The 72,089-nt window shown below is 41.5% G+C and overlaps 1 long non-coding RNA gene and 1 pseudogene across 2 annotated transcripts; one reads left to right on the top strand and one right to left on the bottom strand.

The window, feature by feature from the left end:
- The first annotated feature begins 13,691 nt into the window (after positions 1 to 13,691).
- LOC110206798 (uncharacterized) lies at positions 13,692 to 49,040 on the top strand. 2 transcript variants are annotated; one of them, XR_002324014.1, is made up of 2 exons: positions 13,692 to 13,789; positions 48,700 to 49,040. It is a non-coding gene; the product is annotated as an uncharacterized LOC110206798 (long non-coding RNA). The 2 variants fall into 2 exon arrangements; XR_002324015.1 differs by lacking the exon at positions 13,692 to 13,789 and adding an exon at positions 37,914 to 38,017.
- On the bottom strand, positions 30,144 to 30,423 carry LOC110206797 (large ribosomal subunit protein eL43 pseudogene; annotated as a pseudogene).
- Positions 49,041 to 72,089: the final 23,049 nt, after the last annotated feature.

Consider the following 72,089-nt stretch of genomic DNA (forward strand, 5'->3'; position numbering starts at 1 on the left):
ATTCTACAGATGAAGAAACTGAGACCCAAAGAATGAAGTAACTTGCCTAGGGTCACACAGATAGTAAGTGGGGGGGGGATTTAAACTCAGGTGTTCCAATTCTAGGACCAGTGCTGGTTTCCAACGTACACCCACTTATAGGAAGCATGAGAGTAGGTGAATTGTGTTAGAAAAAAATGAAAGGAGCCCTTTTAAGGAGCATAACATAATAGTAGGTAGTGTTTATAAAGTGCTTACTACGTGTCAGACACGATGCTAGGAGTTTTACAATTATTATCTCATTTGATCCACACAGCGACTCTGGGAGGTAGGTTGTTATTGTTATCCCCACTCTATGGATGAGGAAACTGAGGTTAAGTGATTTGCCCAGGGTCATATAGCTAGAAGTCTTCCTGACTCCAGGTCTACAGCTCTATCCACTGTACTGCATAGCTGCCCTAGATGATAAGGTGATAAGAGAAGGGGTCACTTCTGGAATGGGCAGCACAAAAAAGTCTGGGGAACCTTATTACCTATAATACTCTCATTTCCTTCTTCCTGCCAGCATATTCTCCCCAGTGTGAGATATGTCAATAACATTTGCTGAATACTTTTGCAGGCCCAATGCCACCCAAGTGATGGAGGCGGGAAGAAGAGGAGGAGAGAGAGAGAGAAATAAAGAAAAAGAAGATGAAATTTCCAGATTAACTGCCACTTGGAGGAAATAGAACATTCATCAGGAAAAATCACCTAAGAGTCCACTTGGGGATACACAGAAGCACATGCCAAAGCCTTAGTGCAGTTCTAAGCTGGGAGGGTTTAAAACAGTACTAAGGCTTTTGGGACACCCTGTATATTGTGGGTAGCTAACATTTATTTATATAGAATCACAGATTTAGAATTGGAAAGGCCTTTATCATCTATTCCTATCCTCTCATTTTACAAATGAGAAAACTGAGGCCCAGAGATGTTATGACTTACCTAGAGTCACATGGCCTATCCAAGATTAGAGCCTGGGTAGTGCTTTTCCTTCCCAAGCTCTGAGTTCATACCCTGCTACTCCCACTTAATATTTTGGGTGACTTTGGAGAAGTCGCTTAGTCCTCCATAGCTTTAGTTTCCTTATCTGTAAAATGAGGGCTTGGACTAGATCAATGACATCAAACTCAAATAGAAATGGATTGCTAGCTAAATGGCCACTAAATGGTGCCTAAGGATCCCTGAAGTCTACATGTTGACTTAAAAAAAACCCCACAAACCAACATTGTCTATGTTTCATTGTACTTTTACTTGTGTTTAAAAGTATTTCCCAGTTCTAGTTTAGTCTGGTTCAGGCAGCACTCTGCAGTGTGGCCCAAGTGGGTATACGGCACTGAGAAATTAAATGATCTACCCAGGGTGTCATAGTGTCTATCAGAGGTGGAAATTGAATCCAGGTTTTTCAGTATTGGCCCTGGAAGATGAGGATGAGTAAATTCAATTCAATAGAACACGTAAGTCCACCAAGTGAGAGTGCATAGAGAGTTTTTCCACTCAATGTTATTTCCCTATAGGCTATAACACGGAAGGAAAGGATTGTACAGTGCAGCAGGTCTCCATTACATACAGATTGTTCTTCATTTTACGTATAGAATGTTTTCAATACATAACTTTCAAAGCCATCTTGTTTGTCTTTGATTCTTTATCACCTTCCTTTCATTCTTCTCTCTTTCATAGGGTAGAAGGAGGGAGGAAATTCTATCCTTATTCACACTTTTTTTTCTCATTTCCCCCTTTAACTTAGAAAAAAAACCCCCAAAGCAAAACCCTCATAACAAATATGCATAGGAAAGTGAAACAAATTACTACCTTGGTTACTTTCAAAAATGTCCATCTCATTCTGCATCTTGAATACATTACCTCCTGTTAAGAGGTAGGTGACATACTTTTTTATTGGTCATCTGGGATTCTGGAGGGTCATATCATTAATCTGATTTCTTAAGTCTTTCAAAGTTTTTTTTTTACAATATTATTGTTATTGTATGAATTTTCTCCAGGTTTTGTTCATTTCACTGTGCATTAGTTCATACAAGTCTTCTCAGGTTTCTCTGAAACTGTCTTGTAAAAACAATTTTAAATGCATTTTTTGTAGATATCTTTTTTTTACATCATCAAAATTTCATCTATTATCCTTCCCCCCTCATCCCTTGAAGCAAATAATATTTTAGATAAAAAAAAGAAAAAGAGAAAAAGACAGCAAAACTGATCAATAAATACATTGACAAAGTCTGAAAATATGTATAATATACTATAGTCACAGACCTCCCAGTTCTGCAAGGGGTGGGAGTGCTTTAGAGAATTTTTTCACGTGTCTATTGATAGCTTTGATTTTTTTCTTCTGGAAATTTCCTGTTCATATCCTTTGACCATTTGTCAACTGGGGAATGTTTCTTATTTTTATGAATTTGGCTCGGTTCTCTATATGTTTGAGAAATGAGGCCTTTACAGACATTGAAGATGCCAAGGTCATCCACTGCATCCTGGGTCATTGCCAGTGGTCCTGACTTTTGCTTTGCCACTGGACATCCATGACTCTGGAATAGAGAGTAAGCACCTCTGCCTCCCTTAACGACAATTTATGTGTAATTCAAAACATCACCCTGTGACATCATTGATCCCCTTCAAAAAAAAAACAAAGGGCAAACAACAGGAGTGTCTTTGTAATTTTGCCATATCCGCTTTTTTGTGTGGTTTTCTTCCCGTTTACGTTGTTGTCATTGCATACATTTTTCTTTTCTATGCTTACTTCACTTTGCATCAGTTCATAGAGACCTTTCCATTCTTTTCTGTATTCACCATATTTATCGTTTCTTACAACACAGTAATATTTCATTAATTTATATACCATAATTTGTTTAACCATTCCCCAATTGATGGACATTCTCTTAGTTTCCAGTTCTTTGCCAATGTAAATAAGAGCTACAATAAATACATTGTATACATATGGGCCCTTTTCTTTTTTTTAAAAAAAATCTCTGGAATAGAGTTATTGATCATTGATGTAGAAAGGATCTATTAATTACCAAGTCCAATAGCCTTTACTCAGTCTTCATCCTTCTGGGCCTCTCTTTAGCATTTGACAATGTTAATCACTCTTTCCTCCAGGATACTTTCTCCTCTGTGGATTTTCATGACACATACTCCCTCTTGTTTCTTCTAGTTTTATGATGTCACATTTTCTTTTGCTGGATAATTATACACATTAGCCCAAACTGTTAGTATATGCCAAGTGTGGGAAAGCAGCAGAAGTGAGGCTTCTGCAGCAGAATGCGGGAATTCTGAGGGGGACTCTCAAGATCTTGTGGATGTCCCTCAACCAATCAGAAAGTGCTCCAAACATTCTGCAAAGCCACTGCTTCCTTAAGACAGAGCCCTAGAGGCTAAACTGGTTGCAACAGGTTAGGGTCAAGGCTTTTCTCCACTGCACTTGCTTAATAAGCTTATTGAATATTAACTGACACACCCTAAGGGTGGAGGTAGCCGCCATTTTTGGAAATGGGATGTATGAACCAGGAAGGATGAACATGATAAGGAGTAACATGGGATGCATGGTTCAGGAAGAGTGTAACCCAAATGAGCTGGTCCAATCCCAGCTCAGATGGGAGGAGTAGGGATTTTACTAACCATTTAAAAGTTGGCTTTGCTTTCATCTCAGCACACATGTGCTGTAGTAGGGTGCAATGTGCCCATTTCTCATGTAATAAAGGCTTTCCTTCACACACTCCTATACTAGATTTTTCTTTCAGATTTTCTGACACCAAGTCTTTTTCCTGGGCCCTTTTCTCTTACTTGGTGACCTCATTAGTTCCCATGGGTTTAATTATCGTATATCCAACTGTTGCATGTCTCAGAAGTCACAAATTTTCATCTACCTAGTGGACATTTCAAACTGGATTTCCTGCAGATATTTCTAACTCAACTTGTCTAAAACAGAAGTATTATTCCTATTTTACAGATGAGGAAAACAGGCTAAAAAAGAGGTTAGGTAACTTGACCAATTAACAAATTAGTAAGTTACAGAGGTAGGAGTCAAACTCTGGTCCTCTGACTACTTAATGAAACTTTAAATTCTATAAACTCAGTATCGTTGTTTGTTTAGTCATTTCAGTCATGCCTGTCTCTTTGCGACCCCATTTGGGGTTTTCTTAATAAAGGTACTGGAGTGGTTTGCCATTTCCTTCTCCAGATCATTTTACAGATGAGGAAACTGAGGCAAACAGGGTTAAGTGACTTGCCAAAACACTGTTTGAAAGTAATTTTTCAATTCCGGAAGAGATACTCGCCTTTTCAGAAATCACTTTGAAGCATCTCTTTTCCAAAAGTAGGTTGTAGAAGGTAGGTGTGCTCAGATTTTGCTAGGAATAATTACAGTTTCTAAGGGGATTCATTATGGTATAGAGATATAATTCAGATATCAAAGAAAAGAGTAGGAAATTGGGCTTTGCTGAAAGAAAACAAAACAAACTCAAAAAAAAGAATAAAGGACTGAAAAAATCTCTTTCTAAATTGGGAAAAAACAATGACAGGGAAGTCATGCTGCTGATATAGAGAAAACTATGTGACTGGGGATTCTCTTCTGGGGGAGTTGTGCTGTGTGTGAAGAATCAGGAGCTGTAGCAAGGAAGCCAGAAAGGAGAACAGGAAAAGAAAGCTTTTTCTCTGGTAGATTAAGGTGGGCATAGAAAATGATCTTTCCTGTTAAAGAAGTTGAAGCTGCTAATTTCAGAAACAGGGCTTCAGGGTCTTGGCTACAAGAAGGAGTAGCAGAAGCTAAGATCCAAGTAAGTGCATGGCCCAGGAAGGATTTCTTCTTCACTTTGAAACATAATAATAGAATTTGAAAGTTCTAAAGAAATCTAAGCTCATTTAATCCAGAGATGTCAAACACATGGCTTTGGGACCCCATTGCAGCCAACGCTGCCTGGGGCTGCCAGAATCAAAGGAAAATGTAATTGAGAAATATTTAACAAAGAGATAAAAATATAATAGAATATAGAAGATAGTAATATGGGGTTTTCTAAGTCAATATCTGCCAGCAGGAATCCTTATATATGGTTTAGTGACCCTGTTTCTATTTGAGTTTGCGTGGGAAAACTTTATTTCACTACTTGAATCTAGGTCTGCATGGCTGAGAGATGAGATTTGTTGCTTAGAGACCGGATTTGTTTAATGCTTAACTCAGGGCTGTGGGTTATGCTGACCCTAAACATCTTTCAGGGATCTGAAGATTGATGCAAAGAATGTAAGGAGCTTTCTCGGTTACACATCTCAAGAACCCACATGTCTTATCTGGAAACTGCCTCTGTTTTGGCCAATCACCTGCTGTTTTCTTGTTCCCGTGTTTGAACTCTAGATAATGTAGAATTTCCAGAGGCTCAGGGGAGGTGGGCCACCCCCTTTTTGCTCTTTCCTTTGCCAGATGACTTAATAAACTTCTTTCTAAATTTCTCTCAGTTCTGAGTTTGTTCTCTTGCCAACAATTAAGCAACATTAGACACCACTGATGTAATCCGATTGTCAGCTTTTATTTTCCAGATCAAAGAACAGAGAGCTTATATGCGACTTGTCCAAGATCATCCAGCTGCTGAATAGCAGGGTAGGCACTAGTGTGTCAAAGATAGAATAATAGATAGCTTTGGAGCCAGGAATCCTGCCTCTGACACTTAGCCAGCCATCACTGATTCTGAGTAAGTCAAGTCAACTCCCTGAATCTTAGCTTCCTCAGCTACAAAAATGGATTGTAAGGATTGACTGAGTACACAGGTGAAGTGCTTTGCAAATCTTCACATGTTATATAAATGTTAGCTGTAATTATTCATGGGGGACAGAATTTCCAGCTCAGCCTGGTACTTGGAACACAGCATTTCATAAATGCTTGTTGACTGACTGATTCTGACTTGGACAGAAATTTTTTTTTTCTCTAGGAGGGTTCTTTCCCTCTGGCCATAGTAATTAAAGGGGATTGAAGCAGTCTCTAAAGTCTTTTCTAGATTTAAACCCTTTAATCCTAATTCGCCTTCATATCCATAATGCTGATGTCAGGCAGAGCAGCTGCGGCTGGCTTTTCTGCTACCCTAACCTCAGTCCTTGCAGATCTAATTGGTTCATTGCCCAGAGAAGGGTGAGTGCCTTCTCTCATAAGGGGTCCCAGTTCTGGACTTACATGGATCTAGTTCAGTCCCAGAGAATCATGGTGACAGTAAGGAGGGATTTAGGATTTTATCTCCAACCCTAGCTCCTTCATTTTCCAAGAGACTGATGACATCACGGGGTGATGTCTTGACATGCGGGTAAATTGGATTTAAGTAAGGCAGAATTTGCACATCATCACTCTCTCTTCTAGAGTCCTCAAAGTCCAGTGACAACTGACCATGGCCCAGAATGCCGTGGATGACCAATGCCTGACCAAGCTCTAAGCATTTCACAGCACCTTTTCCAGCTGCCTTCACAGCCATTGACACAAACTGGTTTTATCTGCCCATTCCTTGGGGGAAGTCTTCACACGCTTGGGGTAAACACCTCTCTAACTCACCAATGGCTTTGAGACTGGTCAGTTACCCTCAACTTGGTTTAGCCCATCTGCCAAGACAATTTACCCGGGAAATTAAACTCTCAGTAAGGCACAGTTTCAGTGTCCCATTTTGTAGGTCCAGACATTTACAAATATTCTGTTGCCTGCTAGGAAGAGGTCATAAGAACTGATTTTACTCTTCCCTTCTATGGTATTAAGTGGACCACTTAGAGCTGAAAGAAGCATAGACCTTCAGGAAAAAGCTTCTTAGGTATGGTTCATGTGGAGAGTCACCCCAAAAGGAACTAAGAGATATCCCTTCTATAAAAGTGACTCAGTCTACAAAGTGGAAGATATTAGATATAAGGCAACTATTTTTTCCTCTAATCATCATCATTAGCACTTACATAATGCTTTCAGGTTTGCAAAATGCTTTATAGATATTATTTCATTTTATCCTCACAGCCCTTGGAGGTAAGTGCTACTATTATCCACATTTTAAAGATAAGTAAACTGAGTCAGATAGTGATTTTTTTCTTACTCAGGGTGACACAGCTAGTGAGTGTCTGAGACAGGATTTGAAGTGAGGTCCGCTGCACCACCTCACATCCTCTACAAGTTTCTATAAATGCTTCAGACGTGAGTCACAAGTGCACACTGACAAATACTTCAAACCAGAAACAGTAAGCCCTAGCTCCTCTTACACTTGTAGGAGTGCTAAATAGATTTCATTTTCACCTCGGTCTGTACTATCTGAGTAGCAAATCTCACATGGGGAGGGGCAGAGCTGGTGGCTGGAAGATGGGATGGTACAGACACACAAACCTGGGGGTATAGTGGGGTAGGGAGCTACCACAGGGGCAAAACATATTTCCCAGTTATGTAGACATTTGTCTCTTCTACCCTGACCTCTTCCCTTGGCACCAAACATATTTGGACAAACTCAGATTCCATAAATAATATCGATGAATAAGAAAGACCTGGGAGAGATCAACCATCATCTCAGAGATCCTGGCAGATGAAGAGGGGCCCTGGACTCTTAGATCTTATGGGAGATGAAAACTGACTGGTAAAGTGAGAATGAGTTGACTCTAGGCAGTTCAGTACCTTTTACAGATCCACTGAGTCAGCAGTTCTTCCTGCTTAGTGGGCAATAGAAGCATTACTTCATCAAAATCCAAGGTCCCTCAGCACTGAGTCATGTGTCCATAGGGCCCCGCAAAGTTTCCAGAGCAGCTTCTGTGCATGTTCCTTGTAGGCCTATTTCCATGCATGATCCAAGCAACCCCTATAATATATAAAATGGAGATACTAATACATATACTTCCCAGGATTGTTGTGAGGAAAGGCTTTTGTAAACTCAAATACATAAATGGGAATATATATGTACCTATATTTATCTTTGTATGTTTTACACTCAGTAGAATGCAAACAAATGAGATATTTGTAAAACATTTAGTTGTTGAAAGTTATGTTGACTCAGCACTCCATCATTCCCACCCTACTTATCCTCCAGTGTTGGGGGGAGGCTCTGGTGGGGAAGGAGACACCAAATCTGCAGCTTTCTGCGTCACCTGCTCTTTCTCAGGTACCCCTACTTTTTTATGAGGCATTTGGGATTAAGTGACTGGTCCAGGGTCACACAGCTAGTGGTTGTTATGTGTCTGAGGCTGGATTTGAACTCAAGTCCTCCTGACTCCAGGGCTGGTGCTCTATCCACTGTGCCACCTAGCTGTTCCAAATTGTCACATTTTTGCTACCTGGAGGAGGAACTGAGGTGCAAGGTGGGTGCTGAGGCGGACCTATCTGAGTTGTCTTGAAGTTACCTATAATATCTGGCCCCAACTTGAAGCATTGCTGATCTCCAGTGATCGGCCCATCAGCGTCAGTTGATATCACTACATTGATGGACTTATAATAAAATCCCTTTAATTCTCTTTGTCCTGAGTTTTGCCTCCCTAATCAGGGTGAAAGCCCAAATGAAGAATTTCCCTTTCAATGCTTTATGGTACCTGGCACATAGTAGGCACTTTATAAATGCTTATTCCCTCCTCTCTCTCCTTGAGGACAATGTCTATTGTGTTTTTTCCTTATATCCCAAGTTTCTAGCAATGTACCTTGTGCCTTGCTTAAGAAAGAAATGCTTTCTGAATCCAATTCAAATGAGTTGTATTAAGGCACCTTATGTACTTCTCTGACAAGAGACACAAACATTTGCCTATAGATTACAGGATCTCTTTACAAATCCATAAGTATTTACAAAACCATCTCTTGCTGTCTTCTGTATCTCTTGTTTTCCATTCTGAATATGCTAACAAAGATCAGCTAGTCCAAATTAATACCTGCAACTCAGGAGGTTAAAGCATTGTGAAATAAAGCAGACCTGTCTACAATGGCTTTAATCATCTAATAAATAAACAAACAGCGAAGTTAAGATAGAGTTCTGACTTTTGCTCATACATCTGCTTTAGACATTTCAATGGGAGCTCAATGGTAAGTGGTGAAACTCACATAATCCACCAGAGAATGAATTATTCAGTAATCTGTGATGTCCTTGTAACATGAGAACGGCCCCCTTTAAAAAATAAATAACCAGCCTGCTTACTGAGGCCTAGTGGTTATTTATAGGCAGAGTGGAAGCTGTCTCTCTAGCAGACTTCATTAGGTATCCTCACAAGTATTGATGTTTGCCGGGAGGTAGCTGTTTCTTAAACAAGACAAAGAATACTCTGCTCCTAATGGTAGGTCAGTAGTGCAAAGATGAGCCTGCCTGTGTATTATTTGACAACTCTATTTTACTACATTACATTTCCCCCTTAATGATTGCAAAACTCCAGCAAGGACAGTGCAGTGATAGCCTATATCCGCTGACCCAGTTTCATGTGTTGGATCATATCTTTCTGCATGAACATTGCTATTTTAGCCCCTACAGGCTTAAATTGTGCTTCTATTTTATTATCAGACTGCTTCTCCCTCATTAACCCCAATTGCTTAAATAAGTTTTCTATATTTGAATTTATTTGTAATAGTAAGGGGTTAATTAGGGGAATTCTGATCAATTTGATAAGCTCATCTAAGATGAATGAATGAAATGAATAAAAGAAAGTATTTATTAAATGGTAGCTATGGGATGGACACTGTGCATAGAAATAGGAATATATAAATACAAGAGAGAAAGAGAAAGAGAGAGACAGAGACAGAGAGAGACAGAGACAGAGGGAGACACAGAGAGAGAGACAGAGAGAGAGAGAGAGAGTACCTATCCTCATAGAGTTTGATAAACCATATTGAGAAAGGATTTTTGGTTCTTAGTCAAAAGAATGTTGAGAGGAATTTTCAGGAAGCTGGATTTAGTGTCTTCTCTAGAAGACATAGTAATATTGATCTGATTACTATCCCTGGAATAACAGGTAGGAAGGAAGGAGGAGGATGTATTTGTAGCATCAGAGCAGATGGGAAAATAAATGAATGGGATAGGATTAGATATGACCTATGCAGGTCAGCACTGACCTTCTCTGCAACATCTAGTCTTACAGTTGCATAGAACATTGAGAAGGTAAGCAATTTGTCCACAGTGTCACACAGCCCATAAGTACTAGAGGTGAGACTTGAACTTGGATTTTCCTGGTTCTGAGGTGTGGTTCTCCATGCACTAAGCCAAGCTGTGTCTCCATTGATAACTGATGATTAAAAGCATTTTTTAATTTAAAAAATTGTATTTTTTAACATTCATTTTTTAAAAAAATTGAATTCTAAATTCCCTTCCTCCCTTTAGCCCCTTACCCAGTCACTGAGAAGGCAACCAATATATCAATTATACATGTGAAGTCATACAAAACATATTTCCATATTAGCTTTGTTGTAAAAAAAAAAAACAATCCAACAATGAAAAGCAAGAAACATAAAGAAAGTGAAAAAAAAAAGTATGCTTTGATCTACACTCAGATTCCATCAGTTTTTCTCTGGTGGGTGGATAACATTTTTCATCATGAGTCCTGTGGAATTCTCTTAGATCATTGTATGAGCAGAGTGGCTAAGTCTTCCAAAGTTGATCATCCTTACAACATTACTGTTACTATGTACAATGTTCTCCTGGTTTTACTCACTTCACTTTGCATCAGTTCATATAAATATGTCCAGATTTTTCTGAAATTCCCCTGCTCATCATTTCTTATATCACAATAGTATTCTATTACATTCATATACCACAACTTGTTCAGCCATTCCCCAATTGATGGGCATTCCCTTGATTTCCAATTCTTTACTACCACAAAAATAGCTGTTATAAATATTTTTGTACATATAAGTTGTTTCTCCTTTTCTTTGATCTGTTTGGGATATAGATCTCATAGGGTCAAAGGGTATGCACAGTTTTATAGCCTTTTGGGCATAGTTCCAAATTGTTCTCCAGAATGGCTGGACTAGTTCACAACTCCACCATTAGGGTCCCAATTTTTCCATATCCCCTCCAGCATTTGTCATTTTCTTTTTTTTTTTTTTGGTCATATTAGCCAGTCTGATAGATGTGAGGTAAAACCTTAGAGTTGTTTTTATTTGCATTTCTCTAATCAATAGTGATTTAGAGCATTTTTTCATGTTATTGTTAATTGCTTTGATTTTTTTTCTTCTGAAAGCTGCCTGTTCACATCCTTTGATGATTTATCAACTGTGGAATGGCTCATATTTTTATAAATTTGGCTCATCTCTCTAGATATTTGAAAAATGAGGCCTTTGTCAGAGAAACTTGCTGTAAATCCCACCCCCTTTCCTGTTTTCCTTCTAACTTTGGTTGCATTGGTTTTTGTTTGTGCAAAACCTTTTTAATTTCATGTAATCAAAATTATCCATTTTATTTCCCATGATCCTCTCTATCTCTTGTTTGGTCATAAACTCTCCCCTTAGCCATGCATGTGACAGGTAAATTTCTCCATGCTCCCCTAGCTTACTTATGATATCACCCTTTATGTCTAAATCATTTATCCATTTTGACCTTGTTTTGGTATTTGGTGTGAGATGCTGGCTCTATGCCTAGTTTCTACCAGATTGCTATGAAAAGCCTTTATTAAGCACTTACAATGTGCCAAGCCCTGTGCTAAGTGCTAGGGATAAAAATACAAAAATGAGATAGTCCCTGTGTTCCAGAAGCTTACAGTCTAATGGAGGAGTTGATGATTGTAAGGAATGGAGTCCTGGGGAATGAGATATAACCTAAAGAGTCCCAAAGATGGTTAGTGGAAAAATAGAGCAGACCATTGACATCCCCCCTCCCCTTTCTTTTATTCTAAACTTAACAAACATCATATAAAGTGGGCATTTCCTTATATAAAGCTGAACTGGAAAAGAGGATCCTATGTGAACCTGAAGAGTTCTATTATCTACAGTTTGCTTTTCTTTTTAGGTATGTAATAAACTCAACTTGTAGCTTTCAAAGTTATCCTAAGTATCTGTGCTTCTTTCTCAATCAACAAGCATTTATTAAGTGCTCACTATATGCCTGGTACTGTGCTTTCTGGCCTTCTGTTTTCTTCTGTGCATTAAAAAAAAGATACCTAAATGAATCCTTCCTTCCTTCTTTCTTTTTTTCCTCCTTGCCTTCCTTCCTGCCTTCCTCCCTTTTTTCTTTCTTTCTCTTTCCCTATCTCCTCCTCATCCAACTCTGTGCTCCATTGGAAAGAAAAACAAAATTTTTGTAACAAATATGCATAGTCAAGAAAAACAAATGTCTACCTTGGCCACACAATGTGCACACGCACGTACACATGCATGCACACACACACACATACACACACACACACACGCACATCTCACAATGTGTCTTGAATCCAATACCTTTCTGTCAGGAGGTAAGCACCATGCTTTATCATGGGTCCTCTGGAATCCTAATTGGTCAACATGTTGATGTATTCTCATATCTTTCCAACTTGACATGTTCTTTCCAGGGGCAATGGTAGTGTTGATTTAGTTATGTTTTTCAGAGTAAAAAGGGAAACGCGGAGGGAGAGACAAGAAGGGAAATAGCCAGGATGAAGGTGAACATGCACTGTTGAAGGGAGTGCAGAGAGCATCCTTAGTGGGGATGGCAACATTTCCTGTCTCATGTAGTCCAGTTTGGAGACTGAAACAGTGGCAAAGATGGCTGCAGCAACAAGAAGATAGGAACTACTCCAAGATGGCTGGGGATAGATGTGAAGCTTGGTCAGGGGCCAACCAGATATGGTCAATTACACAAGCTTTCAGTCACTCACACAGTCAAGTGCAGTCTCAGGGCAGATTTCCAAATCTGAGTGAGATGGGGAGGCCTGGTCTCTGGTCTGGAATGTGGTGAAATATTTAACAAAATAAATAAAAATTAATGGAACATAGATAACATCAGCATGTGGTTTCCCAAATCAATTTGTATCCTCACAGGGATCCTTATGTATCATTTCAATCTGCATTTGATACTGCTGTTCTAGGCAACTCCCTAAGACTATAAGTTGCAGAAATGGTACTAACTTAAATCTTTTTTTTTTTTCCTGCAAGGCAATTGGAGTGAAGTGACTCTCCCAGGGTCATACAACTAGTCAAGTATCTGAGGCTGGATTTGAACTCAGGTCTTATGGACTTTAGGACCAGTGCTCTATCCACTGTACCACCTGGCTGCCCCGCTAATCTACCTTGATGTGGAGAGTTTTGTCATCTGGGAGTAGTCCATATCTCTGTTCCCTAGTTGAACTCATAGTATGTTTCAGACATGTGTATGTATGTATGTAAAAAGATACTCAAAGTATCTAGTCCCTAAAGCGAATGGGGCTGTGTGGAACAGTAGGAAGAACTCTGAACGGTAGTCTCTTACAAGTTGTCCTTAGCTCAGCCATCTCTGGCCACATAATAGTTGACAAGGATTCCTTCAAAGTGTTTGAATTGGGTGGGACAGAGAATAAACTAACCCTCCCTGCCCTGCCCCCCCCCCTTGGCTTCAATCAATAGAGCAGGGCTCTTCAATGGTTCATAGATTGAGGGGGCTGCTTTCTATTCACGAATAAGGCAGGACCCATTTACATGTTGTATCTCCCAGTGGAAAGTAAGCTCTTCCGAGGGCAGAGCTGTTTTGGTTTGTTATAATGAGTAAGACTTACTGGATTGGATTCTCTTTCAAAACTATCTGTCCCCAGTAAGCCGTGTGAACTGAGAGGAGGCAGCAGCTGTTTGTTTACTAATGGAGTGGAACCTCCCAGATTTCGAAAGATTCCTTCGCTGTCCAAGTTTTGAATGTGGAAGGTAAGATGTTGTTCCACCCTTGAGGAGGGCACTGAAGAGCAGGCTAGCTCTTAACAAGTAGGAGCTTAACTAACAAAGAAAGAGACAACTAGCAGTAATAGGGGAGTTTTCAAAGCACAGGTTTTCTAGGGGTCTCTCTCTTGTCTTTGCTTTCTTCTTTTCTAGTCCAATAGGAGAAAAGTAGCCTCTTACAGTCATCAGATTGTAAGCTCTTTGAGGGCAAGGGCTGTCTCTTGTCTCTTTTTGTATCCCCAGTGCTTAGCACAGTACAAGGCTCTTAATAAGTGTTTATTGATTGATTGATTAATCTTAGCTCTACTCCAAGGTTCTTCTCTCTCTCTCTCTCTCTCTCTCTCTCTCTCTCTCTCTCTCTCTCTCTCTCTCTCTCTCTCTCTCTCTCTCTCTCTCTCTCTCTCTCTCTCTCTCTCCCCTCCCCCTCCCCCTCTCCCCACCTTTGGCTGAGTGAAAGAGGAGAGACCTAGCTCTGCTTGCCTACTCTCTTCCTTTCCCCTCCTTTTTTTTCTTAGGTCATGCAGACAAATTCTCTCTTTGTCCTGGCTCCTTGTCAGGAGAACAGATGGTAGGAGCACAATGACTCCTTCACTTCTCTGTAGGCAGGGATGGGCTGAAGGCTACTTTTCTGGTGGGTGGCAGAGACAGCAATAATCAGGGATGTCCTGGTAAATGTTTAATAACTGGGTTTTGGGGGGACAACTGGACATGCAACACATTATTAAGTTCATTCTGCATTATTAACATTTTCTCCATCACTTTCTTAAGTATAGAGCCTAGACTTTCAACAAAACAACAAATCAAGCCTGGTTTGTAGCATTTGACAATTTCATAGGTGTAAATACACTGAAAACTTGACAATCTACCGCCAAGTAGAGTTGGCTCCAATACATCCCTACCAATAATCTTTCTCTTTCATTTTCTGTCTCTTCCTCCTTCTACTAGAAGTTGTGAAATTTGTGTGGCTCCTTGTCAAAAAAAAAGTCCTCCTGGGCCCAGCACAGGTCTCAGTTGAAAATCCATTTCCGAGAATAATTATGTGCCATTTATTTTAGGATTGATGTTATGGAAGTGATTTTTTTTTTGTTTTTAAGAGTTTTCAAAAATATTGATTAGTGTTGTACTGAACGAGGAATTTTTTCTGATAAGCCACGTGCTTAATAAGTTCCATTTTATACTGGATTTGTATGCTTTTTATTGAGCTAAGAATTTTACCTTTAGTTTGCTAAATAGTACTCATTAAATTTCTCTCTCTCTCTCTCTCTCTCTCTCTCTCTCTCTCTCTCTCTCTCTCTCTCTCTCAAAATTGTGTCTTTATTTTGTGAGATTTGGCTTTCAGGAACTTATATGACCAGCATTTTAGAGTATCAACAATCAATCGCCAACTATTAGAGACCCTCAGAAGATTTAGGGTACAAGCATACTTGATAAAAAGTCAGAAGACTTGGGTTTTAATCCTGACCCTGGCACAGACTAATTCTGGGCAAGTCACAGCCTCTGAGGCTGTGTTCTCATCTGTCAAATGGGAATAATCATACTTGCATTATCTTCTTCTCATGGTACTTGTTAGAAATTTGTAAATTTGAGAGTACTTATATAATTGTGATTGATTATTAAAAATGCAGGGGGAAGTGTTGGCTTGATCTATAGTCAAAAAGAAGCTAGAAAGATAGTACAATTATTCTGGAAAACAATTTGGAATTATGCAAATTTAGCCACTAAAATGTGGACATTCCTCTTGGGCATATATGGAAAGGCTCCACGTATACCAAAATGTTTACAGCAGCACCTTTTGTGATAGCAAAGAACTGCAAACAAAGCTAATACCCATCAATTCAGGTAGGGCTAATAAAAAGTATGGTACATGAACGTAAGAGGATATTACTGTGATATTCTAGGAAATGAAAAATATGAATACCAAGAAGCCTAGACTTACATGAACTGATGACTACAATAACATAGCTCTTCAAAGTTAGATAATAACCAAAACTTCTTTTAAGTCCATAGGTCCATAGGTCTATTAAGTCCGTAGGGGCTAGGGTGGGTACTCATCTTTGAACTCCAATAGGGGGAGGAGAGATTCAGGACATAGTTTGGGCTGGGGGAAAGAAAGGGAGCAACTATGTTATTGTAGTCATTGTGTATCTTGTTTTCCTGGCACTACTTAGTTTTGTATCAGTTCATGTAATTCTACTGAGATATTAAAACTTAAGCTACCCTCAGACTTTTCGGATACCGCATAAATGGAAGGTAAATAGTAAGGTAACTTCAGAGGCAAGGGTCTGCAAGCCCAGATGACTTGTAAAGACCTCTTGCAGAAGGTGGAATCTGAGCTACACCTTGAAGGAAACCAGGCAGGCTAGGAACCAGAGTGAGTAGTGAGAGTATTCCAAGCATGGCAGATGATAGACAATCAATGCAATTGCTTGGAATGGGGAGATAGGAGTATCATGTGTGAGGAATATCGAAGAGTCTAGTGTAAATGAATCATAGAGTATATAGAGGGAAGTAAAGTATAATAAGACTTTAAAGATTGGAAGGGGCAAGGCTATGAAGGGCTCTAAAAGCCAAATGGTAGATAAAAGAGGTCATGAGGAGCCACTGGAATTTACTGAGTAAGAGTGTGATCTGATTAGATCTATACTTTAAGAAAATTACTGTGCCAGATAATTGGGGGATGGACTGAAATGAGGAGGGAGTTGAGGCTGGGACATTGGTTAGAGTTTAACTAATGAGAATAACTAGTATTAATCCAGATGAGAGGGAATGATAAGCCTATGCTTGAGTGGTAGCTATGTGAGTGGAGAGAAGGGGACATACATGAGAGATACTATCAAGGTAAAAAGGTAAAGATTTTACAATAGATTGGATATATGGGGTGAGTGAGAGTGAGGGGTTGGGGAAGATACCTACATGGTGAGCCTAGGTGACTGGGATGGTGCCCTTAATATCAATAGAGAAGTTAGGGGCAGCTAGGTGGCACAGTGGATAGAGCACCAGCCCTGAAGTCAGGAGGACTTGAGTTCAAATCTGGCCTCAGACACATAATGTTTCTTAGCTGTGTGACTCTGGGCAAGTCACTTAACCGCAATTGTCTCACCAAAACAAACAAACAAAAAAAACAATAGAGAAGTTAAAAAAAATAAAAGATTTTTTGAGAAAAGATAACAAGTTCTGTTTTGGACATGTTAAGGTTTGAGAAAATGCGTATGGGACATCCAGTTCTAGGTATCTAGAAGGTAGCTGATGATGCGGGGTGGGAGCAGTGAGATGGTATAGAGGGAGAAGACATGTGAGGAACCTTGAGGAACATCTTGGCACACAGTTAGTGCGTGTAACCTAGGTGGAGATCCAGCAAAGGAACCTGAGAAGGAGCGGTCTGATAGGCAGGAGGAAATCAAAGAGAAAGCAGGGTTATGAAAACCTAGAAAGGAAAGAGTATCCGGAAGAGAATCAGTCTGTCAACAAGCATTTATTAAACACCTACTATGTGCCAGGCATTATACTAAGTTCTGGGCATACAAAGAAGCATAAAAGACAGTAGGATAAATAGGAGATAACCAACTAGGAGATAAACTGGCACTAAGGGGACGGGAAAGACTTCCAGCAGAAGGTGGGCTTTGTAGCTGAGATGTGAAGGAAGGCAGCAGGCAAAGATGAGGAGAGCATTGTAGGCATGAGGGACAGCCAGAGGAAATACCCCAAATAAGGAGATGGCGTGTCTACAGTGTCAAAGCTTTGCCCACATTCACATCACTAATACATGGTAGAGCAAGTATTGAAAGCCGGGTCTCTGGTGTCTACATCTATTGCTCTTTTGACCATCCCATGCTGCTTGTCTGGAGAAGGAGAATTTTCCATTTGCCCAGCAATGCCTGCTGTGCCCAGGGTGGAGTCCTCAACTTATGATCCTTACAAGAACTACAGTGTTTGGCACTTTTCTCCACATTGTGGCCTCCACAATTTGCACAGAACCTTGGCATCAGATGTGAGGACTCATACTAGGAGTAAATATCTCAGATTCACACATTAAAGAAAATGTGTTAATCTAAAAAAACAAAACCTACAAAAAACCCAACCTATAGCAAGTGTGTGACCCATGGTGCAAATGAGAGAAGGCCGAATGATAGGAGAAAGGGGAGGCCCTTGGGCAGCAGGGCCAGGGGACTTTGAGTGAGAGTGCTTGAGAGGCAAGACTAGAAGAAGCCTGTTGTGGCAGATGTTGCAATCCAAAACGGGAAGGAATGTTTCCAGGCAGATGGAGGAGTAGAGCCAAAGGTAGAGAAGAAAGAGGGGAAAAAACAGGGGACTGTGAGAGGTGGCAAGGGAGACTGGAGGTGTAGTCCTCTGGAACTTGAAACATGGGTGTGTAAACGTTCCCGCAGTTCTCTTCTCTCTCAGATCCTTTTGCCTGGAGAATAATTATCAGATATGACTGACCTCAGGTCAGGCTGACAAAAGAAATGGGTTCTAAAATGTCAGGTCATTGGTTTAGTGGGGCCAGAGGTTCATCTGTTAGAAAAAAGATAAGTAGGAATGTTCCAATCCTAAGCCAGAGATTGCAGCTGTAGTTTTCACTCCAGGTCGGGTAAAGGATCCCAGACCATTGTTCAGTGGAATTCTATAAAAATCTCAATTAGTAAGAGCTCACATTTATATAATGATTTACAGTTTACAAACTACTTTCCTCACAACAACCCAGTGGAGCAGGTATTATTGTACCCATTTTATAGATGGAGAAACTGAGTCTTGGAGAAGTTAAATGACTTGTCCATGATCACATAGTATAGCAAGTGGCAGTGTTAGGACTAGAACCTTCCATCTGCTCTGTATTAATCTTGTATGACTCTGTTTATGTACGAGCTGTCTTTTCTGTCAGAATGTAAGCTCCCTCATGCAGGAATTGTTTTTGACTTTTCTTTGCATCCTCTGGACTTAGTAACTGCTTCATAAACGCTCACTCACTGAGGAATTAGAACCCATATCTTCTCAACGATGTTTTCTTCCTGCTGTAACACAAAGAAAAGCAGAGTAATAATGAAAATTTCTCGACTGCTGACTTTCTTACTCATTTCACTTGAGGAGGTGACTCTCCTCTTTGCCAAGACAAACCCCTTTACATAACCAAAGTGATGCTATTCCATCTCATCCTCTCCAGTAGACTGCCCACTCTCTCCCTTCTATTTTCTTACATGTCATCAATCACTCCATATCTGCTTCTTTTCTACCTATAGATTCATATCTGCCCCATCCTCCAAAAACTCTTACTAGATTTGTCTATTTACACCAGCTATAATCTTATATTCCTCCTCCCTCTCCTGACTAAACCCCTTGAGATTATCGACAATAGGTGCCTCTTCTTCCTTTCCCCTCATTCTCTTCTTAACTCTCTTCAGTTGGACTTCCAACCTTCTCAATTCATCTGAAACTGGCCATTCTTTCTCAGTCCCCTTTGATGGACCTCCATCCACATCACATACATCAAACAGTGGGTGTCTCCCAAGCCTGGGCCCTCTTTTCTTCTCCCTCTATTCTCTCTCACTTGGTGACCTCCTTGGTTCCCCTGGTTTATTATCCTTTCTATGCAGAAGACTTCCAGATCTAAATATCTGGCTCTCATTTTTCTGGGGAACTCCAGTTGCGTGTTTCAAACTGCCCACTCAACATTTACAACTGGATGACTGGTGGGCATCTCATATTCAACATGACCAAAACAAAACTCATTATCCTTTTCTCCAAACTCATCCCTCTTTAATCTTTATGCTTTCTCTCTGAGATTATCCCCAATTTATCCTGTATATATCTTGTTTATGTATAACTGTTTACATGGGGTCTCCCTTATACTGTGAGCTCTTTGAAAGCAGCAACGTCTTTTGCTGGTCTTTGTAATCCCAGCGCTTAGCACAATACCTGGCACATAGTAGGCACTTATAAATGCTTGTTGACTAATAAATACCACTCTCAGATGTGTGGCATTTTTCGCTATTAAAAGAGAAAGTCAGCAGTTGAGAAATGACTTCCAACCCTAGCATTTTAAACTTACACTTGTTTGTGGACGTTTCTTATCTCCTTAGAGGTAGAGGCCAGTCACGTTCACAGGCCTCATTCACCTCCCACATGGTAGGTGTTCAGTAAACTGTGGCCAAGTTAAATGAAATGGAATTGGTACCCTGAGAACTTTGCAGTAAACTTTCACTGTCTATAAAACAGGGCTAAAGTTCCCTGCTTCCTAGAGACAGAGGGAAAAGAGAAATTGCTTTATTGTTTGATTGATGCAACACTATATAAACAATAAAACTTATTTTTAAGGCTTGCAAGCAGAATGCCAACACACAGGCAAACCACTTTCAGTTCCCGAGAAATAGAGGGCTTGAGAAATGTAAGGTGCTCATTAATTAACTATGTGATTATCACAATCAAGAACAGGTACATCAAAAATGGCATTCACTGTTTTGGCTTCATCATCTTTGTACTCCCCCAGGCCCCCTTATATTGGGTAATTTTATCTGGCAGCTTGGACGGTGCCAAAATCCCTGTTTGAGCCTGGGGCCCAGCTGTAATCTCAGAGTGCCAGGGAAGCAGTTTGGAAATTGTCAGCAGCATTTGAGTTATTTACTGCAGGGAGTGAATCAGAGGCAGCTGGAATAAGGGAAGCACAGCCTGAGACTCTGTTCCAGATGTGTACAGAAGGAAGTATTGGGAGGAGGAGCTAGGATAAAGTTTCCTGTAAAAGAAGGTACAAGATAATTTGATGGAATAATGCTGCTGCCTCCTGTCAAATACCCTTTGTCCAATACAGGGATGATGCTAAATCTTGAAGCAAAAGTGAGTCTTGAAGGAGTTAAGGGTCATGAAAATGGCTTACTCTATTCTTTGTCGTTTACATGTATGAAATTAATGAGTGCTCGATAGGATTAGGGAGGTGATGGTCTCTCTGTTAATTATTTCCTATTTATCCCATATACAGCTTGCTTTGTATACATTTATTTGCATGTTGTCTTCTCCATTAGATTGTACACTCCTTGAGGGTAGGGACCTACTTTTGCCTCTTTTTGGTACCCCTGATGCTTGGCACAGTGTCTGTCACATAGCAGGTGTTTAATAAATATTTACTGATTGATTCTTGGATTGGTCAGAACTCATTTGGGGTATTAGGCTCAGTTCTTGGTGCCACAATTTAAGAAAAAATATATTGATAAACTAGAGAACATTTAGAAGAGGGTGAACAGCACAGTAAAGAATGTTAAGTCTATGCTGTCTGAGAATCAATAGAAAGAATTAGGTCTGCTTACTCTAGAATATCATTCTCAAAGAGTGATCTGGAGTACATTAGGGATCACTAGAGAACCTTTCTGGAGTTCTGCTTGGTCAAAACTATTTTTATAATAATACTAAGATGTTTTAATTTCTAATATAGTAGATATCAATAGACATAGATCACATAAGCAAAAACTCTTTGGGGTCCTTAAGAGTGTAAAGAATTGTAAGACCAAAAAGGTTCAGAGCCATTGCTCAACCCTAGAGAAGAGATGATTTTGGAAGACATGATTTTAGTTATGTAGACAGGACAGTTAACTGTCTTCAAGTACCTCAAGGGCTTTGAGATAGAAAAGAGATCAGACTTATTCTGCTTGGTCCAAGAGCGAGAACTGAGAGCAGTGGGTGGAAAGTGTCAAAAAGGCAGATAGAGGTTGGGTGTCAGGATGACTTTCTAACTATTAGAACTATCCCAAGTAGAACCAGATGCCTGGGTCGGTGGAGGAGGAATGGAGGGAAGGTGGAGTTCTCCGTCAATGGAATTCTTCAGGCGCATGCATGTTAATCACATATCAGGTGAATTGAAGAAGGGATTTTTGTTTGGCTATGGGTTGCACTTAGTTGACCTCTGAGGCCCCTTTCAATTTCGAAATTCTGAGATTTGGTGAAGGTTTCCCAGCGGAAGGATGACTGTGGGTTGGGAAGCCAATGTCCCTTCCTCCTTCAGCGCCTGGGTTACTCCTCTTCTAATTTGCTTTGGCCACATACTCTCTGGCTCCTCAGGCTTCACTACTGAAATCCCTTTGATTTCCTTCTCTGGCTCATTTCCAACATGACTGATAATATGCCAATTTGAATGTATTAACATTTGAAATGGTTTTAAGCATTAGAATGCCCTCCACTGCCCAATTCAAGAGGATAATTCCTTCAGTCATTGTTAAAAATTAATGTACTTTTTTTTTTAAGCTTGCACAGTTCCTAGCTACTGGAAGAAATTGTAGCCAGGGCTGTATTCAGTGATTCTCCAGTGTGCCATCCTAAAGCCTTATTTCTCAAAGGTCAGGATGAAGTGGCATTCCTGAAGGCTATAGCAGTGAAGCATAAGCTTTGGTGAGTCCTAGCCAGCTGGAAAGGCTTTGAGAACAAGCCCTATGTTGGGCTGCAAGTGTATTCTGTCTGCCCGAGGAGCAGCCTGGCTAATTCTAGAGTGGCTCATCATTCTTGGGTTGGTCACCAAGTGAATTTTTTTCAGTCAATTAAACTCAAGGTAACCATCTGCTAAGTCAATGGAGGGGCTGTGATCTGACTCAGTGAGGTGCTACCCACCCTGATGGGAAATCTGATTCCTACAGTATTGAAGTGACAGCTGACACAATGTTGATGCTCTGGCATCTTGGCTCTGGGTATTTTTTCTGGCTTCCCCCATGCCCAAAATACTCTTCTTTCTCACCTTTGCCTACTGCCTTCTCTGTATTCCTTTAAGTCCCAACTAAAATTCCTTCTACAGGAAGCCTTTCCCTACCCCTCTTAATTCTAGTGCCTTTCCTCTGTTGATTATTGGCTAGTTTTCCTGTGTATAGCTCATTTGTACATACTTGCTTGCTGTCTTCCTCATTGAATTGTCAGCTCTTTGAAGGAAGGGACTGTCTTTTGCTCCTTTTTGTATCCCCAGTGCCACATAGTAGGTACTTAATAAATGCTTATCAACTGACTAATGGTGGAAAGGAGACACACAACTGCTGGATGGTACTCTTTTTTTTTTTTGGTTGGGCAATGGCGTTAAGTGACTTGCCCAGGGTCACACAGCTAGTAAGTGTTATGTGTCTGAGGCCAGATTTGAACTCAGGTCCTCCTGAATGCAAGGCCGGTGCTCTATCCACTGTGCCGCCTAGCTGCCCCCTGGATGGTACTCTTGTTTCTATCCTCTGTTGTCTCAATAAAGTTGGTGCAGTTTCAGGTTTTAATGGCTTAAAATGACACTAAGGATTTTTGGGATACTCTACACAAGATAGTCCCAGGTAGGAGCATAAGAATGTCCACCACTCCAATGGAACTGGCCAAGGCTGAGTGGCATAATGGATAGTTATAGAACTGGAGTCAGGAAAGCTTGGGTTCAAATGCAGCCTCGGACACTACCATTATGACTCACCTAATCCTCTGTTTTCCCCGTATGTAAAATGAGGATAATAATTCCTGTAGTGGGAAGCTAGCTGTCACAGCAGAGAGAGTACCTGGCCAGGAATTAGGAAGACTCTTCTTGCTGAGTTCAAATCTGGCCTCAGACACTTAGTAGCTGTGTGACCCTGGGCAAGTCACTTCACTCTAAGTTTTCATATCTGCAGAGTGAGTTGGAGAAGGAAATGGCAAATCAATCCAGTATCTTTGCCAAGAAATCCCAAATGGTGTCCTGAAGAGTTAGACACTACTGAAACCACTGGACAGCAACAACAACTATCTGTAGCACCCATGTGGGGGTGAGTTGGGGCATCCCCAAAGTCTTACTGCAGTTTTAAGCTGAAAACAGCACAAAGACTTTGGGAACACCTCTGTAAACAACAGCCATTGTTCTTAGGAAAGTGCAAACACCCCCTGAATCCTTAGACCACTGTACTATTGTTTAACACTTCTCTTCCCAACTTTTAATTGAGAGAACTTTAGGAGGGGGCTTCCAGCTGGTACTTAAGTGCCCACAGATGGAGAGCAATGCCTCCAAAAGCCCTAATATGATTACCACTCAGAATGCTGTGCTTACCTAATACAGATTCAATGTTTCATACATTTCTCTTTCTTCTCGTCTTCTACATAGATGGCAGTTGGCTAGTGCTGGGCCTGGAGTCAGCAAGATCTGAATTCCAATGCAACTTCAGACACTTATAGCTGTGTGACTCTGGGAAAGTTTACTTCGCCTCAGTCTGCCTCAGTTTCCCTAAATATAAAATGGGGATAATAATAGCACCTACCTCCCAAGGTTGTTGTGAGGTGTTTATAAATGCTTATGTCCTTCCTACATGGAAATGCTAGTTTTATTTGATGTGTAAGTTCAGAATAAAAGGAAAAGAAAATAAATTTATAAAAGAATAATAATATGCCACTTCCACTTGAGAGACTATTTAATTATGTAAATTCATTGGCTCCAGGGAAACTGAGCTGAATTTTAGATACCCTACCCAGGCTGATCTATTCAGTTGCATTTTATATGAGTCTACAATATTACCAGCTTCACACTAGTACATTTCTGAAATTTCATGGTCTAAATTATAATGAATACTATCTTTGTGTTTCCCTTTGATAAATAGGAGGAAATTCCCACATGAATTAGAGATGCTAATTTGTTAATTGCCTCCCTGGGGTTCGACTGTGACATCATCAAAGCATTTGTCATTGTTATGGGAGTAGTTAAAAAAATGATGATTGATGATTTCTGGAAATAAGCATTCTTTTTTAGCCGTCCAATTCCCGATATTGGTTCTGTCATTTTGTCCGGCCAAAAGAACATTGTTCCTGTGCAATTTGGCCACAAGATATGGCTCCCCCCCAAATGAGTTTTAAGCAAGAAAACACTGCTGTGCTATTTGCATCAAACAAAACTTCAACCAGTGGAGGCTAGTGGGAGGAGGAGATGAGTCTGAATCACTTCCACGTCTAAAATACAGAATATTTTTAAAATATGTATTTAATATTTTATTTTTTTGCCAATTATATGTAAAAACACGTTTTAACATTCTTTTTTAAAAACTGAGTTCTAGGGGCAGCTAGGTGGTGCAGTGGATAGAGCACCGGCCCTCGATTCAGGAGGACCTGAGTTCAAATCTAGCCTCAGACACATAACACTTAGTAGCTGTGTGACCCTGGGCAAGTCACTTACCCCATTGCCTAGCCCCCCCCAAAAAAAAGAAAGAAAAAAAATTGAGTTCTAAATCTTTTCCCTCTCCTCCCTTTCCTTCCCCCTCATTGAGGATGCTAGCAATTTCATATGGATTATACATGTGCAGTTATGCAAAACTTTTTTCCATATTAGTCATGTGAAAAAAAAAAAAACACAGACCAAAAAAAAATGCCCTCAAGAAAAATGAAGAAAGTTTTAAAAAGTGTGCTTCAATCTACATTCAGATCCCATTAGTTCTTTCTTTTGAGATGGATAGCAGTTTTGATCATAATAAAATATAGAATAGGGGCAGCTAGGTGGCGCAGTGGGTAGAGCACCAGCCCTGGACTGAGGAGGACCTGAGTTCAAATCCAGCCTCAGACACATAATACTTCCCAGCTGTGTGACTCTGCGCAAGTCACTTAACCCCAATTGCCTCACTAAAACAAAAAACAACCAAAAAAACCCCAACAGAATATTTTAAAAGAAATGGTGAAACTGATGAAGGTTGTCTCTGACACCTTCTGACAGGCTTTTGTTTGTGCCGTACTAGACTTCTCACTGGATCCTTTTCTTTCCCTGAGCTCTCGCCTCTCTTTCTGTGTGACAAACTTTCTTCCTCCAGCTCGTTCTAGGCTTCTTAAAATTCCACTTGGTCCTCGAGGCCCAAGTAGCTAGGTGGCACAGTGGATAGAATGCTAGGCCTGAAGGCAGGAAGACCTGAGTTCAAAGTTGGCCTCAGACAGCTATGTGACCTTGGGCAAGTCACTTCACCTTTGTCTGCCTCAGTTTCTTCAACTGTTAAATGCGGATAATAATAGCACAAATGAGACAATATCTGTAAAGCATAACTTAGCACAGTGCCTGGCACGTAGTAGGTACTATATAAATGCTAGCCATTATTATTAGATAAAAGGCTACCTACTTCACAATGTCATCACCGACTCTCCCAACTCAACATCACGTCTTTTTTGCATTGTTACTTGAGAAAAAGGATTGCTGAGTGGTGAGTTCCTTGAAGGCCTTATACTTCTTTGCATAATACCTTATGTTAGAGATGAGCTATACGGTATTATGGGTTTATTGGTCTGGATACGTGCCATGCTTTCTCCCTAAATGTGGCATTTATCAAACTGATGCATGGCCTGTAACTGATATTATTTTTCAGTGCATACCTTTTTCTTTTTTCTTTTTCACAGATTTCATTTTAGGGTTGCAGCTTTTATTTGCAATTTTTATTTATTTATTTTATTTGTTTATTTTATTTGCAATTTTATTTATTTTATTTGCAGCCTACATTTGGAATGATAATAGAATAATGTTTATATTATGAACCTCACAGGGTTATTGTGAGCATTAAATGAAATAGTCTATAGAAAGTGCTACACTGGGATGAGAGCAGGCCTGTGGTTTCATGGATAAAAGGAACTCCCAATGAGAAAATCATCTCCCCTTGCAGATCAGCACTTAATCTGTGACTTAAATCTTTAGAGTACTGCCTGGCTTAAGTGACTTGTCGGATGGAGGACACAGCCGATGGGTGTCTGAGAAAGGACTCGAAATCACTTGACTCTGGGCTTGGCTTGCTATACCATATTGCTTCTCAGACTAACAGAGATATCAATAGCAATAGAGATCTCTCTATAAATACATACAACCTAAACTTTCAGAGCAAACGAGGATATCTAGAGGAAGGTTACAGGCAGAGCTAGGAGGTGCTATCCAGCTTTGAAATCACATGGGTAGAGGGAACGAAGCTATAATTCCAGCCGTCTCGTACATTCTGCCGGTGAGAGAGAAAAGCAAGAAACTGAGCTAGCCATCTCCTTCCAGGCAGGCTGGCAGCTTTGCTCAGAGAAGTCACTGGATGATTGAACGATAAGAAAATGTAAGTGAGAAATAATCCTCAGCCCATCTTTACTCCTCATTTCATCTCATGAAATAATGAGCCCTTCTCACTGATGTGTCTCTGGGGGGCTTTACTGTTTCTTTTAGGCAATCCATGACTTGTGCACTGAGCTGTAACTAGAGTAGGACAACTGGGTTTTAACTTGAGGGCAAGCAAAAATATACATCAGCTGAGCTCCTGGCCTTGTCTTCCCACTTCACAGGAGGTGGTCTCCTAAACAGAGGCATCATAATATCTTAAGATTTCTACTTTGAAGCTAGCATTGGGATCCTCCCCCTTCCCCCACAACCATCACATATACTGTTAATTTCGGAATATGTTTAGTGTTGTTTTCTTTGAATGCTATTTCCTCCTCTTTGCTCCACGTGCTAAAATCAATAATTATGGCTCTGTCTCTGGGCTGCCTGGGAGAAAAGACTTTCTCTAAGGGGACCTGCTGAAGTCTCTGCATTTGAGGTTGGGTAAAACAGCAGTAACCCCAAAGTCAGATAAATCCTAAAAGGAGGAGCCTGTGATGTGACATGATGCTTGCTAGGTGCTGCCTCTGCTCCTACATGACCTGTGCAGATCGGAAGTCCATTCTGTGTCTCCATTAGGGGCCATGAATCAAAGAAGAAATGCATACACATTATCCACAAGCCAAATCTTTCCAAAAATAAGTACTGCATAGCAAGTGGAAAGAGTATTTTGTGTGTGTGTGTGTGTGTGTGTGTGTGTGTGTGTGTGTGTGTGTGTGTCTGGGACAATCAGGAGAACCCCTGCTCAATTTTGTTCCCCCAGGCAACTGGGTGAGATTATAGCACATAGACTTTTGTCAGAAGGGAGCATCTCCCATGGAGCTAGAATGCACCTTGCTGGTAGGACATAGGAAACTTCTGATTGATTTCTAATAACTAAGACTGTCTTAAAGATTAGTGGTAACTGAGATTTGGTAGGCATGGAGAAGAATCTTTGGTCTGGGTCCTCTTTTCCCCCACTTTCTGTCCCTTGAACTTCTAGATCAGAATGTGTAAGACTAGGGGTTTTCTTCCCTTATTTTCAACATCCCTACCTCCCAGAAGCACCCCCCCCCCCCACCAACAGCATAGCAGAAACACATGGCAATGAGAGACATGTGTTTGCCCAGATGGCCTGAGACCAGAGGTCATAGACCCACTTCGCTTGCCCTTCCCTGACAATTCCTGGCTGAGTCTTTCTACCCGTTTCCTTTTGTCTTCACTGGTCCAATGATTAATGATCCTGATAAATGGATTTCTCCTCTCCTTGGAGTTGTTTCATGACTAAGCCTGAGTTCCAGAGCTTCTGAGTTCAAGAGGCAGGCATTAGCTACTCATAAGGAGAAGACTTCTATAACAGCATAATTCCCAAAGGAGAAAAGGGCCTCCAGAAAAACTCTGTAATTGGAGGACTAAAGCCCTGTCATGGCTGGATGGGAGATCTAGACCTTAGCAATCCTCCATGATAATTATTCAGTTTCTCAGACATTGCAGATCTGATGTCAATTTGAAATAACTTTGCCGATCTCACAAAAAGTGTTTTTTTTTATCTTTGATGGGGAGTATAATTGGCAACTTGAGTATTTTATGTTTCCTAAATTAATTCATGCATGACTGTGAGTCCTTTGCATCTTATCCATGGTCTGTAGTGGAGAAAATGAAAAACTGACATACATATTGTACACACTTATGCGGAAACCCTAGATATGTGCCACACAGAAATTTTGTTTTAGAGATTTTCCTGGAGGAATATATATAGGCACATTAACAAACCTGAGACAAACTAATTTCTCTGAAGTTAGATATCCAGAATTGAACCTGGTCAGTGTGAACCCAAAGTCCCTTATAAGGGGACTGTGGAAGCAGTCTAGCACCTCCAAATAATTGAAGTGCCTCAGTCTAAAAAAAGAACTGGTGCTCTGAAATGGGTTCAGCACACCCCTTGTAATCTTGTTTACAGCCTGAAATTGCTTAACATACTCTTTCTTTATAAATAGTGCAAAGGCCACATTTGATCTAGGCTGGTGGAGGTGGTACCATACAAAGTCCATGTTGTTGGGCTTGGAATAATAATGCTGGGCTACATTCTCATACAGTCTAGCTGTATGTACATGGCACACTTAAGACTAGTCTTGTGTGTCTGGTTTACAAGCTGTGCCCTTCATAACTTTTCATTATAAAATATCTATTTTATTATCTGTCTTTTTTTTTCTTCTTGATGCCTTTTTCAGTCACACAATCTTTTGATACAGAACATTTCCTGTACCATTTCTGAGTAGTCTTGGAGACTTCAGAGACCTTGAACTTCTACATTTTCCCCAATTTGTTTGTTTTTCAAGTCTCAGAGGTGGTTTTTTTTTTGTTCCTACAGCTAAACCAAGCCCTTCAGAATTTATTTCATTAATGTGTCATTAAAGCAGTTCATTGAGTTCAAATTTGGCCTTAGACACTTACTAGCTGTGTGACCCTGAGCATATCACTTAGTCCTATTTGCCTCAGTTTCCTTATCTATAAAATGAGCTGGAGAAGGAAATAGCAAACGACTCCAGTATCTTTACCAAATAGAGTCATGAAGAGTCAGACATGACTGAAAAAAAAATAAACCTCAAACCAAGATAACTGAAGTCAAGAAGATAGGATTCTAAAGTTGTTTCCTACATGTGACCTCAGAATCTCATACTATCCTGTGAGGTCACTATGGTAGTCATTATTATCCCCATTTCCCAGATGAGTAAGCTAAGACTAAGGGAGGTTAAATCACTTGTTGAAGATGACTACTTGTTGGGTATGTTTTCATTGGGATTCTTGTTCAGATACAGGTCGATGACCTCTAAAGTCACTTGAGAAACTTAGTAGGTAGCAGAACTAGGATTGGAGGCCAGACCTCTTGACAGAAGTCTAGTGTTTTCCCACCATTCCACACTGCCTACCAAGATAAGACATTTAGATGACACTAAGTTTTACAAAACATTTGACCTACACTATCACATTTGATCCTTGGGACAACCCTGTTTTTTTGTCCTGATCTGAAATTTAGTTGGTGTAGACAACTCTATGTGAGGATGCTCCCTGTACCAATGTAGAAGGGCATCTGGTACATGTGATTTGCGTGGGGCAAGCACAGCAGCTAGGATCTATCAGAGCTAGGTCCTGAACCTAAGTGTTCCTGACCGAGGCAAGCTCTTCTATCTATACCCTACTACCTCTCCCTGAAGATGCAATAAGTTAGTATCGTTCCCATTTTTAAATTTTTTATTCCATAAATTAACCCATTTATTGTTGGACTATGGGCTACAGATATATGATAAGAAGATTTTATTGGTCTTTCAATTCCTTCAGTCTTCTGATGGCAGATTTGACTGTGACTGCAGAGGTGGTATTGTAGGTCCATGCAGCACCAGCTACTGTCTTCCTACAGGATCCACAATGCCAGATACCCACAGCCCATCTCTTCATTTTGGTCTTGCCACAGAAGGAACAGGTATACTTGGCATGCTGGCTAATTTCAATTTTCTTCACCATTTTTCTGAGGGATGTACCATAACTGTGTTCCATATTTACCAACAATTCCAACCTTCTTGGTACATTTAGCCATCTTGCCAGTTGTGGGGCCAGAGCCTGGAGAACTATTGTTCCCATTTTGTAGATGGGGAAACAAGGTCAGAAAGGTTTAGTGACTTATTTATGGTCACTGGGCAAGTAAGTGCCAGAGCTGAGATTTGGACCAAGCTCTTTCCCACTCTACCAGTTTTTAAGAGATCAAACAAATCAAGCTTTTGTTGTTGTTCAATCATTTTTCAGTCATTTCTGGCTCTTTGTGACCCCATTTGGGGTTTCCTTGGCTATGCTACTGGAGTGGTTTGCCATTTCCTTTTCCAGTTCATTTTCCAGATGAGGAAACTGAGGCAAACGGGGGTAAGTCACACAGTTAGGAAGTGTCTGAGGCCAGATTTGAACTCAGGAAGAGGAGTCTTCCTGACTCCATGCCCGACATTCTACCCAGTGTGCCATTTAGCTGCCACCAAGCCAAGCTAACAAGTATTAAATAATCAGTAGGTGCAGAGTACTGCGCCCAGAGGCTATCAGAGGAGTAGCCAACAGTCGGTGTCTTTAAAGAGCTTACCTTCTAATTATAGAGATAAAATGTGTATGAAAGTGAAAATTTACAAATTCTTCACCTGTAATTTCATCCATGTGGAGACTTCCAGGTATGAAAATTTCCTTCACCAATGAAGATTGGCAACTGATCTGTAACTCTTACCTGAGAGTTGCCCAGCGCACTGAGAAGTTGCGTGACTTACCCTTGGTCATATCAGTTCATGTCAAAACCAGGACTGGAACCTAGGTCTTGACTCCAAAGCTGGCAGAGTCAAAACTAGAAGCTTTTGGACCAAGGGTAGAGGTGGGGATGGGGTATACTACTCATCTGAGATATAGCTACTGGAAGAAGGAAGCACCCTATTCTCAGACAGTGCATTGGTGTCCTTTAAATTTCAGCACAATGGAGCAAAGCCCCAGTTACCCTGCCCTAGTTATGACACTGAAGTCTAGTCCTCTGTACACTACGCTTCCTCTCAAAAAGATAACCTAAGGAGGAATATATTCAGATATTGGATTGCATGAGACAGGCTGTGTGTGCCATAGGGAACAAAAAAGGGAAAAGATGATGATGGCAAAGAATATGAATAACTGCATTCCACCTATGCTTAAGGGAGCAGCTAGGTGGCTCAGTGAATAGAGCACTGGGCTTGGAATCAGGAAGACTCATCCTCATGAGTTCGAATCTGGCCTCAGACACTTAGGAGCTGTGTGACTCTGGACAAGTCACTTAACTCTGTTTCCCTCAGTTTCCTCATCTGCAAAATGAGCTGGAGAAGGAAATAGGAAACCACTCGAGTATCTTTGCCAAGAAAACCCCAAATGGGGTCATGGAGAGCCATGACTGAAAAACGACATTTATGCTTAAAATGTACATGCATGCTTAAATGTATATAAATATGTGCTTAAAATGAATTAATTTGATATTATGGCATATATTTTGTCCATCCAATTTTCCTTTATAAATTAGTAAGAACACTGTGATATAGTAGGGATGTAGCCATTAAATTAGAAAAACCTGGGTTTGAATCCTTTCTCTCTGAGGTACTGACCACGTGAGCAAGTCTCTTAAGCTCTTAACTTAAGCTCTCTTATGAATTGCAGAGTAGATTTTTTTTTAATAGTCTTACAGGTATATCAGCTAGGAACCTTTCCTTCATGAAAGGTTTGTCCACAAAACGAAAGCTTGAGCTCTGTCAAGAACTCCATTAAAGTTTCTTGACCCTGTCTGTTGTCCTGAACTTTTTTTTTCAACCTGTGGCCTAATGTATGCAGATCTAATATTTTGAGAATAGAGTTGGGATGGAAAAATTCTGAAGCAGAGAACGAAGCTTCATTCCTGAAAAGGATTTAATCATGGGGGTTGGGGATTGCCAGACTTTGTCAGCTTCTTGGAATATCAGCCTTTTCTCAGAATTGACCTCAGTGACTTTGCATTTGGCCTCAGGACTTTCACCTTTCTACTGATTTCTAAGCTTCCAGGGTTATTGAACTGAAGGCACTCTTCCTCTGTCATAAACTGCCTGGCTCCCTAGGTTCAGAGTTCTATCATCCTCAGTCCCCATTCGCTTCCCCCCACCCCTTGGTCTTAAAAGTAACTAACTACTCTAAAATGGGCATCCAGTGCTAATTCCCTTCTATCCTCAATCACCCCATACTCCAGACCATGTGAATGGGTTTCTAGAGTTGCATTACAAGGAAAAAGAAAATAAACAAGTTTAGAGAATTTCCTACCTAAATATTGTTCTGGGCAGCTAGGTGGCATAGTAGATAGAGTACAATCTTTCTGGGGTCAAATCTGGCCTCAGACACTTACTAGCTGTGTGACCCTGAGAAAGTCACTTAATCCTATTTGCCTCAGTTTCCTCATCTGTAAAATGATCTGGAGAAGGAAATAGTAAAGCACTCCAGTGTCTTTGCCAAGACCCCACATAGGGTCACGCATGACTAAACAACAAGAAAACATGGTTCTCCAGACCTAGTCTGGCCTCTCATCATTCACTCTTGGACTGGCTCCCTCGTGGCCCCAAAGAGAATGATGTCTGGCACCAGAGCACCAGAGAATGTGGCTATCCATCACACCTGGAATGTCCTCCCTCTACCTTTGCCTCTTGGAATCCTTGGCTTCCTTCAAGACTCAGTAAACATTACTTTCCAAATGAGACCTTTCCTGTTCCTCCCACAGCTGCTAGAATTTCTGCAGCTCTCATAGTTTGCTTGATACAACGCATTCTCAGGTGTTGAAACCTGGGCTCCTGTTCAGCCAATGGAGAAGGAGAATGTTTCTCCCTTCTTCCAATTGAGAGAGGACATGAAATGCAAAAGATAGATGTGTTTCTATCACTTCAAAAGTTAGAATAATTCAACATGATGCTCAGGTCTCCTTCCAAAGTTCACAGTAGGTAATCCTCTTTTTCTTTTAGTTCTAGTGATTGCTTTAGCTGTGGTAACACAGCCCAGCTATTTTCCTACCATATTGCAGTTTGAAACTCGTAATCAACCAACAAGTATTTATTAAGCACCCGTTATATGCTGGTAGGCCTCTTGCTAAACAGTAAGAATAGCTAGCTAAGATTTATAGGGAGTGTGTTAAGCTCTTTACAAATATTATCAACATTTGGTCTTCACAACAACACAGGAAGTAGAGTACAATATTATTCTCATTGTATAGTTGAGGAAACTGAGGCCAAGAGCAGTTAAGTGACTTGTCCAAGGACACACAGCTAATACATATCTGAGGCCACATTTGAACTCAGGTCTATCTGACTGTAAGGCCAGGACTCTATCCACTCCAATACCTAGCTGCCTCAAGGTAAGAGATAGAAAGACAAAATAAATATTCTCCGCACCTTCTTGCTTATAGAGAGAATATTTCTGATTAAAACAAAATAAAAATAAATCTAGTCCTTTGAAAAGCCTTCCCCTTGGGCTTCCCAGAAGGAGTCTGTAGGTATCTTGTGGGTACCTGCCCAACCCCAGGGCCAGACACTGGTCTTTTGTAATATTCACATTTATAATGTGATTTAAGGAGTCAGTTGATCATTTGCTTACTCATTGAAGTATTCTTAGTCTTTCTATAAATTCTGGTGGATTAGATCGGACCCCGTAAGCCAGATGAATTGTGTAGTAACTGGGTCCAGAAATAGTTAAGAGCAGATTAACCTTCTTCTGCTTCTGAGTGCCACGATGCACATGGGAACACTTGCTAAGTCAAACATCTGCTGGCGCCTATGGAACGTTTTGATGGTCCATCAGTCCACAAGCATCCATCGAGTGCTTACTTCACGTGGAACATTGTTCTCAGGGGCAGGGACGCAAAGGCAAAACAGTTCTTGCCCTCAAGGAGTATACAGTCATAGGGAACTAAAAGGGACCTCAGCGGCTATTTCTCATTTTCCAAATGAAGAAACTGAGGTTCCATAGAGGTTAAGTGACTTGGAAAGAGTCACATGGGTAATAAGTCTTAGAGGCAAGATTTGAACCAAGGTCCCCCTACTCCGATGCCAGTTTTTCCAGGGTGCTACTCAGTCTAATGAGGGAAACAAAACATACATGTATGGAAATACACAAAACACAGGCAAGGGAATTTTGGGGAGGGAATAGGCGCTAACAGCCGGGGGGGAGCAAGAAAGGGTTCATGCAGAAAATGGTACTTTCTGAGTACTGAAAGCTGCTAGAGATACCAAGACAAAGGGTAGAGAGAGATTTCATGCCTGGAATGGAGTCAGTTAGTCAATAAACATTTATTAAGTGCCTACTATGTGGTAGCCACTGTAGTTCCCGCCCTCACAGAGTTCACAATCCAACTGGGGAGATAATAAGCAAACAAACATGTACAAACTATACACAAGATAAATTGGAAATATCTTAGAGGAAAGGTACTAGAATTAAGAGAGGTTGAGAATTTTGTTGTTGTTTGTCCTCTGAGTCTAGATTTGAACTCAGGTCCTCCTGAATCCAGGGCTGGTGCTCTATCCACTGCTCCACCTAGCAGCCCCTGTCCTTTGTTTTGTTAAATTGGGACTTAATGGAAGGTTGTGTTTGTCCTTCCTTCTCCAAGAGGACCATGACATCAGGGAGATGATGACATGACTTGCAATTGACTTCGATTTGAGTGAGGGAGAGCTGTGCAAGGTCACCAGACTCACTTTCTCCTCCAGAGCCATCTGGGGTCCAGTGGCCAGATATTCATCAGGAGGACTGCAGATGGCCTGGGATGCAAAGGGAGACCCAGGCCCTTTTAAGCTAAGGTCTTCTCAGATCCTCACTTTTAGTGAAATAATATCCATTCAGTGAATAGGCCTCTTTAAGAAGTGAGTCAAGGGATAGCCCCTTTAATTGAAAGAAAAAAAAATCAAATTGGGATGGGAAGAGCCTCAGGGTTGCTGTCCAAAAGAGAAACAGTTACCATTTACATTCACTCTGAGCAAGGAGGGCCCAAAAAATAACCATCAAGTGGTGCTTATGCAGGGACCTATCATCCAATCTATGAGCTCCAGAGTGAATTGGGTTTAATGCTTGGTCTTTGAGAAAGAAATCTAACAGGTAAACCCAAGAGAGGAGAGGGACAGGAAGAGGTGGAGGGGGAGGGAAAGGGGGAAGAAGAGGGAGAAGGGGACGGGGAGGAGACCATGAGCTGTTACCCAACTGGAACTGGCCAGCTAGGTCCCTATTCAGGCAGGTCAGAGTTGAGTAGGGAGAGCATTCCAAGCATGGTAGACAGCCAGATAAAATACCAGGAGCTCAGAGATGGAGTGTCCCATTCATGGGACAGTCAGGAGGTCAGTGTCACTACATCAAAGAGTATGTGAAGGGGAGAGTAAAGTATTTGATCCTGGAAGTAACAGGGAGTCACTGGAGTTTGAATAAAGGGGTGTGTGTGTGTGTATGTGTGTGCATGTGTGTGTGACATGGAGGACAGACATGGCAAAGATACGGAGACAAGAGATGGAGTGTTATGTGTGAGGACCAGCAAGAAGGTCAATATGTCTAGACAATAGAATGTGTGGAGGGGGAATGATGTGTAATAAAGCTGGAAAGGAAAGTTATGGTTGTGATCTGTTTGTGAAGAGATTTAAATGCCAAACAAAGGAGTATGTATTTGATGCTAGGGGAAATGACGGCTATGTGAGTGGAAAGGAAGGGATGGATGTGAGAGAAATTGGGTGAGGGAGATGGAAGAGTTGAAGACACCAAGATTGTGGACTGGGTAACTGGAAGGATGGGGTGGGAATGGTTAGAAGAGGAGTGGCTTTAGGGAAAGAGATCATGAATTTTCTCTTGGACTTGTCGAACTTGAGATGGACATCCAGCTAGAAATGTTTGAGAGGTAGTTGGTGATGCAGGACTGAGCCTAAATCCTAAGAACAAAACCGAACCAGAAGGAAGATCTGGCTGAAGAAGTTCAAACACACTTGTCTGCTTCCCTTCCTCTGTGGACCTTAATGCAGAATGTCACCCTTGTCCTGAACCCTCCTATCATTTCTTTTAGCCGTGAGTGGACCCAGATGGCTCATTAGTCAACTTAACATTTGGCAATCACCTACTAAACAGTGAGGCATTTATAGTCACCTCAACTCAGTGACACATTGCATCATTAACCAGGATAATTAAGTGCTCTATCAGTACTTCAAGAATCTGTGAATTCATCAACACTGGTCCTTCTCCCACTTATACGGACCACAGTCACTCCTTTGACTCCCTTTATGATCTTTGAGTTGGTGCGGCCAGAACAATCCATTGCCTTGTAGCTACCCTTCTGTTGATATGTCCTTCTCCACTGAGCCAGGCTGGTCTTCAGTCTCTGGCCAGGCTCACACTAAAAGTCTTGCTGGATCTGCCAAAGCTTACCCTCCCTGACGTAGCTTTTGAGAACCCAGAATGTTCTCAATGGGCCACAGGAACAAGACTTAATGGAGAATTTCATCATTATGAACTGTGACATGACCCATTTTTCTTTCTCTTCATCAAATACTATGGCAATTTAAAATACATTTCAAAACAGTCAAATCTGTTTTCTTTGTTCCCTCTTCCCAATTTTTTTTACATGAGGAAAGTAGCAGACATGTTTTAAGAGGAAAAGCACTGATTATGGGGGTATATCAATATAGGTTCAAGTCCAAGATGATTCTCTAACACAGTAATTGCAGAGAAGGTCAAGATCTACATGAAGAATGGAGTTTCCTCAACCAGAGTTCCCAATGAAATCGTAGATCCAATGGTTGTTCAGTTGTTTCAATCATATTTGACTCTTTTTAAGCCCATTTGGGGTTTTCTTGGTGAAGATACTGGAGTGGTTTGCTGTTTCCTTCTCCAGCTCATTTTACAGATGAGGAAACTGAGGGAAACAGAGTAAAGTGACTTGCCCAAGATCACACAACTAGGAAGTGTCCAAGGCCAGATTTGAACTCAGAAAGATAAGTCTTTCTAACTTCAGGCCCAAGCGCTCTATCCACTGTGCCCCACCTAGATGTCCCAGATCCCATAGACACAGGTCCAATGAACAAAGTTAGAGTGTAAACAAACAAATGTCATGTATAAGGAACTATAGGGAGTCATCTGTCAACGAGCGTTGACTAACCACTAGGGGCCAGGCACTGTGCTAAGTGTGGTGATACAAACAGCCCGAGATAACATGGCAACAACTATGTACAAACTAGATGTGTACAAGACAAATTGGAGACAATCAACCGACGGAGGGCACCAGCATGAAGGCTGAGGAGGAAGGCAGCTTCAAGCTGAGATCTAGGTATCACTAAACGGATACCACCATTTAGTGCTTAAAAAGAAAGAAAAGTCACCAAAGCTATGGCTGGGGGGCTTTCCGGGTTCTTCCTCAAATGAAAACATTATAAAAATCTCAGTTCCAGGGACTCTTGGGACACCTTGTTCTCTGTGGGGCTGCACCAGCCCATATCTTGTGCAGCGATTAGAAGTGACGGGCAGCTTAGGTCATCTCGCTTTCCTGGTACAGGGAGTAGCTGAGTGTTCGCAGGCTCCAGGCCCTTTGTGTGGTCTGCTGGCTCAGGCCTGCTTGAGGAAGCCTGAAATAGCCCCTAGGCCTGCAACTTTTTGGTTGTTGACAAACTCAGGTAAGAAGTTCTATCTGTTCCTGTCCCAGGGAAGACACAGGCAAGTTAAGCGCCCATGAGGGAGGAAGGCATTTTCATTTTATTAGTAACACCCTAAGAAGGCCGTTGACACTCACTCCCTCAGTGGGGGTGGGGTGGGGAGGCTGAATGCCTTCTCTGCCGCCCCGAGGTCCCTTCCGTGTTTGATAAAATAAAACAAAACAAAATACATTCTTGGTTTGACTTGAAAATACTGTTTTCAGAAAGAAGAGGCTAGTTTCTCATGTGGGACCAGACTCTGGGGGAGCCCAGTCGGGCTCTTGCCTGTATTCGCTATCTCATCTCAAATTCATCTGACTCTCCACCCAAGGGAAAACATTTGTTCCCCAAAGCTTTGACACTAAGACGATTTCCTGGGAAACCCTCAGAAATGATTGCGTGGGCTGAGTCAGTGTGCATCTATCTCAGTGAAATCAGGAGGAAATCCTGAGCCTGGGCCCTTTACTAGTTGCTAGGTTTTTTGGGGAAGGTGATGAGACCTTTTTTCCTGTCATTAAAGATTTCTCACTTTCTACTCTGAGTGAGACTACAAATCCTAATTTGAAGCTTGACCTAATTTTAAGCTTGCTGCCTCTTAAGTGTTCCAGGAGCCGGGCCTGGGCTCTCCATATTATTAATGTGGCTGTAAGATTCTTTCTTGTTGCCATGTATCCCGTTGGGTTATTAGTGGCTGGATCTGGATTCTAGCAGCACCTAAAACCTTGCATGGCTCACTCTCACAAACCATTGACATCTGTGGTGGTGAGGCTCCCCCAAACAGTCCCAGCATCTTTGGGTGCTTCGAGTTACATTTAATAAAATGTGATTAATTTGGACTCCTGAGCTTCTCCATTTCACTGGAAGGTGGAGTCCTGGGGGGAAATGGCTCTTTAGCTGCCAGGTCTTCTTTGATATGAAGAACAGTTAGACATTAAAAAAACTTTTTTTCAATGGGAGGAAAAGTCATGATTTAAAAATAAAAAGTATTGGGAACTCTGTTAACTTAGCCTGAGGAAAAGAAGATAGAGATGGGAAAGGGGAGGCTTGTGCTGTCTGTTTTCAAATGTTTGAAGGCAATGTCATGTGGAGAAGGGATTAGACAGGCAGAAATAGGAGCAAAGGACAGAAATGGTGGAGAATCCTACTGAGATTCTGTGTAAAGTAAAACTTCCCAACAATTCTACCAGCCCCAAAGTGAAATGGGCAGCCTTGGGAGGTCCTAAATGCCCGCTTTTAGTGGAGGCTGGAGGCCCCTTTTCAGGTAAATTGTAGAGGGTTTTCCTGTTGTGACATGGCTGGGACTCTCTGAGTTTCCTTCTAACTGGGATTCTAAGATCCCATGAGGGAGCATGGTGTCAATATTTGACTCCCTGGACTCTTTACTCCACCCGGGTTGGGATGTAGAGTTAAAGACGCTGGGTGGGGCAGGGGGTGGGGGTGTGTAGGGGTGATGAGTTGCAGATGAGTTACCCTCAGGCCAGAACTGAGGCATTTGGGAAAAGAAAGGATGAAGCTGCAGAGCAGATTCCCAATGAAAGGCTAAAACATGGGCCTTCAGAATGTTTGAGATGGAAGGGACCTTAGAGGTCATCAAGCCCAACTCTTTCATTTTACAAACAGGGAAACTGAGGCTGGAAGTGGGACATAAAGTGACTTGTCCAGGGTTACATAGCTAGTAAATAAGTGTCTGGGACAGCACTTGAACCCAGTCCTTCTGATTTTCACTACACCACATTGTTTTTCTCCTCACTCTCCATTTGTCCTTTACTGGTTTTCTATATGAAAGGAAAGAAACAAAAATTTATTAAGCCCCTAATAGGCCAGGCATTGTACTAAATGCTTTACAGAGAATACCCCATTTGGTGCTCACAACAGCCCTGGGAGGTGGGGGCTATGATGATCCCATTTTATGGATGAGGACACTGAGGCAGGCAGTGGTGGAATGGCTTGCCCAGGGTGACACAGATAGCAAGTGTCTGAGGCTGGATTTGAACTCAGGTCTTGCTGACTTCCAAGCCCAGTGCTTTATCTATTGTGCTACCTAACTGCATATAAGTAATGAAAATGTTTCTTAAGCTATATAACTTGCTTCTTTGGGGTAGCTTACATCTTGTGAAAACCTAGTTTCTATGTAATTTAAGCAAGGTACTCAACTACTATGGTCAGTTTATAGAATTGAGGGGAGGGAGGTGAGACCAGGATCAGAGGGGTCAACCACGGGATCCACATCCACGCTGTGGCTTCAGCACTCCAAGTGTGGCCAGAACCAAATTAATATGTACTGGGGAAATAGTTAAAATAAATAAAAATACAATTGGACACAGATGATGCTAACATGTAGTTTTCCAAGTCAAATATGTTCCCACAGGGATCCTCATATATAGGTTAGTGTCCCCATTTCTCTTGGGTACCCTTGATTGGATGGTTTCTAAGGTTCTCTCTAACCCTAAATCCTAGGGTTATTTCCAACCATAGAGATTGGAAATAAATTGAATATAGCAATTCTACGTTCCAAATGGGGAAAGTGAGGTACAGAGCAAATAAATAACCTGTCACCCTCAATCTCCCAGGAGGATTCTTTATAGTGGTTGTATTGGAGATGTGGCAGCTGGGTGGTACAGTAGATAGGGCACTGGGCCTGGAGTCAGGAAGACCTGAGTTCAAATCTGGTATCAGATACTTATGAGCTATGTGATTGCAGATAAGTCATTCCACCCTGTTTGTCTCAGCTTTCTTACCTGTAAAATGAGCTGGAGAAGGAAATGGCAAACCACTCCAGTATCTTTGCCAGGAAAACCTCGAATGGGGTCATGAAGAGTTGGACATGACTGAAACGACTGAATAACAATAACAAAATTGGGGCCATAGTGAAGCCTGTGCCTGAGGTCAATTAGCCAACAGGCCTGTATGAAGAGCCCACTATGTCCTAGGCACTGTGCTAGGTGCTGAGGATAAAAACATGAAAGTGAGAAAGTCCTCACGCTCAATAAGTTTACTTATGTCTGCCTTTATCAGAGAGTAGAGGCCAGGGAAAGGAGCTCTAGGCAGGCCCAGGAGTTGTGAACAGGCTGTGTTACATCCTTTCCAGTAGTAATGATAATATTGTTTTGTCCTCTGAACAAGAAGTGGAAAGGGTGTGAAGGGGTGCTGGAGAAATGGGGATATATGAGCAATGGCAGAGCAAACGGTAAGATATCCTGATGGCTAGGACCAGATCTCTGGGTTGTTGAAGAATGTTCTAGGGGTCTAGGGCCTGCTAGAAATAGAGAACTCACCGTCCAATCCAGGCAGCTCTGCCATTATGCCTCAAAATAGAGTGAGTTAATGTCCCTAAGGTGTGGGTGGGGAATGGGGTCGGGGGAGATCTTAGAGGTCCAGTTGATGGGGAGAGGTGGGCAGGAGCAAGAGGCTGTGCCTGCTCCACCCCCGGTGTCTTGGAGGCTGGCTGACTGAGGTGAATGAATGAGCTCTTATTAGGTGCTTACTGTGTGCAAAGCAATGGAGACATGAAGAGAAGAATGTCCTGGCTGCTCACACCCAAATAGGAGGAAACGACTTGTAGACATCATCTTAGCTTCAAGTCCCACAGAAAATCCTTTGGGTTCAGGGGCAAAGGAGATGGCAACGAATCTTCCTTGAGCCTTTGCCACTGATAAACCTTATCTGTCCCTAGTGTTGAGCCACCTGACAATACCAAGGACTTGGATAGGCAGACTTTTCTTTTCCAGACCTTCCGCAGGTACGAAGGCAGTTTGCCAAGTTGAGTCATTACAAACAGGGCTTGCTCGCCTGGCTGTTAGGCTGGGAGCAGGCCTGGTGACCTAGGGGCACTACTGATGGGGTTGGTGGTAGCAGGGATGGCCTGCCCAACGAGCTCCTGGCCAGTCTTGGAATTCCTCTCATTTTGCCCGCTTCTATACTGTACACAGACAGTATGGGGTTAGGGATAGAGTTGGACTTAGGGTTCAGAAAGAGCTAGGCTGAAGTCTCGACTCTGATATATACCTTCTACACGAGACCTTTCCTGATCCCCACCAGTGTCTGGTCCACTATCACCTCCCCAACTCCCAAATTACCTATTTTGTACAGTGTAAGTACTATTATTACTATTATAAGTACATGTCGCCTTTTCTGACTAGACCAGGAGCGGGGAACCTGTGGCCTCGAGGCCACATGTGGCCCTCTAGGTCCTCAAGTTCCATTCAGTCAAAGGGCTGCACTTGAGGACCTAGAGGACCACATGTGGCCTTGAGGCTGTGGGTTCCCCACCCCTGGACTAGACTGTAAATTCCCAGAAGGCAACTTGTCAATAAGCATTTATTAAGTGCCTACTGTATGCTAGTCACTGGGAATACAAAGAAATGCAAAAGAGCATCTGGCTCTCTCACAATCTATTGGGGAAGATAATACACAACTACGTATATAAACTATATTCAGAATAAATATGAGAGTCCTTGCATTAAGGGAGGATCAGGAAAGGCTTCTTGTAGAAAATGGAATTTTAACTGGAACTTTGAGAAAGCAAGGGAAATGAGGAGGTAGAGATGAGGAAGAAGAGAGTTCCAGGCATAGGGGACTGCCAGGGAAAATGCCCAGAGTTGGGAGCTATAGTGTCTTCTTGCTGCATCCAAGAGTATGTGGAAGAGTAAGGTGTAGAGGAATGGGAAAGATAAGAGGGGGCAGGGTTGTCAAGGGCTCTCAATGCCAACGAGAGGATTTTATCTTTGATCCTGCAGGAGACGTGGAGCCAATGGCGTTCATTTAATAGAGCAGTGACCTGGGCAGACTTTAGGAAGATGACAGATGAATGGAAGATGGACCAGAGTGGGGAGAGACTGGCGGCAGAAATAAGAGAGAATGAGGAGTGGAGGAAGACAGCTAGGTGGAGAGCCTTGGTGACTGGGAGGATGTTAGTGCCCTGTACAACAAGAGGGAAGATTTAGGGGAAAAGAGAGTGAGTTCAGTTTTGGATACTTTGAGTTTAAGATGTCTATTGGAATCCAGTTTGAGATGTCTAATAGGCATTTGGAGAATGTTTCACTTTTGTCCTTGTGGTCCCAAGGCCTGGCACATAGTAGGTGCTTAACAAATACCCACTGATGGGGATGATGACCTGGGCAAGCTGCTTCACTTTTCAGTGGCTCAGGCAGCTCTCTAAAACTGCATTAGGAAAGAGAGTTTCCTGCCTGGGAATTCCCTACACCACGGGTTCAGAGATTTAGAGTTATGAGGCACCTTACAGGTGATCTAAAGTGACCTCTTCTTCTACATATGGGAAATTGAGTTCCCAAGAGGTGAGGTGATTTGTCCATGGTCGCACAGATAGTACGTGGAAGAACTGGCATATCTTAGGTCCAGTAAAAAAAACCCAAAAAACCATACCAATAAATACAACATCTCCAGCACTACAGGATAGCACAGAACAGGTTTCTGACCCAAGTTAATTATTAAACCAAACCAACAAAGCTTACCGCAGATTTGGCTTCTAGCAAGGATCATTTTATGCCCCTTAGATTGGACCTCACCTCACCTTTGGGCTGTGCCTTGTGATTGGGTGGGGCGAGGGGCAGGGTGGCGGTGGGGTGGGACAGGGGAAGGACTGTAATTAAATGTCAAACAATGAGTTGGCTGAGGCTCAGGCTCTATCTCCTCCTGCAGCTTCTCTTTCCAGCCTTTGCCAAGCCCTCAGGGACTAGAACCTGTTTGTGGGAGGCTGGTGAGAAATCAAACCTGAAGACTACCAGGAGACAAAGGGAGAACCCTAGGTGTGTGAGAGTGGGAGGGTGAGTGTGTGTGTGTGTGTGTGTGTGTGTGTGTGTGTGTGTGTACGTGTCTATGACGCCATATGAGTGCCTACATTAGGACAGTGTGGGGGGGGGCAGGAGGAGAAGGGGACAGTCAGCCCTGACCACTGATGCAAGCTCAAAGCACCGCAGTCAGCCTCCTCCTCCTCCTCCACTGTAACAGTAAGGTACAAACCTTAAAAAGAAAAAAAAAAGTGCGATTCTTGTGCCATCCAGTGGGCTAAAAGTGAACTACATCACACACACACACACACACACACACACACACACACACACACACGCACAAATTTAGGACAAATAGCTTCCGTTTTTTAAGGACAAAGTAGGGAAATATGGGCCTTCATTTCAGGACAAAGATGTTCAAGTGTTGAGAATGAGGTGCCTTTTTTTTTCTTTTTAAAGAAGTGATAATAATAGTAACAGTAATGCCTGCCATTTGTTTAGTGCTTTTTATTTTCCAAGCACTTTCTGTCTCTTGGGCCAGTTAACTGCATCTTTTATATCATCATTCATGCATTAAAGAAGTGACTGGCCATAATGTGGAGAGGCTGACTTCGGAGTCAGGAAGACCCGGGTTCAGTCTCTGATACACTTTGGCCGTGTGACCCTGCACACCCAGTGTGCTCAGGGAGTTAACTCTGTAAGACTAAGTTACAGAGAAAGTGGCAATGTGCATTGCTAGGGGGAGCTTTCACTCTGGGGGTTCCCAATACCAGTGAAATAAGTCTAATACTCACCCCCTCCTCCACATCATTTTTCCTGTCCCAGAGTCAAATATTATTTATAAACATTTATTCCTTTTATTCAATTTATTCCTGCCTCTATCTTCGTGGTTCCCTTCATATTTCATTCACTTGAACCATCTTCATCTAAAGGACAGATACTTTCCATGCATAGTGGTATGCTGGTAAATGTTTAACAACTGGCTTTCCAGAATACATGCATACACATACACACACACACACACACACACACACACATATACACACACATACATGCACACATCAAATTATATATCTCACATTTTTAGAGTTTAATTTGCATTATCAACATCACTTACTTAAGTCTAAACAATTAACAAGAGTCTATCAGGTTCTGATTTGTAGCTTTGCCAATTTCTGAGGTATAAATGCTCCCACTAAAAATTTAATTCAAGCTGGCTCCATCATCCTTCTTGAGTATTCCCGGCCAAATCATCTCTCTCCTTGGTCCTATAGCCCTCTTCCTAGCCACAGGAGCAGAGATTTGGAGCTAGGTCTCTTATAGATCACCTACCAAAGGGCCAAAGAGATTAAATGATTTGCCCACCATCCCACTAAGAGTAAATTGCAGAGCTAAGATTCAAACCCAGTCTTCTTATTTCAAGTCCAGCACTCTTTCCAATGCACTATATTGAATAATTCCCTCAGAGTAGTGTAGTGAGATTTTAGACTTATTCTGCCAACTCAAACATGTAGCAGGTCAGGTCCCCAGAGCTCAGCAGGCTCCATCTCTCTCTCTGTCTCTCTCTCTCTGTCTGTCTCCCTCTGTCTCTGTCTCTCTCTATCTCTGTCTTCCTCCTTCCCTCTCTGTCTGTTCTAGGAGTACTTCTTCTTCTTCTTTTTTTTTTTGATTAGGCAATGGGGTTAAGTTACTTGCCCAGGGTCACATAGCTAGTAAGTGTTATGTGTCTGAGTCTGGGTTTGAACTCATGTCTTCCTGACTCCAGGGCCGGTGCTCTATCCACTGTGCAACCTAGCTGCCCTCTAGGAGTACTTCTGAGACACAGTGGACTTCTTAGAGGGTGCTTAACTTGAGTCCCATTTGGTGTGTTCCTCCCAATATATTGCCAGTGATTAGAGCCCAAGTATCATTTAACCCTTAATATATTCTCACTATCACTGATGACCAATTAACATCAATTAGCTTTTATAAGAGAATATTTACTGAGAAATTATAGTAAGAAGTAAATGCACATCCTCTCCCTCAACTGTGAGCACATTCTCCCCTCTACCACCTCAGTCCATGGGGAGATTGGGCTCATACCTGGACTCTCATTAGCCAGTTCCTCCATTCTATTACCATTAGATTTATAATCAAGAAAAGTTGGTTTCTCATTCTTGCTCTGACAGAAATAACTATGTGACCATAATTGAAAAAGTCAGTTTGGCTTCCTGAGTCTCAGTTTCCTCCTATGTAAAATGAGATGAACATCTGTATTACTCACCTCAGGTTATTGTAAGGAGAGAACTTTATAAGCCTTAAAATGCTAAATAAGTTTGCATCATTATGACATTTTTCTTGTACGTAGAGGGAAGGGCAGAGGGAGAAGGCAAAGAAAAACAGGGGTGAGTGTGGTAAGAGAGGGGATGAGAATAAGGTGAGTGTTGTATGTACAGCTGTCATTTAATACAAGTAGACTCTTCTACAGACCTTTCCCTCTCTTCGAGGGATTCCAAGCGGCCCCACCCCTTCCATGGCTCTGTGGCCCTGCAGGAGCCGCTTGGGTTCCTGCTGTTGGTCCAACTGGGAGTTGCATTTACATAATTTACGTAAAGCAAGAACTGTCTGTACTCTGTTGGGGTCTTTGAGTTGAGGATGTACATTCATCTGGTAGATGTATTGCAATGGGAATTCTTTTTTGAATATGATTTGAACTACTGAGGTCTAAATTATCATAACATCATAAATTTAGAACTGGAAGGGACCTGAGAGGCTATTTTATCTAAACCCCAGGAATTTTAGTCCAGAGCATTGTTTCTCACTCTACACTCTATAACAATGTCTTTTGAATGTCAAAATTTCCTGCTAGTTTTTGTCCAGGGTGCTGAATGTGTTAAACTGGCGGCAAGAATGTTGTTGTTCGTCCTTTAGTCTCAAAGAGGACCATGGAGAGAATAGGAAGAGAATGAATGTGTACCTTGGAGAAGGGAAATAGGAGTGAATGAACGGATGTTTGGACTTGTATGTACCCTGCAGCTGAATCTTCTATGCGTTGTCTCCTCTAATTAGAATGGGAACTCTTTGAGAGCAGGTTCCATTGAGCTTTTCTGTTTGTATTCTTAGTGCTCAGAATATTGCTTGACACACAGTTGGTGCTTAATAAATATTTTTCCAACGCAGAATCAAAAGGAGCAAGAAAAACAATGGAGCCAAAGGCAAAGAATGAATCCTCTGGTACATTCTAGTGGGTTTATAGTTGTGTCATCAAATGTTCTTGAACCTGTGACATCTCCCTGTTCCTGAGCTCTCATCACCTACCAGGCACCTAATAGTAACAGCTGACATTTATATATTGCCTTAAATTACAAAGGGCTTTACATATACTGTCTCATTTAATCCTTGCGACAATCTTATGAGGTAGATGCTATTATTATCTTCATTTGAAAGATGAGAAAACTGAGATGTTAAGTGAATAGTCCAGAGTTACCCAGTGTCTTAGGTGCCTTTTGAACTCATCTTCCTCACCAGCTACCAACACCCAGACCCTCTGAGAAACCTCCTCTGTGGCAAACTTGCCCCCTAAACTTCTAGGAAATGTGTTTCCATCTTGCTATGGCTTACACATACAAAAGCAGTAGGGTATGGAGGAAAGAATACCAGATCTGGAGATCCAGAGTCACAGAATCTCAGAGTTAGAAGATCTCAAGGGTCATTTAGCCCAATCAGTGCCTGGCTGAGAATCCCAGCATGATATCCTCAATACATTGTCATCGAGCCAGTACTTGGAAACCAGGAGTGAGGGGGAATCTCCTGAAAGTGTTTCCATACATCGAACTGAAGGCTCCTAGTTCTGTCTTCAATTCCTTTTTTCTAAGCTAAGCAATACCAGCCCCTTCAACCCATCCTAATACAGTATACACCCTCCTGGTTGTTGTTTGGCTGTTTCAGTTCTGACTCTTCATGACCCCGTTTGGAGTTTTCTTGGCAAAATCATTAGAGTATTTGCCATTTCCTTTTCCAATCATCCTGACTACTCACCTCTGAAGACACCCTAGTTTGCCCATATGCCTCCTAAAATGTGGTGTCAAGGACACTAAACTCCAAATGTGGTCCTGTGATGGGCACCAGAGATAGTCTAACAGTGGCACATCATAAGTGCTTAATAAAGGCTTGTTGACTGAGTGATCAACAGGGCAGCTAGCTGGGTAGCACTATATCAGTGGATAGTGTGTGGGGCTTTGGAGTCAGGAAGATTCATCTTCCTGAATTCAAATCTGGCCTAAGACACTTACTAGATATGTGACTCTGGGCAAGTCACTTAACCCTGTTTGCCTCTGTTTCCTCTTATGTAAAATAAGCTAGAGAAGGAAATGACAAACCACTCGGGTATCTTTGCCAGGGAAACCCCAAATGGGGTCACATAGAATCAGACACAAGTGAAACAACTGAACAACACATTGGGACAGTGACCTTCTTTCTTTTGGACACTGTACCTCTCTAAATGAATCATAAAAGTCAAGAGACGTGGGTTAGAGTCTAAGCTCAGCTGTTCGGACACACATTGGCTTCCAGAAAATCTCAGCTGATGTCAGAGATCAGCTAGGCCAACTTACATTTGTACAGTTCTGCCACTAGAACTATAATTTTGCCTTCCATTATGTTCAGGTAGAGGGCATCAAGACTGTACCTGCTTCCATTAAATGCCTGTCTTTGTATGGAGAGGAGTAACATCAGTGTCAAGAATGAGGGGAGTTAGTGTGTGCCCTCTGGGAGTCAAGGGTTGAGTCCTCCTTAAATAGCCATGCATCAAAGTTGGCCTAGCACTATCCTGAGTATTATCTAGGGCTCAATTAGATATGGGCCTTCCAGAGGTAGGGAGGATGAATACATGAACTTTTGTGGTCTCTTCCAATCTCATTTTTGTATATGTATTTCCAGGTGCATGAAAGTTCCTGGTTCACGGGAGGAGAAGAACTCAAGAAGGAAGGATCTATGATGGCTCTGGAAAATAGAACTCTCAAGAGAGTAAACTCCTATGGCCCGTGTAGTTTGGCACCTTCTCGGCGAGGTATAGACTTAAAGAGCTGAGAAGTGAAATGCCTTGTTAGGTATTACACAGCTGAAGTGAGACTTGAACCCCTATTTTCTTGGCTTTAAATCTGGCTTTCTACCCATTATACTGCACTATATACATCTCAGACACATGGTGTTTAATAAATACTTGCTGCTTGGTTAATTCACAATGATAATTGTGAATGTAGGCTGCAGTTATGGATGGATTTGGCTTTTCTTTTTCCCAGCATTCTCAATTCCACTGAAACTTACCTATCCAACTCCATATCCCTTCCCTCCCTTCTGCTCCTCTCTGCTCAATTCCAATATTCTTATCCCAGCATTTTAAGATAAAAAGCAATGTTATATGGCACAAACTTTCATTTTACAGAAGAGGAAATTTAGGTCCACAAAGGTTAAGTAATTGCCCAAGGTAGTAGAGGCAGAGCCTTCGACCCTACTGCTCATTCCACTGCACCACACTGCCTCTCTTCTCCATCAACAATGGGATTGTGCCTATTTTGTACAAAAATATTTATTGGGGCAGCTAGGGGGCACAGTGGATAGAGCACAGGATTCAGGAGGACCTGAGTTCAAATCTGGCTGTATGACCCTGGGCAAATCATTTAACCCCATTGCCTAGCACGCCCCCCCCCCCCAATTATAACAGCTCTTTTTGTGGTGGTTAAAAATTGGAATTGAGAAGATGCCTATTAATTGGGGCATGGCTAAGCAAGTTGTGGTAGACGATTATGATGGAATGTTATTGCGCTATTAGAAATGACAAGCAGGAGGATTTCAGAAAAAAAACTAGAAAGACTTAAATGAACTGATACAAAGGGAAGTGAGCAGAACCAGAGAACATCGTACACAGTAATAGCAATATTGTATGATGAAGAATTATGAATGACTTAGCTATTCTCTGCAATACAGTGATTCAAGACAATCCCAAAGGACTCATGATGAAACATGCTATCTGCCTCCAGAGAAAGAACTGATATTGTCTGAATACAGACTGAAGTATACTATTTTTCCCTCCCTCCTTCACTCCCTTCCTCCCCTCTTTTCTTCCTTCCTTCCAATTTTCTTGTACAAAATGACTAATATGGAAATGTTTTATGTGATTGCACATGTCTAACCTGTATTAGATTACTTACTGCCTCAGGGAGGCAGTAGAGGAGGGAGGGAGGGATAAAATTTAGAACTCAAAAGTTAAAAAAAAAAGAACGTTAAAAATTGTTTTTACATGTAATTGGGGGGAAAAAAAGAAAATATAATTTAAAACAAAACAAAAGAAAACCCAAGGGGGGTTGTGTGTTTTTCCTGCCCTTTGAGACTATTGGCCTTTTAAGAAACAGAAAACACATATACGTAGCCCAAACACATGTGCATATAAAAGAACTCACTATCGGAGAGCAAGCTAAGTGTGGCAGTCTCTATTCAGTTAAACCTCTGCTTCTAAAATGATTTCGGTTTACCTGGCTCTTGCCCTCTAAACTCTTTGAATGTCTACAATCTTGTCCTTGTAATTCTACTGGCATGTTTGTGATGACCTGGCCTGTACCCTGTCTCCCTCTGGTGGTTGTCTCCTGTACTATAAGTTTAATGTGATTTCTTAGTAAGAGAACTTAGACTCACTCAGGATGCCAGGGACAGATGGCCACATCCTGGTCATTTCAGCACCTGCTGCACCCAGGGAGATCATTCTCAGGGGTACCTTTGGATACAAGTCCATTCAATTCATCTGGAGGTGGGGAAGCAGTTTGATAGAGTGGGAAATCTAGATTTGAAGTCAGAGGACCTGGATTTTAATCCTGGCATTTCTACTCAGGCTCTGTGTGGTTTTAAGCATCACTTAACTCCACTGGGGTTTACTCAACTTTATAAACAACAGGATTGAATTAGGTGGTCTCAAAGGTCCCTTCCAGCTCTAAAGCCCATGGTGCTATGCCTTATTGCCTTCGTGTAAATCCAGCTGGCAAGCTCTGGAGGTGCTGTGAAAGCCAGGCAAGGGAGACTGAGTTTGATATGGGAGGCAACAGGAAGCTCATGAAGACTTTTTAGCAGGGGAATGACATGATGAAAGCAGTATTCTAAGAAGATGAATCTTGTGGGATCAACTGGCGAAGTGTCAGAGAATTCCAACAGGGTAAATTGTACATAAGGATCCCTGTGGGTTACATATTGACTTAGAAAATGTGTCAACATTATCTGTGTTCTATTGTATTTTATTTATTTTGTTAAATATTTTTCAATTATATTTTAATCTGATTCGGGGACCCTTGGGATTATAGATGCCCACTGGCCATGTGGTTGATACTCTGCAGTCCTCCACTGAATCTGTAATATCCTTATACATTATAGAGGGGCAGCTTGTGGTGCTGTGGATAGAGTGACGGATCTGGAATCAAAAAGATCCAAGCTCAAATCTGGCCACAGACAGAGCTGGAAAAGACCTTTGAGACTACCCAATTCAACCCATTAATTATAAAGATAAATAAACCCCAGGGGAATGAAGTGATGTCTAAACTCACTGCTTCCAATGTGTGACCTTGGGGAAGTCATTTAACCTCTGTCTGCCTCAGTTTCCTCAACTGTAAAAATGGGGGTAATAATAGCCCCCTACCTCACAGGGTTACTGTGAAAATAAAAAGAGATGATATTAATAAAGTGCTTAGGACAGTGCCTGACACATAGTAGGTGCTATACAAATGTTAGCAATTATTATTATTAGGATTCTGCAGCATCTGTCACGGGCACATGCAAAAGAATAGAGAAGGGTCTGGAAAGCATTGTTGAGGTTAGAGTTGTTACTCACCTTGTGACACAGGGTTGTACTAGGTCTGTCTCTTTGTTCAGCAGTTGATAGCACAGTCCATTTGGAAGGTTCTTCCCAGGGATTGCTGCCAATACAAAGGAACAAAAATATAGATGTATACAGTGTCACCTAAGTAGCCAAACTCTCCTGAGTTTCACTGCAGGGGTCTCTACAGCAATTCTACTGTCAGTCCTATTGTGTAGGGTCAAGTTTAGGAAACGGTAGCCTAGAAGCCAGAAGCTAGCTGTTAGTTAAATAAATTAAACATTTATTAAGCACCTACTGTGTGTCAGACATTGTGCTAATCCCTGAGGATGCCAAAAAAAAAAAAGGCGAAAGACAGTCCATGCTCTCAAGGAGCTGACAGTATAATTGGGGAAATGACATACAAACAAATATGTTCTTTGTTGTCATTTATACTCAAAGAGGACCAAAATGACATTACAACATACATTGTTTGACTGTGGCTGATCAGTCCAACACAAGTTCAGAAGTCTCTACAATAGGCCAGGCACATATAGCCCTTGTGAATGTTTAGGATGGAAATTGGGGAGACAACATGCACACGACTATGTATAAGCAAGTTAGACAGGATAGTGTGGAAGTAATCTATAGATAGAAGGCACCAGAATTAAGGGAGAATGGGAATAGATTCCTGTAAAAGGTAAGAGTCTAACTGGGTCTTAAAGGAAGCCAGGAGGCAGAGATGGGGAGGAAGAGAATTCCAGGCATGAAGGGCAGTCAGTGAAAATGTCTGGAGTCAGGAGATGGAGCATCTTGTTTGAAGAACAGAAAATGACTAGTGTCTTTGGATTGAATTATCTATGATTGCCATCGTAATGCTGGCTATAGAGAGCTTCAGAAGGAGAGAAAAGTTGGTGCCCTCATTAGGATTGTTGTCATCAGCTGCCTACTTCCTGTCCCACAAATTGCTCCACGTCCTTAATTGTGATATCACAAACACAGCATTCACTGGTTTCCCATCCTGGTGTGCCCTGGCTCCCACCATTTATATGGAACTCACTGTTTCCAATGTTGCAGTAAAAGCCATCCTTTCCCAGCCCAACCTTCAGTCTGCCCAGATCCACCCATGGGCATATTCCTCTTGGGAAATATCCTCAGCCAAATGAAATTAGAGACTCTGAGAATGAGTTGCTGGCTCTAAAGGTAGTGTTCAAAGCCTGGCAGCATCAGGGTTTCTGGGAACAGCCTTTTCCATTAGCCCATAAACTAAACCAATGCTAGACCTACTAGCATTCTATAAGTCTTCTGGATCTCTTCCATATCAGCATCCACATCTGTAAGACACAGCACAGTTGTCAAAACCAAGAGCCAACCCCTGCAAGCCTTCCTATGGGTAGAAAACTTTCTCATTACTGAGCTGTATTTGAATACTATGAACTTCATCTACTCAGCAGCAGCAGGGAGACACTTAGGCCCAGTGCAGCTTACTACTCTATGTGAAAACTTGGCACTTATTATGTGAATGGGGTTTTATCTTTGATGGACATCTCCTTGTTCACTGCTATTCTAGGAATACCGGACCAGGGGATTGTACTTTGTGCCACAATGGACCAGCTTCAGGGTACTGTGAAATTGTTTAAAATGCTTCACATGGCTATCTGCCATTTTTATGGACATTTACATGGCCCAGTTTTGACCACCACATCTGGACATCTGAGGTTTATGCCTGGGCTCTGTTGGAAATCCCTCAGGGGTATTACAACTCTTAGCAATTCCTTGGCCTTCCTGCTTCTTGGTGTCCTGGACATGTCATATGGGCTGTCAGCTGAAACGATTTCCTGCCTCATTAGATATTCACCTTATATTTCATGGGTCCTAATGATGTCAGACATACCTAGCTCATTAGTAGTAGCTAATAATAATAACTAGCATTTACATAGACCTACAAGGTTTGCACAGCACTTTACAAATATTATCTCATTTGATCCTCAAAACAACCCTGGGAGGTAGGTGCTATTATCTCCATTTTATGGACAGGATCACACAGGATGGAGGTAAACAAGTATCTGTTAAGTGCCTGCTATGTGCCAGACACTGTGCCACATGATTTACATACATTGCCACATTTGATTCTGATAGCAACTTTAGGAGGTAGGTCCTATTATTATTATCCTTATTTTACAGTTGAAGAAACTAAGGCAAGCAGAGGCTAAGTGACTTACAGAGGCTAAGTGATTTTCCCATGGTCACACATTTAGTAAGTGTCTGAAGTGCGAGCTGAACCTAATTAGCTCTTCCAGACTCCAGACCCAGCATTCTCTCTACTGCATCATCTAGCTGCCCTGTGTCAGTATTTTTACCTGCACAAGTCTGTCACCCCATCTATTCAGTTAATGCCAGTGACTCCTTATCATCTCTAGGATAAAATATGAAACCCTTTCTTCGGATTTTCCTCACCTTTCCAGTCTTCTTATACCTAACTCCCCACCACATACTCCAATCCAGTGACATTAACCGCCTTGCTGTTCCTTACACAAGACACTACATCTCCCAATTGTGCATTTCACTGATTGTCCCCCAAGCCTGCAATTCTCTCCCTCCTTATTTCTTCCTCCTGGCTTCCCTGGCTTCCTTCAAATCTCAGTAAAATCCCATGTTCTGGAAGAAGCCTTTGGCAGTCCTCCTTAATTTTACTGTCTTCCCCCTGGTATCACTATATATATATATATATATATATGTGTGTGTGTGTGTGTGTGTGTATCTGTATCTATATCTATATCTCTATACACACACACACACATACATGTATTTTCTACATAGTTGTTTGTCTTCCCAATTAGAATGTGAGCTCTTTGAAAGCAGGGACTGTTTTTGTTTTTCTTTGTACCCCAGAACTTGGCACTGAGCCTGGCATATAGTAGGTACATAATAAATGATTGCTGACTTGATTGATAATCTGTAGTCTTGGGAGGTTGACAGAAATTCATGGTAAAGGAAATCCTGAACTCTCCATTTTGAAGGAACTATCTCTAGCATCTCAATGATTGGAAAGACTAAGGTTCTTATAGATGCTCTTGGGACCCTGCCAGAAACCTCCAGGTGCTAAGACCAGTATAAACTTTCCACCAGCGATACTTCAGCAAACCCTAGGAGCCCTGGGACAAAGGGAGGTCACCTATATGGAGGGAAATTGTCCAAGCCCTTCCACCTGACAGGAAAAAGAAGGACTTATAGTTGGAATATATTCAGATGAGTTCTAAAAGTTCACTCTTCTGGAGCAGTAGGTTTCACAGCATATTTCAGGGATGGCTATGGGGGTGGAAGGGAGGGATTCAAACTATTTTCATAAAGTACTAAGATGTTTTCATTCCTAACAGGGTAAATATTAATAGATATAACCCATATAAGTAAAAGATCTTGGGGGGAGGGTCCTCAATAATTAAGTGTATAAAGAGGTTCTGGGACCAATAAGTTTGAGAATCACCGCCACTCTAGAGAGAGCCCTGAGTGTGTCAGCTGTGTCCTTCAGTGAAAGCCTTGATCCTGGATTCATCACATTTTGCCTGGCTCTTGACTTCTTGGCTCATTAAATTTTTTTTCCCCTGTCATCCTACCTCTTCTAGCTGTATCAATTCCCATGAAAATGCAACCTATACTCTAGTTTCCTCTGGTTGCTGTCTTCCCTAGTGTGATGTTTAACTTGATGACCTTCTGAATTGTCCTCTATCCATAGTTTCCCTTCATTCTATTGGCATTTGACATCTCTTACACAAATGGCCCTCATTGCCCCCACCCTGCTACCATGCTTGCACAGCTGTTCTTGTCTGCCAGCATCACAGCTGATGAGTTTTTCCCAGACAGTGTCACCTGATCAGGCAGCCCATGAAGACATTTCCCTGCTGTGTGATCTAGGGCAAGTTTCTGTGTGCTGCCTCAGTCCATCATTAATCCAAAGAGCAAGCCCTTTCTACCCAACCCTCTCCTGAGGGGAAATACAAGTAGGCAAAGTAATTTTAGCATCCAGCATGAAAGGCAGAGCCGAGTTATAAGGAATAATAATAATGACACTCCTGTTGCAGTTATAATCAGCCCCTGTGATTGCTATGACTCTAAACTAGGTCAAAAAAGTCTCATTGCACACACTACACATTATGAGGATTCCTTCTGACTTCACAAGAATAAAAGTTAAAAGTCCTAGAGGGATTGCAAACCAGAGAACTGAAATTAATCTGGGACATCAGAATAAAGGCATCCCAAAGCTGCAATGTCACCCCACAGGTTACTTGGAAAAAAACACTCCCTTGCCGTAAAACATACAGTTCTAATAAGGAAAACCACCACCTCTTGATTTACAATTTTACCCTCCTACTGCTGAGCAGATTTTCCTTGCTTGAGCCTTTCTAGCATTTTAGGAAAGGGCTCTGTATCACTGTCCAAGGTACTGCAGACCCATAACTGCCTCGAGCTCTCTGGGTTTGCTTCCCTGGACTCTAGATGGGGTCTAGTCTTATTTTCTACTACTGGTTGTCTAGTATCTATCTATCTTTCTTTCTTTCTTTCTTTCCTTCCTTCCTTCCTTCCTTCCTTCCTTCCTTCCTTCCTTCCTTCCTTCCTTCCTTCCTTCCTTCCTTCCTTCCTTCCTTCCTTCCTTCCTTCCTTCCTTCCTTCCTTCCTTCCTTCCTTCCTTCCTTTCTTTCTTTCTTTCTTTCTTTCTTTCTTTCTTTCTTTCTTTCTTTCTTTCACATTGATATCTATTGTTGTTATATCATGGTAATTTTCAAATATAATCACCCTTTCCCAAGCAAGGTCTTCTTTGTGACAAAGAAAAACAGTCAAGTAAAGTTACCCGACGTTGTAACTTACTTCTGACGTGCAACATTCTATATCTGTAGTTTCCCATCTTTCTACTGAAGGGAGGGAAGTGATTTCTTATGTTTGCTCAAGGGCCAAGCCTGGTGATGACAATTACTTAGTGTTAAACTTCATTTTATTGTTCTTTTCATGTTACTGTATTCATTGTGTATACTGTTCTTCTGGTTTTATATGTTTTAGTCTATGCCAATTCATGAAGGTTCTATCCTTGGCCCCTTTCTCTTCTCCCTCTCTGCTCTCTTTCTTGGCAAGCTTATCAGGTCTCACAGGTTCAACTATCAGCTCTATGCATATGGCTCCCAGATCTATACATCCAGCCCCAGGATCTCTCTCGAGCTTTGGTCCTTCATTGTTAATTGCTGATTGGGCATTTCAAACCAGACATCCTGGAAACATGTTAGTCTTAACATGGACCAAACTGAATTCATTATCTTTCTCCCCCTTAACTCCTCCCTCTTCCAGATGTCCTTATTTTTTAGAAGGTGACACCATCCTTCCAGTCTTTCAGGTCTATGACCTCGGCATCGTTCCTGAGCCCTTGCTTTCCCTCATCTCCCACATACAGTCAGCTGATCAATCTTGCCATTACTGTTCCCACACCGTGTCTCACACCTGCCCCTCATGCAGCTGCCGCTTCAGTTTTCTGGCTCTCACCATCATCGTTTGACTAGATCACTGCAGTTGTTGTCTGGTCACTTCTCAGTCATGTCCAGCTCTTCATGACTCCATTTTTATTTTCTTGGCAAAGATTCTGCAGTGCTTTGCCATTTTCTTCTCCAGCTTATTTAACACATGAGGGAACCGAGGCAGATGGGGTTAAGTGACTTGCCCAGGGTCACACAGCTTGGAAGTGTCTGAGGCCAGATATGAACTCAGGAAGAAGAGTCTTCTTAATTCCATGCCTGCACTCCATTCACTGAGCCACATAGTGGCCTTTATTGCAATGATCTCCTAACTGGTCTTCCTGCCTCAAGTCCCTCACCATTCTAATTTATCCTACGTAATGCCATCAAAGTAATTTTCCCTAAAATAGAGAACTGATCATGTCACTCTCCTAATTAATAAACTTCAGTGGTTCCTTATTGCTTCTAGAATAAAATATGAACACCTCTGTTTAGATTTGAAGGCCATATACAACTTGACCCCAACCTATCTTCCTAATCTCATTGAACATTATACTCTTCCCTCTCCTTTTCGCACTCTATGGTTCATCCTAACTGGCCTTCTTCTCTTCTTGACATATAGCATTACATCTCCAGTGGCTTTACACTGGCCATCCCACATACCTGGAATGTGCTATCTCTTTACTTCTGCCTCAAAGGTGCAGCTCAAGTACCATCTTGTTTATGGACTCTCCCCTGATTCCTCTACTATGTTGTAAGCTCCTTGAGGGGAGGGCCCGTCTTTCTGGTTTTTTTTGTAGCTCCAGTACTTAGAAAAGGGCCTGACACACAGTTGGTGTTTAATCAGCATTTATTATACTGTATTTATTATATCGTACTCCCTCAACAGGGTAACTAGGTAGTGTAGTACTTGGCCAGTAGTCAGGAAGATTCCTCTTCCTGAGTTCCAATCCAATCCAGCCTCAGACACTTCCTAGCTGTGTGACCCTGGGCAAGTCACTTAAACTCATTTGCCTCAGTTTTCTCATGTGTAAAATGAGCTGGAGAAGGAAATGGTAAACCACTCTAGTGATTTGCCAAGAAAACCCCAAATGGGGTCACAGAGAGTCAGACATGACTGAAAAATGACTGAACAATTCTCCACAACTCCCAGTGCCTTTCCTCCTCAAATACCTTGTATTTGTTATTTTCATATTTCTGCTGTTTATATATACTTGACTCCCTATTAGGGGTAGAGATCGTTTAATTCTTTGTATTAGTCTCCTCAGCCATAGCACGGTGCCTAGCAAATCGTTGTTGTTCAGTCATTTCAGTCATGTCTTACTCTCTGTGACCCCACATGGAGTTTTCTTGGCAAAGATACTGAAATGGTTTGCTCATTTTTCAGATGAAGAAATTGAGGCAAACAGGGTTAAATGACTTGCCTAGGCTGATCAATAGCGCTAATAATGAAGACTGATGATAAAATAAACATCCACGAACCTAGTTCAAGCAACGCATTCCACAAAGAGAGAACATTCAAATATGACAGTATCTATCCGCAATATGAATTGACTTCTGCACATGCCAATGCACAATGTACATTACTCATTTGCAAGGTCTTTGAGGGTAGAGATTAAGTCTTATTTAAACTTTGTGTTGCATTCCCCCAAACTCCTGCCTTAGCTCAGATACATAGTGCTTAATAAATATCATATTATACTGATGTCATATTTTATGTTGCCATCCAAAAGTGCAATGGGCTCCCTCAGAGGGTGGCTTCCTCCTCTTTGGAGGTCTTCGAGCAAAAGCTGAAAAACCACTTGCTAAGTATGTTGTAGAAGGCATCATAGCTCAGTTAGGGGTTAGTTGGATTAGATACCCTCTGAAGTTCCTTTCAATAATGAGATTCTGTGATTCAATTATCTTATTATCCATTTTATCCTCTCTTTGAGATTTAGCACTCCTTGAGATTCAGTACTATTTTCTATCAATTTTTTTCTTTTCTAAAAATTTCTAGTACCTAGGACAGTGCTCTCTGCATATAATAGGTACTTGGTGTTTGTTGAATTCCTTCATTCTGTTTCTTCCTTCTTTTACCTTTCTCTCTCCTCCTTCTTATTCACTCCCTTTGTCCCTTCACTTACTCCATTTTCTTTTCACCCTCTCCTGCCTATGTCCTGCTAGGCAGACCCGGAGACATTACTAAACCCCAATAAGAGTACTCAGGGTTAATCCTTTGTGCCATTCAGGTCAGTTTCCTTTCTTTCCTCCATTTAATAATATTAATAATGACTCGCATTGTTAGCAAAGAACTGTAGACAAAGCAGCTGGGAATAGCTAAACAAATTGTGCCAAATTAATGTGATGGAATATTGTTGGGCTGGAAGACAGCGATGGTAATGCCTGATATTTATATGGCATTTTAAGGCCTGCAAAGCTCTTCACATATGTAATCTCATTTGATCCTCACAACAATCCTGGGAGATGGGACGTTACTATTAGCTTCATTTTACAGAGGAGGAGGAGCAGGGATATGGGAGAAATCTAGACAATGTAAAAACAAAAGATATCAATTAAAATCTGTTTTTAAAATGCTGTTGTTGTGTGGTTGTTTCAGTCATATCCAACTCTTCTTCATGACCCTATTTAGGGTTTTCTTGGCAAAGATGCTGGAGTGGTTTACCATTTCCTTTTCGAGCTCATTTTTTACAGTTAAAGAAACTGCGGGCAAACAAGGTTAAGTGACTTGCCCGGGGTTACACAGCTACTAAGTGTCTGAGGCCAGATTTGAACTCATGAAGAGGAATCTTCCTGACTCCAGGTCTGTCACTCCATCCACTGCACCTCAGAATCTTACTAGCTATTTGATAATGAGCAAATCACTTAACTTCTCTGAGATTCAGTTTCCCTATCTATAAAATTATAGTAGTTATCTGACAAGGCTATTGTGAACATCAAATTAGATCATAAAGTGTTTTGCAAACCTTAAAGTTACATATAAATGCAAGCTACTTTCATGATTATGATTATTGCAGAGGGTACCTGGTGTTGCAGTTAGAGATCTGGCCTTGGAGCCAGAAGGTCTGGGTTCAAGTTCTGACTTTGACACTGTGTGACTCTGGGTAAGTCACTTAAGATCATTGTGCTCTTGACCAGTGGCATCAAACTCAAATAGAATGGGAAACACTAAGCAATACATAAGGATTCTGGCAGGCTGCATAGTGACTTAGAAAACCACAGAGTAACATTATTTATGTTCTATTGTATTTTTATTTATTTTGTTAAATGTTTCCCAATTATATTTTAATCTGGTTCAGGTCTCACTCTGGCCCTGTGACAGGCAATTGGGAAGACCTTGTGTTTCACACTTTCACTCTAGGCAATTCTCTAAGATTATAAATTTCAGAGAAAGTGGTGACCTGCATTTCTCATCAGGAAGTTTTTTTATACAAATAAAATAATATATGATTATTTTGTACTTTAAAGTTTACAAAATGTATCCATCACAACAACCCTGGGACACAGATAAATAAAATTCCTTCCTCTTCAGTCTAAGTCTTATATTAATATCATGATTAATTACCACTGATTCCCCACTCCTCTAACATAGCCCTTCCATCAATCAATTCACCAACTAATCAATGATCATTTATTAAGCTCCCACTAGATGGCAAGCACCAGGGACACAAAGAATGAAACAATCTTTACTCAAAAGGAGCTTATGTTCAATTTAATTTTTTTCAATTAATAAGCATTATTGTCTCTTCCTCTTTTCTGTTAACTCAAACCAATCACAGAGAAAGCTCAGTTTTCCTTTTTGACTCAGCAGACAAAGCGGCAGTCACTCCTTGCTTGACCTATGGTTTCCCCAGGGACAGAGGCCTCTTCAACAATTAAAGTAGATCCTGGGATGGTTTTTCTCATTTCAGTTTTTACAAGGGTTATGTGCTGTGGGTGTACAGCGATGATGGACAGCCTAGATTCCAGTGATATATTGCTGTATAAAATAAGTTAGATTCAGTGTCCCCAGACGGTCACCCCTCTGTACTGCCAACCTCAGCCCTGCTGGTGACCTTCTATTCCACTTATCTCCCTGTTTTCTTCAGAGGTCAGCCTTTCATAGCTAGTTACATGGCCAACGAGATACCTTCTAATTTTAACGTTCTCTGATAGTATAGCCCTTTTCTTTTACATTTGAGGAAACTGAGGCACAGAAAGGTCACAGACATTGGCTAGCTCGAGATCACTAGATGGTAGAGAAAGGATTTGAACCTATGTCCCCACTCTGTGGGGGTAGGCATGGCAAGTATAACCCTCATTATGTAACTTTTTTATAACTCTTTTTTCAAATAACTGAGGATCAAAGAGGTTAAGGATTTTCCCAGGGTCACACAACTAGTAAGAGCCTGAGGCATGATTCTTTCTGACTCCAAATCCAGCCTTTTGATTTAAAAGCCAACGATTTTTTCCATTGTAAACTGGGCTGCATGACAGGAACAGTGACAAATGTCCTATTACCTGGGACTATGGAAGAATGTATGTGGGTATGAAATCATGGTGTGTGTGCATATGGACAGAAGGGAAAGGTCAGGCATGAGAGCAGACCACATGTCCCCTCAAACTGCAGTGCTAAATAACAGAGGAGAAGACAGAGCAGCTGCAGCCCTGGTTCTTGGGGGTGACCACCTGGGAAGCGCTCTTCAGGATACATTATTTCCCTGAGCTGGTAACAGATGGCTGGGCAGGAGCAATCACCCAAGATACAGTTAATTGACAGGGTAGCAGAAGGGACCCAGACTTGGAAAGCCTTGCCTCAGCTGCCTGCGCAGCAAAACCTAGCCATTGGGAGTCCTTAGGATGACCCAAGACACGCTATATCTCCCACAGCATGTGGATAGGGACCTCTCGGTGCATACACAGCCTCCTTCATCAGCTAGCCCCAGCACTGCCTACGTCTCATCCAGGCCTCATACTTCATATTCAGGGAACTTTTTTTTTTTAAGAGAGAGAGAGACAGTGAGTGCATTGTTGATAAAAGAATGCTGGGCTAAGGGTCAAAGGAGCTGGGTTTGAATCTTAGCTTCCTGTGACTTACTAACCCCATGTGACAAAGTCACATCACCTGTCCAGGTAATGTGATATGGTGGAGGGAATGCAGGATTTGAAGTCAGGATTCCTGCTTCGTGCTCCAGCTGTGTGACCATGAGCAAGTTAATTAACAACTTCTCTGATCTTCAGTTTCCTCACCCATAAAATGGAGGTCATACCTGCAATGCCTACTTCACAGAGATGTTGAGGGACTTGAATGAGACAAAATATCTCATAAACTGGGAGAAGGGAAAAGGAGGGGGCTAGGTGTGGGTACACTTCAGGCAGAAGGGATTTTGCCCTCCTAGGTGAAGGTTCAGGTGCTTACATCATGGTGAGGTGACCTCCCTGAAAGGCCAGTACCTGAACCAGAAGGGAAAAGTTGGGAGCTTGGGCAGCCATGGGGGACCAGCAGGAGGAAGTAGGGTAGTCTTGGGTGATAATTGGTTAAGGGGGGAGAGTGTTGGAGATAAGCCCTGAAACTGGATATGCAAGGCAGGTGGGCTACCTCTAAATTCTGCCCCTCTGATTGGTTATCCTTTGGGATCATGCTATGGCTTCATGAGAGTGCAAAGCTCTCCCTTTGAGGATAACTGTTCTAGAGTACTGGAGAAGAACAAAGAAGTGACGAATATTTAATATATAGGAACCTGGTATCCAAGCAGAGATTCTCCAAATGAAGATACAATTTCTTTTTTTTAAAATTTTTTCCCCCCAATTACATGTAAAATTTAACATTCTTTTTTTTAAATTTTGAGTTCTAAATTCTCTCCTCTCCTTTCCCCCCTCATTAAGAAGACAAGCAATTTGATACGGGTTATACATGTGCAGTTATACAAAGCGTATTTCCATATTAGTCATATTGTGAGAGAAGAAAAAAATACAAACCAAAACAAACCAAGAAAAATAAAGAAAGTAAAAAAAAAAGTATGCTTTGATCTGCATTCAGACTCCTTCAGTTCTTTTTCTGGAGGTGGTTAGCATTTTTCATTATGTGTCCTTTGGGATTGTCCTATCATTGTATTGCTGAGAATAGCTGAGTCATTCACAGTTCTTCATTGAATAATATTGCTGTTACTATGTACAATGGTCTCCTGGTTCTGCTCACTTCACTTTGCATCAATATGTGAGCCTTTCCAGATTTTTCTGAAAGCATCCTGCTCATCATTCCCTATAGCACAATAATATTCCATCACAATCACAGTTTGTCCAGTCATTCCCTGATTGATGAGAATTTCCTCAATTTCTAATTCTTTGTCACCACAAAAAGAACCACTATAAATATTTTGTGCAACTTTTTCCTTTTCCTTTTTTTTTTTTATCTCTTTGGGATACAGATCTGGGGGGACTATTGCTGAGTCAAAAGATATACATGATTTTGTAGTCCTTTGGACATAGTTCCAAATTACTCTTCAGAATGGTTGGATCAGTTCTTAACTCTACCAACAATACATTCGTGTTCTAATTTTCCCACATTCCCTCCAACATTTGTCATTTTCCTTTCCTGTCATTAGTCAATCTGACAGATGTGAAGTGGTACCCCAATGTTGTTTTAATTTGCATTTCTCTAATCAAGAGTGATTTAGAGTTTTTTTTTATATGACTACAGATAGCTTTGATTTCTTCATCTGAAAGATGTCTATTTGTATGATTTGACCATTTATCAATTGGGAAAAATGAAGGAACAATTTCAAGAGCTTTTTAGGTTAAAAATAAGCACAATTTACTTCACGTTATAAATCCCCTGATTAGAAAGCATGTGCAGTACAACTAGGGATGAAACTGGAAATTCTAATACCTGGGGCAAATTGGGATCAAGGGAGACTTTGAGGAGAAACTTCAGGTGGGGTGTGGTACATAAAGGCTGAGAACCCAGAATACCTTGAGGCTATTTCTAGAAAGGCCAATGCTGGGAGAAGCAGCAAGGAAAACCAGGAAGAACATACACTCTTTCAGTGTCTGGTGCCCTGGATAAAAGGCCTATTCATGCTACCCTACTTACAGCTCTGAGTAAGAAACACATGGTCATCATTAAGTTGGAAATGACACTGTATTTAACATCTTGACTATCCCTTCAAAAAAAAACTTCATAAGCTTTAAATTTACTAGTTTGTTTTTTTTTTTTTGGTGAAGTCGGAGAAAAGACAAAAGTCTTAGCAAGAGCAAGATTTTCACCAGTTGTTCATGTTTAATTTGAATTGAGGACTTGGAAAGGGCCTTGTATTTGCATTCCTGTACTTAGCATAGTGCCTGGAACACAGTAAGCACTTAATAAATGCTTGTGGACTTGACTTGAGAGTAGTCTAGTCCTTTTTCTGACTCATAGATTCTCCAACATGTAGATACCCAGCCTCTATTTGAAAACCTGGATCGCCTGTGAGTTCCCTGTTGTTATTTCTGCATCTAGGTTCCCATGATATGTGAGCCCATTCCATTTCTGGCTAACTCAAATTGTTAATAAGTTGTACTGTAGTCATCGAATAACTTTTTTAAAACGCACAGAAGAAAATAGAAAGAAAGCCAGAAAGACGCAGAGACAAGCAGATCAACTTTGAAAGTTAAATGTTGACTTTGTCGTATGACTAAAAAAAAACCAAACCAAACATCACAGATTTATGGTTTTATGTACCTTCTTTTTTTTTTCCTGTTCTATTGTATACGTGGAAATATCCATATTGGTTGATGTTTGCTAAGTTCAAAATAAAAGCTAAATGTGTTTTTAAAAATTGTTTTTTACATTGAGCCAAAATCTGCCTCCCTGTTGATTTTGGCCTTGCAATGAATTGCTTTGGGTAGGGAAAAGGTGCTGGGAGGTGGCATGTCAGTGACTAATTCAGATGACAGATGAGATAAAGGGGTATCAGCTTAGCTTTGTTTTCTATGAGTCACCTGGTGTCCAGGGAGCTGCCCCAAACATTGGCTCACTCCAGAGCCACCTGAATCACCACCTCCTGGTTCTTTGGGGAGGACCAGGCAGTTTGTCAGGCATCAGTTCTGCTGACCCCAACAGGTCATTTGAGGGCTCACCTGGCTTTCAGGGTTAGCTCTGATGGACTGTGCTCAGAAGAAAATACTGATAGAAGGAGAGAAGCAGAAAGCTAAGGTCACCACCAGGGATGGAGCTGGCATTATGGAGGGCTAACTAGCTGAAGACACACAATCTAGCTTTTTTACACAGCTCCCAGGGGGAAATCTTCAGATGGGTTTGAGGGAGGGTCTCCTAGACCTTTCATTGGTGGGCCTTGTTCTGGAAGCCTTAGTGGCTGGTGGTTATCCTTCATTCTTGAAGAGGACTGGAAAAGGGGGCAAAGCCCAGGACTCAAAAGTCTAAAGATGGGAGAGTGATGAACAGACATCATTCCTGAGCCCTTGAAGCTAGGGGTTTGCTGGCGATGAGATGTTTCCTAGAATTTGAAGACCAAATGCTTACCATGACAGCTAGGTGGCACAATGGACTGCTAGTTGGACCTGGAGTCAGGAAGACCTAAAACACTAGCTGTGTGACCCTGGGCAAGTCATGTAACCGCTGCCTGCTTCTGTTTCCTCATCTGTAAAATAGGAATAAAAATAGCATTTAGCTCTCAGGGCAGTTGTGAGGATCACAACAAAGTGCTGTGGAGCCCTTTGTAGACCTTAAAATGCTATTTTAATGCTAGCTATCATCATCGTGGCCTATGTTTTAGGTGTGGGACCCCAGATCCTTTGGCCCCTTCCTATCAATGATCTTGGGGTCAGAATGAGAAAAGATCTCTTCCCTTTCTTCTACATGGAGCTTTTAGAGATTCTGTGGGTTCAGAAGTGGGTGAGAGAAGAAGGTATGAAAAGCAAGAAGAGGGTGTGGAGCTCACCATAGGACAAACTCGCCCTTGAAAGTGCATTTACCTAAATGCAGGACCACCTGGCCCCCAAATACTCTCCTTTCACACTGGCCAAAGCTTTTCCCATTTCACCTTGTGTGTATGTACTATCCCAAATTCTACCATTTGCAGATTCATCTGCATTAAACTCCTCTTCTCAAAAGGCAAAAGCCACTGGGAGATTCAAGGAGCCATCATCATTGCTGTTCTGAAAATGAGGCCTTCCTGCTCCCACGTTCTATGGTCCCAGCAGGCACTTAATACGCGTGTGTGGAGTAGATAGGTTTCACTCATGTTGACCAAGTCCTTAAAAGGAAATAAATAGCTTTCCTCATAAGACCTTGTGCCCCAAGACTTGGAGGCAGCTAGGATAGAGCCTCGGCCTGGAGTCAGGAAGACCCGAGTTCAAACCGGCCTCAGACTTCCTAGCTGTGTGACTCTGGGCAAGTCACTTAACCCTATTTGCCTCAGTTTCCTCATGTGTAAAATGAGCTGGAGAAGGAAATGGCAAACTACTCCAGTATCTTTGCCAAGAAAACCCCAAATAGGGTATGATGAGTCAGACGTGACTGAAACAGACTGAACAATAATAATTTGTGCAAGTTCTACCCCACCCATTATGGACGAGGTAGGTAGCCACTCCTCACTACAGCAAAGCTATGAGGTGAATAGCTATCACTATCTCTTGAGCCTCAGAAGGTTTAAATGACCCTCAAGGATTCTCAGGCTTAGTCTAAGTCAGAGAGAGGATTTGAAAACAGGTCTCAGGATGTCATGATCAGTTTGCTTTCCCCAGCAGTCTTATCTTATTCATTAAACCACACCCAGATGTGGGTGTAAATTGTACCACACCCTGGCTTTGGGAAAGCCTGGAGGAGGGTAGTAAAGAGCTTGAAGCCATGAAAGGGGACCAGCATATAAGGGGCAGTCCTCTCTTGAGGATGTGATCAGTACAACTACAAGCAGAGGGAAGGGGTGTGTGTGGGGGGGGTTGCGGAGTGTCAAGCTAACCCCAGACCTGCTTTCAGCCATCTGCCTCTAAGGCAGAGGAACCCCTCAAACATCCACCCACACTGACAATGGGAAGGCTCATCGTTGGTATTTGTGGGTTAGTACAGGAAGGAGAGATGGATTTAGAAGAGTCAGAGGACCCAGACTCCAATCCCAGAGCTGCCATCTAGGTGACTGGGCTCCCTGGGCCTCATTTTCATTTGTAATATGGTGGTTGGACTGGATGACCTCTAAGGTCCTTTCTAGCTCCAGGGGAAGCTAAGCATCTAAGTGGATAGAGTGCTGGAATGGGAGCAAGTAAGACCTGAATTTGGGGCAGCTAGGTGGCTCAGTGGATAGAGCCCCAGGGTCTTCAGTCAAGAAGACTCATCTTCCTGAGTTCAAATCTAACCTTAGATACTTCCTAGCTGTGTGACCCTGGGCAAGTCACTTAACCCTGTTTGCCTCAGTTTCCTCATGTGTAAGCTGAGCTGGAGAAGGAAATGGCAAGCCACCCCAGTATCTTTGCCAAGAAAACCCCAAGTGAGGTCGCAGAGAGTCAGACATAACTGAAAATGACTAAACAATAAGACACGAGTTCAAATTTTGCTTCAGATACTCACTAGCTGCATGACCCTGGGCAAATCATTTCACATCTTTAGATTCCATTTTTCCCACCTGTAAAATGGAGATCATAAAAGCATCTACATTCCAGAGTGGTTGTTAGGATCAAATATGATAATATACGTAAAGTGCTATAGAAATCAGAGCTATTATTGGGGCTATAACTAGGTTACAAATACAGTCAGCCTTGCTCTCACTTAGGTATCAGGTACTGAAAAATGATGTTCTACAGATAACATTTGGTTTTTCTGGGGTTGGCCTGTTTTTGTTTGTTTCTTTTTTTTTTCCTTTTTTCTTCAAATGCAATGCTCCCCTGTCTGTCAATAAGGCAGATAAATACCGACAGCAAGTTTCAGGCCAGGCTCTTGCTGGGAAGGCAGGAGGTTGACTATTTATCAAACAATTTGCCCAGCTTCCTGCCTGGGGGCCAGAGTTCTAGGTCTTGAATCTTGAGCTGGGGGACCTCAGAGGCTATCCACTCTAATGCTTTCATTTTACCCAGGTGGGAATTGAGATTCTGAGATGTTAAATGACTTGTCCATGGTCATGCAGTTGGTGAGTGTCTGTGGCATAACTGTTTTTAAGCAGCCCTTTTGGGGCAGGGCAGGAGAGGCAGTAACAGCCCCAGAGCTGGGTGAGCTAATCAGGGACAGACTCTGAGGCCCATATGCCCAGCATCATGGACTATCTGGGGATCGAAGGGCAGTCTCTAACATGAGTCTATGCAGTGATCCCCTTCTTGGGGAGGTTCCTTTAGGTGGTATTCAGCTGTTTAGTCACCAAGTTGTTTCTGATTCTTCATGACCATAGTGCACCAATGCTGTCTGTGGGGTTTTCTTGACAAAGATATTGGAGTGGTTCGCCATTTCCTTCTCATCTGCTCAAGCACTCTAGTGCCCAGGGACAGGCTTTGCACCAGGGTAAAAAGAGGTCCCAGACCCACAACAGGGCACTTTGATGGAGTCAGGTGTGAACTGGCAGCTTTGTTGACCACAGCCTAGGTCCTGGTCACAGATCCAGGGTGGACAGAGCGGGGAACTGAGAAGGTGGTGTTCCTGGGCAGGGAGATCCTGAGGGGTGTACAGAGATAGGAAGAAGTTCAGAAGCCAGCAGCACTGGGGAGACTCAGACCCCAGGCCTAGAGAAGAGTCTCACTTCTAGCACCTAGCTCAGCCTGCAAAGGAATACCCAGACCAAAAAGGGGCCTAAAATTCCACCAGTCTAGACCAACAGAGCTTCCAAGCTGGTGAATAGAGTGGTGTCCACAGTCTCCTCTTGCTCAGACCCGAACCTAGGTCAGGAGCTTGTAGATCTCAGACTAGATGGGGCAGCAATAAGACTTTTCCCTTGATCAGACTGCTTTGGGAGTCTCTGAAAGCTTGCAGATCCTTAGCTTGCTTCTGAGATCCTGGAACAACAGAACACTTAATACCCCAAGAAAGCAGCAAGATCAACCCAGATCTTCCCTCTGCTATGTAGCTATATACATATAATACAATTATATGTGTATTATATATGTATGTATATTATATGTATATTATGTAAGAGGTATATATGTGTATATTACATATATATTACACACACACACATATATATGTATATATATAAAATAAGTGACTTGTCCAGCTCATACAACTAATAAATGTCTGAGATGAGATTTGAAACCAGATTTTTTTAATCTAAAGTCTACTGCTCCTTTCCACTGTATTATGTTGCCTTTCAATTCATGGAGCCATGATTTGAACACATGGTCTGATTCCTAGGCCCATATCAAAGATATATTTTTTTAAAAATCTTGTGTCACCATGATAAATGTCAATGTAAAATATCCCATAGCTATAACATCACCAAAGTCAGGAAGCAGGCTATAAGAATGAAGAAACAGGGGGCAGATAGGTGGCACAGTGAATAGAGTCCCGGCTCTGAAGTCAGAAGGACCTGAGTTCAAATTTGACCTCAGACACTTGACACTTACTAGCTGTGTGACCTTGGCCAAGTCACTTAAACCTGATTGCCTAAAAAAAAATGAATAACAATGAAAAGAATCCCACTATCAAAAGCTATTATGGTGGCAGAGCAAGATATGAAGACAATGATTTCAAACATCTACAAGCAAGCCTTCAAGAAAACAAAAAAGAAAACAAACCATAGCTTTGTCAAAAATTCAGCTAGAATTTTTGGAAGAGATGAAGCAAGAGTTAAGACATGTTTTTATAAATGAAGGGAGAGTGCTTAAGGAAAAAAAATTGGAAAAGAAATGAAATTTAAGGAAAAAAGAATTGGAAAGAAAATTAATAGCTTTGTGCAAGGCATGAAATCTTGTCAAAGCAACAAACTCCCTGAAAATTAGAATGTGTTGAATAGAAGCCAATGATTCCATGAGACAACAAGACATACTAAATAAAGTCAAATGACTGAAAAAAATAGGAAAAAAAAGTTAATTATCTCATAGTAAAAACTGACCTGGAAAATAGATTGAAGAGGGAAAAAAAATGAATTATTGGACTATCTGAAATGCCATGACCAAACCCCTCCCCAGAAAACCCACAAAACAAAAAACCCTAGATATCCTATCTTAAGAAATCTTTTTTTTTAATTGCCTAGACCTCTTAAAACTAGAGGGCAACAGGGAAATAGTTAGAAAGATTCTGCTGTTATTTCCTAAAAGAACCCCAACCACCCCTACCCCCACCCCCCAACGAAAACTCCCAGGAACATCATTGCCAAAATCCAGAGCTTCTGGGTCAAAGAAAAATACTACAAGCAGCCAGAAAGAAAGAACTCAAACGCTGAGGAGCCACAGTCAGGATCACACATTTTGTCTTTGTATACCCAGCACCTAGTACAGTGTTTTGTATATAGTAGGCTTCATAAGTGTTGGTTGAAATATTTTGATGTATCACTGTGTCTTTGTGTTGGGGCCAATTCTAGTCTCCAGTAGTTGCTTACTGACTCATCACATAGATGTGACACTACCTAATGTTTGAAGTGTTTTTGTCTTTTGCCTGTTTTTGTATCTCTAGTGCTTAGCACAGTGCCTAGCATTCAGTGGGTGCTTAATAAGTGTTTATTAAATTGAACTGAAAAGGTTAGTACACAGAACTGGTAGTTAGGAGACCCGAATTCTAGACTTAACTCTAGCTGGTGGTGTGGCCTTGAAAAAGTCACTTGCCTTTTCAGGATCTTGGTTTCCTCAAACTGTATAATAAGAAGGTCTGTACAAGATGACCTACAAAAGGTCTCTTCCAGCTATAAAATTCTACAAAATTAGCAGTGAAGGGCATTGATTTTTTTTTATTACAATAATAATGTACCAATTTGTTCATCCTTGAAAGAACTATTGTGCCTTTCTTTATATGAATCCTACTCTTTCTTCCACATTGTTAGGAGCTGAATACATCCTTAGACTGAAGCTACTTTCCAGATGCCATTGTGTCCCATGTTAAGCACTACTACTAAGAGGGTAATATTAAACATTGCAATTTTAAAGCAAAAGTAATTGAAGTTTTTATAAATAAATTTTTGTCTGAAAAAATTGAACTAAAAAAAAACTCCAGAGAAAATATTAATCTATGTACTGTAACATTATGCTATAGATTCTGGAGCCTAGCTCAGGAGAATTAGAAGTCTGAAATTCCTGCCATGAATAAACTGAATGGTTGTTGTAAATATTTTACTCTCTAAGTCTTTTTTTTAATTTTTAAATTAATTTATTTATTTTCAGTTTTCAACATTCACTTTCATTCCCTAAGTCTTAAACTGCCTCTGTGGATGGGTATCTGTGGATTGATTAATTAATTGGGGTGGGGGAGGAATCATAGAGTTTGGTGTAGGCAGCACGGTATCAGGAAAAGTGCACCAATTTTGGGGTCAGGATCAAAGTTGAAATCCCACCTCAGATACGAGCTATGTGTGAACAGGAGCTAATCACTGCTCTGAACCTCATTTTCCTTATCTATAAACTATGGATAATAATGCTTACATTACTTACCTAGAGGTTGTTCAAGAAAGGCATTTTGGATTTTTAAAAAATTATTTACAGCTTTTATTTTTAACATTAACTTTCTTTCTGAATATATTCCTTTCCTTTATAACAGAAAAGAAAAAAGTGGAAAAAGCTGTCAGTAAAAGTAACCAACCCATCAACCTAGTCTGATATTATAGAAAAGCACTTTGTAAACCTCAAAGTGATATTGAAATGTGAGTTGTTACAATAGCTGTAGACGTATTCAGCAGACTCACAAAAGCAGGGCTAGGTTGGAGTTTAATCATCTAAGAGACAGCATCAACACCAGGGAGGAGAGAAACAACCGAATAAAACACATTACAGAAAGTACAGCATTAGGGAGGGTACTCAAGGATAATGTATGATGGGATATGGACACCGTAAGCCAGCAGTCCACTGGTGACCCTCCTGGGATCCTCCACAAAATGAAGTGTCAGCAGCAACAGGCAGGA

The sequence above is a fragment of the Phascolarctos cinereus genome, unplaced genomic scaffold (genome assembly GCF_003287225.1).
Source record: "Phascolarctos cinereus isolate Bilbo 61053 unplaced genomic scaffold, phaCin_HiC Scaffold_5;HRSCAF=322, whole genome shotgun sequence".
NCBI lineage: Eukaryota > Metazoa > Chordata > Mammalia > Diprotodontia > Phascolarctidae > Phascolarctos > Phascolarctos cinereus.